At 45.6% G+C, this 70,401-nt stretch overlaps 7 protein-coding genes and 1 long non-coding RNA gene across 8 annotated transcripts; 5 read left to right on the plus strand and 3 right to left on the minus strand.

Moving 5' to 3' along the window:
- Window positions 1-12,343: 12,343 nt before the first annotated feature.
- On the minus strand, window positions 12,344-16,588 carry LOC136518015 (uncharacterized). The gene is made up of 3 exons (XR_010774420.1): window positions 16,474-16,588; window positions 16,255-16,402; window positions 12,344-12,516 (listed from the first exon to the last, which is right to left on the minus strand). It is a non-coding gene; the product is annotated as an uncharacterized lncRNA (long non-coding RNA).
- Window positions 14,281-16,139, plus strand: LOC136518013 (protein DETOXIFICATION 56-like). Its single transcript, XM_066511665.1, has one exon. The coding sequence runs from the start codon at window positions 14,528-14,530 to the stop codon at window positions 16,004-16,006; it is 1,479 nt and encodes a 492-aa protein (XP_066367762.1). The 5' UTR covers window positions 14,281-14,527; the 3' UTR covers window positions 16,007-16,139.
- A 985-nt stretch (window positions 16,589-17,573) lies between the features above and the next one.
- LOC136517277 (uncharacterized) lies at window positions 17,574-22,854 on the plus strand. Its single transcript, XM_066510814.1, has 7 exons — window positions 17,574-17,972; window positions 20,509-20,565; window positions 21,064-21,189; window positions 21,594-21,669; window positions 21,773-21,865; window positions 21,981-22,094; window positions 22,219-22,854. Exons 1-7 carry the CDS (start codon window positions 17,707-17,709, stop codon window positions 22,270-22,272), a joined length of 786 nt encoding a protein of 261 aa, XP_066366911.1. The 5' UTR covers window positions 17,574-17,706; the 3' UTR covers window positions 22,273-22,854.
- LOC136517276 (pentatricopeptide repeat-containing protein At4g18840-like) lies at window positions 17,990-20,453 on the plus strand. Its single transcript, XM_066510813.1, has one exon. The coding sequence runs from the start codon at window positions 18,263-18,265 to the stop codon at window positions 19,754-19,756; it is 1,494 nt and encodes a 497-aa protein (XP_066366910.1). The 5' UTR covers window positions 17,990-18,262; the 3' UTR covers window positions 19,757-20,453.
- Window positions 22,855-30,636: 7,782 nt separating the features above from the next.
- On the plus strand, window positions 30,637-32,956 carry LOC136517847 (protein PSK SIMULATOR 1-like). The gene has a single exon (XM_066511494.1). The coding sequence runs from the start codon at window positions 30,729-30,731 to the stop codon at window positions 32,274-32,276; it is 1,548 nt and encodes a 515-aa protein (XP_066367591.1). The 5' UTR covers window positions 30,637-30,728; the 3' UTR covers window positions 32,277-32,956.
- A 3,057-nt stretch (window positions 32,957-36,013) lies between these two features.
- LOC136516579 (uncharacterized) lies at window positions 36,014-40,737 on the minus strand. Its single transcript, XM_066510011.1, has 10 exons — window positions 40,468-40,737; window positions 40,118-40,223; window positions 39,807-39,867; window positions 39,420-39,715; window positions 39,104-39,243; window positions 38,727-38,801; window positions 38,552-38,642; window positions 37,767-37,970; window positions 36,769-36,813; window positions 36,014-36,485 (listed from the first exon to the last, which is right to left on the minus strand). Exons 1-10 carry the CDS (start codon window positions 40,699-40,701, stop codon window positions 36,400-36,402), a joined length of 1,338 nt encoding a protein of 445 aa, XP_066366108.1. The 5' UTR covers window positions 40,702-40,737; the 3' UTR covers window positions 36,014-36,399.
- A 313-nt stretch (window positions 40,738-41,050) lies between these two features.
- LOC136516586 (pseudouridine-5'-phosphate glycosidase-like) lies at window positions 41,051-46,111 on the minus strand. Its single transcript, XM_066510019.1, has 12 exons — window positions 45,902-46,111; window positions 45,629-45,739; window positions 45,271-45,353; window positions 44,929-44,988; window positions 44,749-44,809; window positions 44,307-44,413; window positions 43,494-43,571; window positions 42,750-42,795; window positions 42,155-42,275; window positions 41,988-42,073; window positions 41,610-41,693; window positions 41,051-41,339 (listed from the first exon to the last, which is right to left on the minus strand). The coding sequence occupies exons 1-12, from the start codon at window positions 45,987-45,989 to the stop codon at window positions 41,317-41,319; spliced, it is 948 nt and encodes a 315-aa protein (XP_066366116.1). The 5' UTR covers window positions 45,990-46,111; the 3' UTR covers window positions 41,051-41,316.
- Window positions 46,112-60,689: 14,578 nt separating this feature from the next.
- Window positions 60,690-62,410, plus strand: LOC136518590 (uncharacterized). Its single transcript, XM_066512262.1, has one exon. It carries the CDS (start codon window positions 60,777-60,779, stop codon window positions 61,239-61,241), a length of 465 nt encoding a protein of 154 aa, XP_066368359.1. The 5' UTR covers window positions 60,690-60,776; the 3' UTR covers window positions 61,242-62,410.
- Window positions 62,411-70,401: the final 7,991 nt, after the last annotated feature.

The raw sequence follows: 70,401 nt of genomic DNA on the forward strand, positions 1-70,401 counted from the left end.
TACATTAGCATTTTTGCTCTTGTTCTTGCACTCATTCTCTTTATGACCAACTTGCTTGCAACTAGTGCAAAACCGACCATTGTTCTTCACAAAACTAGTCTTGTGAGGAGCAAAGGTCACCTTGCCTTTCTTGGGGGTATAGCCCAATCTCTCTTTGTAGAGAGAAGCTCTTTGGCTACCCAAGCACATAAGCAAACGGTCCTCACCACCATAGGCCTTAGCCAAGGTGTGAGTGAGCTTATTTACCTCCTTCTTGAGGTTCTCATTCTCAACCATTAGCGAGGCATCACAAGTGAAACCATCACTACTAGATGAGGTGGAAGTAGAAGTACTACAAGAAGGGTTAGCGGGCTCAACAATGATAGGCATAAATAATGATTCATCAATTATATCACAAGCTAAGCCTACATCACAAGTCTCAACATGCTTCTTTTTATTTTGTTCATTAAGCAAAGAGGAATGAGCTTTTTCAAGCTTGTTGTGAGCCTTGCCAAGCTTCTCATGGGCTTTCTCTAGCCTCTCATGAGTTGCATTAAGCTCATTAAAGGCTTGCTTAAGGGCTTTTAGTTCCTTACGTAAGCTTTTGCATTCTTTTCTCTTAATGTCAAAGTATTCTTTAGCATCTTCTAGCATGTTAAATAGTTCATCCTTAGTAGGTTCATCATCATCACTATCACTATCATTTTTATTTTCATTATCATGTTCTTTATCACTTCCATCATCACAAATTTATACCTTAGTGGCCTTAGCCATGAAGCATGATGGAGTGTCGAAGAGAGAAGGCTTCTCATTGATAGCAATGCTTGCAAGTGCCTTCTTCTTAGTGGTCTTGTCATTGTCACTATCATCATCATCACTTGAGGAAGCATCGCTATCCTAAGTGACCACATATGAACCACCCTTCTTCTTCTTGAAGGTCATCTTATCCCTCTTCTCTTCTTTTCCTTCTTGTCCTTCTTGTTGTCATCACTATTGTCGCTATTGTATGGACATTGAGCAACAAGATGATCCTTGCTTCCATAATTAAAGCACCTTCTTGACTCTTCCTTGTTCTTGGATGAAGATTTCTTTCTTCTAGTACGGTAGCCCTTCTTCATCATAAACTTGCCAAAATCTCTTGACAAAGAGAGCCATCTTCTCATCATCATCATCATCCCATGAACCATCATCTTCACTTGATATATCTTGCTTTGCCTTGCCCTTGGATGATGTGGCCTTGAATGCCACACTCTTCTTCTTGTCACCCTTCTTCTCATCTTTCTTCTCCTTCTTTTCTTCCTTCTCATTATCATCTCTATATGTGTCATCGGTCATTATATCTCCTAACACTTGGTTTGGTGTCATAGTGTCCAAACCGCTCCTCACTAGAATAGTGACCAATGTGCCAAATCTTGAAGGCAAGCATTTCAAGAACTTGTGGGAGAAGTCCTTGTCCTTCACCTCTTCTCCAAGTGCTTTAAAATCATTGATAAGCACTTGAAGTCTATGAAACATCTCTGGTATACTCCCATCCTCCTTCATCTTGAAGCTTGCAAACTTCTCTTTGAGAATGTATGCCTTTGCACCCTTTACTGCTTGAGTGCCCTCAAATAATTCCTCCAATTTCTTCCATGCCTCATGACCTCTCTCAATGTTCTTGATTTGCTCAAATGTTCTCTCATCCAAAGCATCATGGATGGCACTAAGAGCAATGTCATTATTTTGAAGTAGCATTTCTTCAGCGGCGGTGGGAGCCTCTTCATCATCAATCTCAATTTTGATCTCTACCACCTTCCAAACCTTCCTATTGATTGACTTGATATAAGTTGTCATCTTAGCCTTCCAATAGGGATAGTTAGAGCCATCAAATTGGGGTGGCTTCTTAGTGTTGTTGATTTGAGCCATTTTTACACCGAAGGTTGTTAAGCCTCAAATCATGGTGACCTTAGCTCCGATACCACTTGAAAGGTCCTAATGGCTAGAGGGGGGGTGAATAGCCTATTAAAAATTTCTACAACAACACTTAATAAACTGGTTAGACAATTATGAGGCGAAGCAAGTATTGCGCTAGCCTACTAAAAATGCAAGCCACCTACCATAATTCTAGTTTCTATAGTTTTTATCCACACAATGGCTATGTCACTACACTAAGTGTGCTCTCAAAGACTAACTAAAGAGCCACACTAACCAAACTAACAAGCTCTCATAACTAGCTATACTAAAGAGCTTGATAACTAGTTATACCGCCGTATCGAGGAGTGAACTAATCAATCACAAGAATTAATATCAATAAAGACCAATCACCTCGGAATCAAATGATGACATAATAATTTTTTACCGATGTTCACTTGCTTGCCGGCAAGCTAGTCCTCGTTGTGGTGATTCACTCACTTGGAGGTTCACGCACTAATTGTCATCACACGCCAAACTCTCAATAGGGTGCCGCACAACCAACACAAGATGAGGATCACACAAGCCACGGGCAATTTACTAAAGTACATTTTGGCTCTGCATTGGGGAAAGGTCAAGAACCTCTCACAATCACCATGATTGGAGCCAGAGACAATCACCAACCTCTGCTCGATGATTCTCGCTGCTCCAAGCCGTCTAGGTGGCAGCAGCAACCAAGAGTAACAAGCGAATCCCACAGCGAAACACGAACACCAAGTGCCATGCAAACACTCATGTTGGTGTTTCGAACAAACACCGGCTAGTAAATTTATGATTATGCGCATTAGGCCCGGATGGTGCGCTAAAGGACACAAGATTTATACTGGTTCGGGAAGAATGTCCCTACATCCAGTCTATTACTGCTTGTGTTATTAGCACCAAAAAAAGGTTCGTAGCAGGGGGTATAAATGATCAAGAGAGGGACTGGTCCCAACTCTCTGATGGAATGATCGAAAAGGTTGCCAAGAGCTTAGTCGCTGCTCAGCTATGTATGAAGTGTCGTGTGTGTTCAACTTATCTGTCAAGAGTCGGTCCCCCTTGTTGGAGGAAGCGCACCCCCTTTTATAGATGAAGGGGACGGCTTTACAAGTGAGAGGGGAAGGGTGTGTATGCTACTGAGCCTTATTGCCCAAGTCTACCCAGCCTTGTCGCCCATACCAACGGGTACCAGATAATGGTAGGCGCCTACAACACTATTGATGCACTGTAGAATGTCAGGATGGCTGCAGAGTACTGCTCCGCGCAGGGTATGGTCTCTGGTATAGTGGTTTTGACTTATGAGCCTTGCCATGCCTTTCTCCGCACGCCTTCTAGTTCCTATAAGCCCCGGTCGAAGGGACGCGGGGGTTGGAGTCAGAAGTAGCGCTTTAGGCAAGGCCTTTTGATCGGAGAGGGCGTCCGGAGGCCGAAGTGAGTGCTCTGATCTAGTGGGCCCAAGGGGTCATGGAGCGGGCGCCGCTCCTTTAGGACCACGGTGTGGTGACAGTACATCTGTTATTGTAGAGGGCGTGAGTCTCTTCCGAGGCTTGGGGTCCAATCCTCACCGCTGTCGTAGCGTCTGCCACGTTGAGGATGATAGCCGCAAGGGGCCCCTTCCCTCGGGTCGCTATGGGCGTGTCTGCGGGCGTCGAGGGTGCTGCGTGCGTCGTAGTTGTGGCCGAGACGTTGATGCACCGGGATCGCGATGCGCTGCCCGTTGCCTTGCGGCGCCTGGTGGACCGATGCATCCCTGGCAGGGCGCACCGAGGGGGTACGCTGGCTAGCGTCGAGCTCATGTCACCGAGACATCGAGCTCTCTGCCTGCTGTGCTGCCGCACGCTCAAGTAGCATGCGAATCTCGTGGTGGACCCGGTGATCCTCGGGTGTCGCGGCCTCTAGAAGGCCATGAAGCAGGGCCATCGTGGCAGCGATGTTCTGGCTTGCACGAGTAAAGCGGGGAAGGGTTTCATCATCGGCGATGATCCTTTGGTTCATGTCGTGGGCCACGGCGCGTGCGTGTCCTCCATCTCCTCGTCGCCTGATCTCCTCGTCGATCTTCTTGTATTCCCGGACAAGCTACTGTCCGTTTTCGTCTATTTCCCGTTTTTGGGCTTCCAGCTGCTCCACCCCTACGTGAGGTGGGGCTGCTGCTCCCCCTTTGGCTCCGTTGCCGAAGTTGCCTGCCGGGGTGACCTCCTCCTCAGAGGTGCTTTCGACATGTCCCTCGGAGGTTTCTGCCATGAAGCATTCCCAGGAGGGATGATGGCTCCCCCGACCGGAGTCAGAACCAGAGTCTAACCCTAGGCCCTCCGCGAGGAGGCCGTGGAGGGATTCAGTAACGCTTTCGATCATCCCCATGAACTCGCTGTTCGCGGGAAATAGGATCGCGTGCTGGGCCACAAGGTGGCTTACGATTGCCGCGGTGTTGCCGAGTCCGAACGGAAACACCATTGAGGCGTGCCATGTGGAGCATTCCAGAGAGAGGGTGATACGGCACGGGGCCTCTCTAGACAGTTGGGGTCTAAGGAAGACGCCTGGCTGGCCCTCAAGCCTCCGATAGCTGAGGTTGGCGGATAGGGGAGACTGGACGGCCACGTGGGCCAGCGCCAACTCTCCTCCCAGTGTGACAATGAAGTCCAGGTCACCAAAATGCACGTGTGTGCCTAGGACCCAGCTGATTGTGTGGTTAGCCATCCGAGGCCTGATTTGGAACGCGCAAAGGCCCCTACCTGGCGCGCCAACTATCGGTGTTTCGAATAAACACCGGCTAGTAAATTTGTGATTATGCGCGTTACGCCTAGATGGTGCGCTAAAGGACACAAGGTTTATACTGGTTCGGGCAGAATGTCCCTACGTCCAGTCTGTTGCTGCTTGTGTTATTAGCACTAAAAAAAGGTTCGTAGCAGGGAGTATAAACGATCAAGAGAGGGACTGGTCCCAAGTCTCTGATGGAATGATAAAAAAGGTTGCCAAGAGCTTAGTCGCTGCTCAGCTGTGTATGAAGTGTCGTGTGTGTTCAACTTATCTGTCAAGAGTCGGTCCCCCTTGTTGGAGGAAGCACACCCCCTTTTATAGATGAAGGGGACGACTTTACAAGTGAGAGGGGAAGGGCGCATATGCTACCGAGCCTTGTTGCCCATGTCTAGCCAGCCTTGTCGCCCATACCGGCGGGTACCAGATAATGGTAGACGCCTACAACACTGTTGATGCCACTGTAGAATGTCAAGATGGCTGCAGAGTACTGCTCCGTGCAGGGTATGGTCTCTGGTACAGTGGTTTTGACTTATGAGCCTTGCCCTGCCTTTCTTCGCATGCCTTCTAGTTCCTATGAGCCCCGGTCGAAGGGACGCGGGGGTCGGAGTCAGAAGTAGCACTTTGGGCAAGGCCTTCTGATCGGAGAGGGCGTCCGAAGGCCGAAGCGAGTGCTCCGATCTAGTGGGCCCAAGGGGTCGTGGAGCAGGCGCCGCTCCTTTGGGACCACGGTGTGGTGATAGTACATCCGTCATTGTAGAGGGTGCGAGTCTCTTCCTGGACCGTAGTGGTTGTCGTATGTCTATGTCAGGTTCCGTGTCTGAGGGTTGAAGGCGGCGCCTACAATACTGTTCGGACTCTGCAATGCCAGAATGGTCTAAAGCGCCCATCCCGTCGTACCCTGGCGGTACTTTTCCTGTCGTGGCATAGGGCATGGTCCTTGCGCTGTGTTTGACTCGAGTGTCATGTCGTACCTCACGCTCATCCTTATGATGGAGCAGGGTGTACTTGTAGGGCGAGGCGGAATCTGCCCTCGGCCGTCGGACGAGGCGGAGCCTAGCCCTCGGGGGTCGGGAGAGGCAGAGTCTAGCCCTCGGGCGTCGGGCGAGGCGGAGTCCGACCCTCGGGGGTTGGGCGAGGCTGAGCCAGTCTCCCGTCGTTTCGGACAAGAGACGCAATAACGTTCTTGTCTGATCGGGAGTGTCAATGTTCGATGGTTTATCAGTTCCACCTCATTGGGTACCCCGGTATTAGGTCCCCGACAACTCAAGGAATGCACTTGGATTCACTCCCAATCTTACAACGATGATGAATCAATGATGGAGATGAGTGGGAGGGCTTTAGCTAAGCTTACGAAGTTGCTATGTCAATGTAAATGGCCAAGAGAGGGAGCTAGAGCCGGGCATGGGTCTTAAATAGAAGTCCCCATAAAATAGAGCCGTTGTACCCATTCACTAGGCATTGCTCGGGGTGACCGGACGCTCCGGTCAGATCGATCAGACACACCCTACCAGTGTCCGGTCAACGGATGGCTGCCATGTCATCCCTCTCTTCAAATACTGAGTGCCCGATCACAACGGTCAAGTGATGACCGAACGCGCCGCTCGAAGTGACCGGACGCATCAACACTAGCGTTCGGTCGTTTCCAGTAAGGTTCCACTCGCGACTAGACGCGTCCGGTTATGATCGACCGGACTCACCCAGCATTTGGTCACTCACTGTCTCCTCTGTGCGCTGCCACATCAGCAGGACCAGACACACCACGCCAGTGTCCGGTCATGAAGTGACCCAGCGTCCGGTCGAAGACCGATGCCAGTGTCTTCACTGCTTCCACTGGCCAGATGCAATGGTCTAGTTGAGGCCAGCATTTGGTGCACTCTGTGAAACCCTGTCTTTTCTATACAGTGCGCCAGTGACACTCCACCGGTGAAGTTCCTTACCCTTGCTCCCAAGTGCTAAACACAATGTGTATCACCTTTGTGCATATGTGTTAGCATATTTTTCACAAACATTTTTAAGGGTGTTAGCACTCCACTAGATCCTAAATGCATATGCAATGAGTTAGAGCATCTAGTGGCACTTTGATAACCGTATTTCGATACGAGTTTTACCCCTCTTAATAGTATGGCTATCGATCCTAAATGTGATGACACTCACTAAGTGTCTCGATCACCAAAATAAAAAGCTCCTATCAAGTTTCACCTTTGCCTTGAACTTTTGGTTTTTTCTCGTTCTTCTTTTTCAAGTCCAACCATTTGATGATCACCATGCCATCACCATCATCATGATCTTCACCATTGCTTCATCACTTAGAGTAGTGCTACCTATCTCATAATCACTTTGATAAACTAGGTTAGCACTTAGGGTTTCATCAATTCACCAAAATCAAACTAGAGCTTTCAGTCTGGTTCTATGTTTTACAAGCTTTGCAGTGACCAACACCGGAAACCTCACCATCAACGATTTCCTGGTGGCGCAGACTACGGTCCTTGTTCAACGGTGAACGCAAAGCTAGTATGGATTCCCTGTTCGCCTTAGTCTCCTGGCAGTTATGGAAGGAACGGAACGCTCGATGCTTCCGGAAATCGACGACCACGGTCAGCGACCTGCTACAGATCATCAAAGCAGAAGCGGACTGGTGGATTCAGGTGGGAGCTTCAGGGGTGAGAGCGCTATCAAAAGGCTAATGTCGCTATAACCTCGCATGGGACGTTGGTTGTTCAATTACAAAATGTAGCGCGTAACAAAAAAAAAACTAACGACCAGGAGCGGAACTCTTGTAATTTCAAACTCTTTTCCTTCTAATACAATGATACGTACTCTCGTGCATATTCGAGAGAAAAAAGTATGCATGTCCACCTAGGCAGGATGTACATGTACTGTACCACGAGTTATGGATGTTGTAACATTTCAGATGTCTGTCAAATCTCTATTCTTCTAAATCAGAGCCAAGCTCTGAAATATTATTGGGCCACGTCACCTGAAAATCTCCACCGTCGGATCCTAGGTGAAGTTTCCATCTGGCCGTCGTCCTCGAGCCTTCAGCGAACAGGCATGGAGGTCTCTTCCCGAATCACTACCGCGCACCACAAGCTCGAGCGCCGCACACCGGCGAGTCGTCGCGACGAGCCGAGGACGCCACATCTCCAAGAGCATCGCGAAAGGTGCCGGTCTCCGCCCTTTACCTACCGCGTCGCTCGCAGCCCACCAACGTCCACCCTCCGCCTCCTACGCCACCAACTGGCCACATCTCGGCCAGTGCCGCCCGGAATGCGACTGTAGCGGGAAGACCGACGCCACTGCGTCCTCAGTGTGGGCGGTGTGGGCTTGATGGCCTCCTTGCCGACGGCATTGCAGTACCGCTTGCTCATCAACAGTGTGCTCTTGACCCTGCCTGCGGCGCTTGGCCACCTCGCCCGTCGGCCCACGCCCTCGACGTACTCTGTCGCCCGCGCCATCTCGCACCTTCCACACCGCCGCGCCCACAAGGACATAGCAGCACTGCAGCCCGTGGAGTGGTGTGGGGCGGCGCAGCAGGCAGCACTGAAGAAAGCTTGAATACCAACTGCTCAAGGGACGCCCCCATGGTGTTAGATGAAATGGCCATCCCGTTCGTCGATTCTCAATAAACACAATGCTCCGCAGGATAGCCTCACTTGTGAAGATAATGATCTAAACTACATCGGTTGGCTTGGCATTGAGAATTTTAAGGATGCCAGGAACGGCGGCGGACATGGATGTGCATGTGATGGAGAGGGACACGTTCTATCAGATGCTGATACACTGTCTCCCGGGAGGTTGGATCAGGTGAGCGGCAAGGGCAGCAAAGTGCGTGCAGGGTATCATATCAGTGTATCAAGAGTGCTCTGCCGTTCTCTGTATTTCCTCACCATTTGTGTATCTCGGGACTGCCAAAGGGGCTGCATTTCCTGGTGAGGAATGAGGAGCATTTTGATGCATTGCAGCATGCCATGAGGCAGGACTTTGAGTGGGTTCGGCTGGAAGGATGCCCTGATGTGGCTGATGGCCTCCCACTCTACAAACTGGTGGAAGGGTTTGTGATGCAGATCTCTAGCTTTGAGGTATATAGAGATTCTGTCCAGTTATATGCATTCGTAGCTAATTAATTATTTATACGCCTGTTCTGATGTAAAGTTTCGATTACCTTAAGGCATAAATGATATCACTGTTATTAGATTTGTCAACCATGGGCAATGATCTTTTTTCTCAGTTCCAACTGATAGTAGCAATATGACATGACTTGAATTTTTTTCCTGAATGCATATCTGCATAAATTTCTTAGCACAAGTATTTGTAGCGTGCTATTCTTAAACCTATCACTGCATTGAAAGTTAGATAAAGAGTTGAATTAGAAGTGCTAGAAAGGAACAAGAAGGCAGTATCTTCTTTGGAGTCAATGCTCGATTGATCTGCTTTCTTGCTTCAGTTATTTGTGATTCATGGGTTGGGGACCAATCACTGCATTGTTGCTCGTTATCACATTTACAAACTAGATGTCACCTTTTTCTTTCTAGATGGGTATCACTTCTTTCAATATTTTTTCTTTTACTTGTAAGGATAGTTGCTTGTGGGCTTATTATAGAGGTTAAAAATTTTCCACTTGAACTCCCGTCGATCTAAAAAAAAAAAAAAACTTGAACTCTTGTCATCACTTGTTAACTCCATATATCTTGTACGAAGAAATGAGCTCATGGACTTGATATTGAAATCTAAAGTATCATGGTGATCGAACTTACCAACATCTATAAAGAACTTGTGATAGTTTTTAGTTTTCCATTCCCTGTCATCTCGTAAATTATTTCTTACTATAATAGCATTACTTTTAACATCCCTTCAGCTATAAATATTTGATTCATTTCTTACTATAATAGCAGTACCTTTAACATCCCTTCAGCTGCAAATATTTGAGAACATTAAGCTGGACTGTGGTGTCTCTTTGCACCACGGTTGGCAATCTATCCACGTCCGAGGCCCGATGATTCATAGATTCCACTCTGATACAGGCTCCAGCGCCTAAGGTTTTCTAGTTTTCACTAAACTACAATTCAATGTTCATTTTGTTTGGTTCAATTCTAGTAGGAATGAAAGCAGAGCAGGCTTGGCATCGACCGAACAGCTAGCAACCAAATGAGCCCTACCTCCAGATACCGCCGCCCATTACACTTTCGTCTAGCTGGCCCAAGCCTCCAGGAGGCCCATTACACTTTCATGTTCTTTGGGCTTTTTTTCCCCCCCAGCCAGGCAGCCTAGCTATTTTAGAAACACGCAGAGATGATTTTACCATTTCGGATTTAAACCATTTTTGTGGTGGTAGGGACTTCTTTTGGCATTGGACTTCAACTAGAGGTTGATCTTCAATCTTTTGATATAAAAAATATCACTGTATAGGAGACTTTCATGTCAAATTCGATGTTAGAAACAAGGACGATGGCTTTCAACGGGATCTGATTGCAGTACAATATGGGTTCAAAGAAGCTTTCGTTACAGAGATGGTTCAAATTTGTAGCCCAGACGATAAACCAACTCTCCTAGGCGGTGACTTTAATATTATAATAAGGTAGCCCTTTGAAAAGAATAATGATAGGTACAACGATAGGTGGCCTTTTCTTTTTAATGCTTGCATTGGAGTCTCGATTTGAGAGAATTAGAACTCTTTGGTCGTCATTTTACACAGGCCAATTCTCTGGAGACGCCGACATTTGAAAGGCTAGACAGATTCTTAGTTAGCACAGTCTCGGAACATAAAATTTCCTTTAGCGACGCAAGCTCTCACTAGAGATATTTCATATCATACCCCTTTAGTTTGCTTCTAGATCTAGGAACCCTGTTTTTTTGAGGTAATTAACCGCCTTTTCAATTTGAATTGTGTTGGCTCATTAGAGATGTTTTTTTATGAATAAGTAACAAATGTTTAGAATAATGAGAACTAGACGAATTCCCCGCGTGTTGCTGCGGGAATTTAGGTCCATTTTATAGAAACATTGACTTACAAAAGTGAAACTGACTTGGGCGTTCTTTTGTAAGTAGATGCTTTATTAATTTTCAACAGCATGCAAAATCACACCAAGTGAAATTGACTTGGGCGGCGTTCTGCGTTCGCACAGCACAACCACATATATGATTCGATTCGATTCGATTCGACTCAGATCATGCATGCAGTGCGAATTAAACGAAAGATTCAGATAACACAGACGCAATGGATCGAAGCGCATGCTGTGGTGCGGAGATTCCTGGCCAGCCGATCCATCTCCGCAAGCTGCTTTAAATAGCTGGAACGCTGCTATGCTAGCTTTTGGAGTGCTGTTGATGTTGGATGCCACAACACAACAGATAGAAAGAATGAAAGACAAAGAATGATGTAACTCCGGTCCTCCTTTTTAGTTTCTTTCCGACCCCCCCTAATCAATTTATAAAATAAAGTTGCCATTAACTTTATTGCTAGATAGGTTTTCCACTTGTCCTTCTTTCCTAGCAAAACCATGGCCTTGTTCGTTTCGCTGAAACATATAGTACCATCATCTCGCACATAGATAAATTTTTGAGTCTGCGGACAATAAGTAAGCAGAGGCGTCTCGTTTCTTTCTTTCTTTTTTGAAAGAAATCTCGTTTCTTTTCTAATTTGTGTGCGGAAATTAGATCATTGGCTACCTGTGTGTTGTAAGCACCGTATAATAACTATGCATGTTTAGCCTGCCTATATATGTATGTATATCTCGCAAAACCACTGAAATACGTAGATAAGATAATGAGAAGAGTTTGATGGCGCCAAGCATGTGCGCTATCTAATACTGTCTAGAGCTAGGACTTAGGACGTGCCATCGGAGGTGGGCTGTAGCATGGTTTTCTCCCAAAACACGGCACGACACGAAATAATTTGGATCATGCTGGCACGACACAAAACTTGAGGGTCGTGCTATGCCTAGGATCTTGGTACGATGATGGGTTGCAGCATGGCTTGATCCGCATTTTAGGCTGTGCTTTGACCGGCACGGCACAAAAATGGCAGGTAAACACATCTATGTATTTACTATACTATCTCTCATCTGATTAAGGAGGTGTTTGGGACTATACTATATGTTTTTCAGTTCTGCTCCATGTTTTTTAGCCAAACAGCTTCACCCCTCTACACAACTCTGCTCCAGGAAAAAGGATGGAGTTGTGAGAGCACTTAAGGAGATGCTTCACAAACTCCAAGCTTTTTGTGAAGCTAATCCATGGTGAAGTCTATAAAGCAGAGTTCGTGGAGCAGTCCCAAATACTCCTTAAGTCTTAAAGCTAGCAATGGCCGTTTCATTGGAGACGGGCTTTGTTGAAGCTTGTGTGTAGCCATAGACAAAGTGTGTGTGCCGTGTTACTAGCTAGTTTCCTGGCTTATTATTGTTCTCTCACCTAGAGACACACTTCATACACATACGTTTCGTCGGACCATATATACCATAATTTTTAAGATATACACATAAAAGTAGCTATCCTTAGGAGTAGAAAATATTATATATATATATACTATATGTCGATCAAATTATACATTTATATTTGGGATGATTTTATTTAATTTCTTGGTTGGCATGGATTCTTTTAGATTAAGGAACGAAAAGTATTACGGCCTCGCGTCTCAAATTAGAGCTCACGGTCCACATTAGATCATAGAACACACACAGAACACTCTACCAGAGAGAAAAACACCACATCTAGTTCTCTAAACTCTTCTGATAATCCCAACCCAATCTTCCAAAGACTTATAGCACCATCACTTCCAACTGCTTACATCGATCCACTCTTCAGACTCTCGTTCTCTCTTCCTGTTTAGATAATTGTGACGACTGTCTGATTCAGTACCTGCACAAAGGAATTAGTACTTTTCTTATTGAACACCATATCATTTCTCTTCAATCACAAAACTCAGTACATAGCTGCTAACCCCACTATGATCTTCTCAAACTAGGAATAAAACTCATAATCCACTAACCAAACAAGTGTAAATTATTTTTTGGGTGATTGGATGTTAAACATGATGAATAAAGTTTTCCACAAGAATGTAGCCAAACGACACTCAAAAAAGAGATGTTTAACTGTCTCTTTTAGACCATAAAAGCTACAGCTCTCATCTCTGTTCCAGCCCCTATATTTAGCAAATTATTATCCTTTGTCACGGATGACACGGGATGACAATACCTTCGTCCACGGAATCAAAAGAAGCATACCAATAAGCTCGATATATGTGAATGCACGGACAGAAGTAAACGTACGAGCTAGAGAAAGATGCATGAGAGAAAGGATGAAATAAAGCGGATAAAGAAAGGCAGCAGCACGGCGTACGTGTATGCATCATGTAGCTCGCTCGAGTGGTTTTTTTGGAAGCAAAGCAAAGCAATGCAATATACTCCATGCGCTAGCTTGTCCGTCGTCCGTCGTCCGTCTGTCTAATAATACAGAAATAAATAATGGACATGGATCGATCCATCTTTGTGAGAGTAGTGGAGAGTGATGGTGAGGCCTTCCTCCAATAATCCAAGGACATGGAGGATGGAAATCATGGAATCACACTTCACGCTAGCTAGCTACCTACCTGCGCACTTTTATTTCAACTCTGGATAATACTACTTTTTCTGAACGTTCATTCGATTTTCACCAAAAGAAACAAGCAGGTTGCATATATACAATAATTCAGAGTTTTGTTGCACTTCTAGCTAGGAGCTATATTGTTTCCATTTTAATCTCAATCTGCTGTCGTTGTTTAATTTGTGCTGCACTACTGACGAACCAGGAGTCACTAGTCACTTTCGTTATATGTCCTCGTGTGTTGAATCATCTATCGTCTCCGTCACTCACACAGCATATATAAGTTTATATACTCATCATACTCTGATCGAGGAGCTAGCTAGACTGAAATGAACACGCACATATATATATTTGTCGACGTTGTTTACTTGTGAAAGAATCTGATGCTCTGGATAAACTTGTAGCAGCTAGGAATAACAAACCATAACTGGAGGAGCTATAGCTCATGATCAGCTCCCAGCTGATTGAGGTATATATATGTTGATGTTACTACTAGTACATTCCATTCCATGCAAGATCCTCCTTTTGTGATTGTAGGTAGGTAGGTAGGTGGTAGTGTCAAGCACCGCATGCACTAAGACCTATAAGATCTTAGCAAATATATATGATGGATGAATCAATCGGCTGTGTAATCTTGGTCATCCTCCACTCTGAACCAGCAATCATCATGCATGCAGGATTGGAATGAATAACAGCACACCAATTAAGCTACGGCAGCTACAATCGAGATTTCATTGGGTGTATTCATTCATTAAGTTGACGCCAAACCTAATCTTTATCGATCACTACGTACGTCTCTTTAAATTTGGTGTACATGTGTGTGTGTGGTGCCATCCACGTCAGAAAAACACCATACGTACAGGTTTCCGCGCGCAGGTGGCTGCATGTACTGCACGCAACACACACTGGATGCCTGCCTAGTTGTTCGTGTCAATCCATAAAACTAGCCATCCCATGTGTACCCAACGCATGCCACGTACGTGACACTAGTGTCAACGAGCGTGACCATGTATATGCTACCATTCATGTAGCTGTAATCCATTCCATCCATCTCTAGCATGCAGAAAGCAGAAGATGGTAGTAGCATGTGTGTGTGTCTGGTTGCCTTGCAGATAGAACCGAACCGAACCGTTGTTGGCCGTTACGATCCATGTCCATGGCGTGGCAGCATGCACCATAAGTATCGTGTAACCTCCAACAAACTCCATCTGCTCACGCACAGAAAACACACATTTGCTTCGCTTCGTCATCGATCCTCACTCCTCGCTCCTCAGGACGCCGGCCAGCCATGACGACACCACCGCCACCAGCAGCAACACCGAAGCAGCAGCAGCATGGCCTCGCCGCTGTTGCGGCCGAGGTGCGCGCCCAGCGCGGCATCGCGCTCCCGCTCGTCGGCATGAACCTCACCTGGTTCGCCAAGCAGGCCGTCACCACGGCCTTCCTGGGCCGCCTCGGCGACCTCCAGCTGGCCGCCGGCACGCTCGGCTACAGCTTCGCCAACGTCACCGGCTTCGCCGTCCTCAGCGGCCTCTGCGGCGCTATGGAGCCCATCTGCGGCCAGGCGCACGGCGCCGGCAACGTCGCCCTACTGCGCGGGACGCTGCTCAGGGCCACGCTCATGCTCCTCGCCGCCTCCGTACCCATCGCGCTCCTCTGGACGCGCGTCGACGCCGTCCTGCTGCGGTTCGGCCAGCAGCCCGACATCGCGGACACGGCCAGGACCTACGTGCTCTGCCTCCTCCCGGACCTCGCCGTCACCTCCGTGCTCAACCCGCTCAAGGCCTACCTCAGCGCGCAGGAGGTGACGCTGCCCACGTTGTTCGCCGCCGCGCTGGCGCTGGCGCTCCACATCCCGCTCACCGTGTCGCTCTCCGCCAGGATGGGCGTCCAGGGCGTGGCCGCCGCCGTCTGGCTCAGCGACCTCGCCCTGGCGCTCATGATCGCCGCCTACGTGCTAGCCCACGAGCTCCGCCGGCCAACCAAGCCGCAGCAGCAGCAGCAGACGAAGCCAGCAACGGCGGGCGACTGGCTGCTGCTCCTCCGTCTGGCCGTCCCCTGCTGCCTCAACACCTGCCTCGAGTGGTGGTCCTACGAGATCCTGGTGCTCCTCACGGGGCGCCTCCCCGACGCGCGCCGCATGGTGGGCGTGGTCGCCGTCACGCTCAACTTCGACTACCTGCTGTTCGCGGCCATGCTGTCGCTGTCCGTCAGCGCGTCGGTGCGCGTCTCCAACGAGCTGGGCGCCGGGGACGCCGCCCTGGCGCGCCGCGCCGCAAGGGTGTCCATCGCGGGCGGCTTGGCGGCGGGCGTTGCCGGCGGCCTGCTCATGCTGGCGGCGCGCAGGCCGTGGGCGCGCATATACACCCGCAGCCCGGAGGTGCGGGACGGCGTGGGGCGGGCCATGAAGGTGATGGCGCTTCTGGAGGTGGTCAACTTCCCACTCAACGTCTGCGGCGGCATCGTGCGGGGCACGGCGCGCCCGCTGCTGGGCATGTACGCCGTCGTGGGCGGCTTCTACGTGGTGGCGCTGCCGGTGGGTGTGGCGCTCGGCTTCAAGGCCCGCCTGGGGCTGGAAGGACTCCTGGCCGGCTTCCTGGTGGGCGCCGCCGTCAGCCTGGCGGTGCTAGTGACGGTCATCGTGTGCATGGACTGGGCGGCCGAGGCAGACAAGGCGCAGACACGGGCCGGGGCTGCCGGTGCCGGCAACACCGCTCGTGTTGAGCCGCCGCCGAACAAGGCGCCGGCGGAGTCGGAGGCTTGCTAGTATAGGTAGCTCATCGATCGCCACCGCTTTATATATATAGAACATCCTGTGCTGGCTGTCAGCATTGGTGTAAACATATATACTGAATTGTGTTGTGCAGTCGAAGCAACAAAAACAAAATTAAAGCCTTTAATTTTAGGGATTAACGGCAGGTAACAAACCAGTGCTGACAGCAGCCCCTTGCGTAGTAGGACGCTGAGCATTCCTAAGATGGCTGCCTTCCTAACTGCTTATATCTGAAAATGTACCTGATTTCCATGGTGACAACCAGAATCATGTACTGCAGTGTACTCCGTAGGAAATAGTAACGAACAGCTGCACCCGCCCAATCTTGGTCCCTGGGGACCATGGGAAAATGATCTGCCAGATGCAGCAGCCCCTGATGCACTTGTAGACCTGAATGTAGCACCAGACAATTTACCGTACATGTGGTAGAAGATGAGAAGCAGATGGAAGTGGATGCTCACCTGTGCCAAATCTAGCAAGTTCATGATCATGGACACATCAGCCTTGCTGCCTCAGACGCCCATGGCTCTGCAGAATCAGTTGGTTTTAGCCCCTGAAGATGGAGACCTGGCCGATCACCCCCCCCCCCCCCCCCCCCCCCCCACCCCATCCCGACCCGACAGGCTGGTAATCTACAAATTGGAGCAGCAAGACTATTCCCATTCCCAAACTACATCAATCTCAGATCCAGTTTTTGGTAGTCATGGTGGACCTGAGGCAGCAAAGGGAGCATCAGACATCACTATTAGACTCTGGACACGCTTTTTGGCCAACAAAAACGGTTGTCAATGTCCCTCTACAAATGCAATGGGCCGGCCGATTTCATCACTCCCGAGTCCGACACAGCTTCCACAGGTGGATTTCCTTTTCCATCTTGCTCCATGAGTCAGATCCCTTTTCAAATAAAAAAGAATGCTGCTGGACCTGCAAATGCAACACCTGATGCAGTTTTTTTTTTAAAAAAACACCTGGTGCAGAAATTTCCAGCCACATCATCTTCTGCTGATTCCGCTCCTATCAGTAGGAGGAAAAGACAGAACGTGGTGGTAGACACTGATGTGAGGAGGAGTTTGAGAATAATTTTTTTTTAAAAAAAAATCAAAGTAAAGCATTCAAAAATGATACCTGAAAGGAGAGGAACTCTATGGCCTGCTCTGCTGCTAGCCCTCCTACACTTAACACTTTCACCTTGGGTTATCAGAAACTTGGGCACAAACTTGTGTGGCATGGATGCTAATGGTTTCAGCAATGATACCCTGACTACCAAGGAGAAACATAACAGAGTTATAGCAACAACAAAAAAACAGGCTGATTATCTAGTGATGTCCATGACGACGGAGGTCGGATGTTGTGCCCATTGTCCAGCAAAATTTGGAATTCCAAAATTTGAGCACTAGAAATCTGTGCTAGGACTAGGAGCTCTCGGTCCACCAAGGCACCCATTATTGTTTGTTGTGCTCAACAACAATAATAATAACGCCGCAATTTCTTGTAATGAATAATAATCAGTATAGATCATCAGTACCTATGACCTGTATGTGATGGGATTAGCCATGAATCAAATGGTAAACAGACAAGATGTTGTGGAATGGCGACTCTCCCTTGTGGAACCGGCCTAGTAACAAACATATGGGCCGGCACAACACAGTACCCACCCACCATTTGATTTGATTTGATTTGGCCCATATTCCACGATGCGAGCGATTCCATCCATTCGTCCGTCCGTGCTGTCCTCCTCCTCCTCCTCCCTCCTCTCCAGGTCCAGGCAAGGCAAGCTCGGGCAGAACCAGATGGTCACGCACCTGGTGTCCTGCTGCCTCCCGGCACCGGCAGCGGGGGCGGTGACGGTGACGGTGGCCAAGCCCAAGCCCAAGCCCAAGCCGGCCGCCGCCGCCGCCTCTTCATCCGCGCCGCCGGACACCAAGAGCAAGAGCAGGGGCCACACAAGAGTCGGCCGAAGGTACTGTACTGGACAATCCATTTCCAAATCTACGCCCTCGCATCGCATTGGTAACCTAGCCCTCCACATTTTATTTTATTCTTTTCTACTCAAGAGAGCCCCGGCTCTTCCTGGCCACGTCAGCAATAGAAATTTTATTTTGGCCATCCGATGCGAAATCAACAGCCCTGCTTCACCCCACCGACCGTTTCTCCACCAAAGAAAACAAACCCTCTCTATCTCCCCTCCAGCCGGCCGACGGCGCCCGCGTGCGGCGGCGCTCCGTCGCCGCCACCGCCCGCGCGGAAACCATGGGGAGAGGCATCCTTAACGCCGGGCCCTCCTCCTGGATCGCCGCCGTGGCCACTGCCGCACCAGCAAGCTTCCGCGGCGCCCACGCCGTCCTCCTCACCTCCGGCCACCTCTCCTCTCGCGCCTCCGCCAACTCCCTCCTCCGCGACGCCCCCTCCCCCTCCGCCTGCGCGCTCATCCTCCGCCTCATGCTGCTCCACCGCCTCCGACCCGACCACATCTCCCTCTCCTTCTCCCTCCACTCCTGCGCCCGCGCCGTCGTCCCCACCACCACCACCCGCAACCCGCTCACCGCCCTCTTCCGCTCGCTCGCCCTCAGGCTCGGCCACGCCCGCGACGTCTACGTCGCCAACGCCGCCGTCTCCTCCTACTTCGCCGCCTCCGACGTCGCCTCCGCCGACCGCCTCTTCGCGGAGGTCTCCGACGACGTCGCCGACGTAGTCACCTGGACCACCATGGTCACCGGCCACGCAAACGCCACCAATCTGGAGCAGGCGAGGCGCTTCTTCGACGCGATGCCCGAGCGGAACGTCGTTTCCTGGAACGCGATGCTGGGCGCGTACGCCAGCGCCGGGATGCTGTCCGAGGCGCGGGAACTGTTCGACGCGATGCCTGAAAGGAACGCCGCCACGTGGAGCTCTATGCTCACTGGGCTCGTGCTGTCGGGACGCTGCGGGGAGGCGCTGAGGGTGTTCGCTGACATGGTCCGCGGCGGCGCCGTGCCCAACGAGCCCGCGCTGGTTAGTGTGGTCTCGGCGTGCGCGCAGCTGCGGTCACTGGAGCACGGCGCGTGGGTGCACGCGTACGCCGAGCAGGAGCTGCAGGGGGCCATGAGCGTCATCCTCGCCTCCGCCATCATCGACATGTACGGGAAATGTGGGGGTATCTGCAGTGCCGTCAGGGTGTTCGCTGCGATGCCCTTGAGGAACGTCTACTCCTGGAACGCCATGATCGCTGGGCTTGCGATGAATGGCGGCGAGAGACAAGCCTTGTCGCTCTTGTGGAAGATGCAGATGGCTGGTATTCAACCGAATGACATAACTTTCATCGGGTTGCTGAGCGCTTGCTCCCACTCTGGCCTTGTGAATGAGGGCCGACGGTTGTTTGACAGTATGATCGAGGACTTCGGGATACAACCAGTCCAACAACATTACGGTCTTATGGTTGATTTGATCGGACGCTCTGGTCGTGTCAGGGAGGCGATGTTTTTCATCAAGAGCATGCCTGTGGAACCTCACCCTGGCTTATGGGGCGCACTAGCTAGCGCCTGCAAGATGCATGGTGAGGTGGAGCTTGGTGAGGAGGTTGCCAAGAAGCTCATTGAACTGGAGCCTCGCCATGGCAGCCGATACATCCTCCTGTCAAACTTGTATGGCTCTGCGAATAGATGGGATGACATGGCCTTTGTGCGCAAGATCCTCAAAAGGCGCAAGGTGCCCAAGGGCACTGGCAATGCAGTGGTTGGAATGACATACAATATGTCCAATGATTGACTGCACTCCCGATAAGGATGTATAAAAATTTGGGGCTACTTTACACTGATAAGGGCATTATGATTTTTGCACCGGTTGGACCGGCTACCTCGGAGCAACATGAGATCGAGGAGCCTAGATGATGATAGGACTGAAATAGAAATGTTTGTTTGATATGTCATCCTATTCCTAATTGTTTGAACAGCACTCAGTAATTGCGCATACAGGGAGTGGAAGTGCAAAGAACTAGCAAGAAGTGCAGGCTGGTGCTTGAATACTGACCAAAGGGGGCTGGAACTCAAGACCTATGAGTGTTGTGTAGTATGATCAGTTCAGAGTTAGGCGATTCAGTTAACGCAAGGATGTTTCAAAATAGTTACTTGACCTCTTTTTTATTGCATATTGAGATCTAGGATGAAGGGCAGGCCTGGTGCAGTGGTGAGAGCTGTCTCACTGAGTCACCAGGTCGTGGGTTCGAAGCAGCCTCTCCGCAGATTTTGCGGGGGAAAGGCTTGTCTCGGTTTATCCCTTCCCCAGACCCCACTCATGTGGGAGCCTCCGGCACTGGGTCTGCCCTTTTTTTTTATTGAGATCTAGGATGAGATCGATCCAATGGTAATTTTGTCAGAAGTACCGTTGTATGCTTAATTTCATCAACCTTTGCTATCTTCTACCATTACATGTATTTATCAGAACTGTGACCTCGTTCTAGTTTATAATATGGTGACTGACCTGACTGTTTGCCTCTTTCTTGCTTGGTTCCTCCAAACAAGAGACTTTGTGCTCAGGAGCAGTGAGCTCGCCACGCTCGCTGCCATCTTCCACTTCAGGTACCCTGCTCGTTTCTTTTCCTTCAGTCATGTCATGACCCGTGTTGTCACTTCAACTGTTATGGTTCTATTCTATTCTACCTGTGGTGTGTGTGGTGACCACCCTGCCTACCGATGCATATTAAATTCCTCTGCTAATTTTGATTCCATTCCATTGCATTCCTGAAACCCTAGTCACACCTCGATCCAGTTAAACTGTTTTGACCCTCTTTTAGAAACAGACTCCACACCCACCATGGTTCACTTCATTTCATGGTAGAGCCAGGAGGAGCATTAATTTGGAACCCACAACACAAGTCAATGCAATGAACTAGTTCTATGATTTTGGGACTTGGCCACTGTTGTATGCATCTTCGTCTCACCTGCCATCATGTCTTCATCTCACCTAGAGGAATCAGGAATGCAATGCAAATGCAGATGATGAATATTTGTTGTTTTCCTCTACTCTTCTCTTCTCTGACAAGTGCTTATGTTTCCCTTCACCCCTCTTGGCTCCAGTGGCACCAAACCAAGCTACCTTGGTGTTCAGAAGAGTCCTCCATCCCTTGCTCTGTGCCCTGCAACCAATAACTGTGTTTCGACATCAGAGGAAATAAGTGATTCGAATCACTATGCTCCCCCATGGTAAGCCCATTACTGTCGTGAGTTCCCTTCTCTGCTTCTTTACTTTACTCTCTGTTATATACTGCATGCACTAAAAGCTGGCATCGAAAACAGGAGTATGCTACAACTCACTCCATGTATCTGATCTCCAATCACAACAACTCGCACCTTGTTCCTGCTAGTGTAGCAAGGAAACAGCTATCATGACTTCATGAGCCCTTTGGGCTGTTTTCTCTTCCAAAAAAAAGGAAGGCTTAGTTCCAGATGTTCCTTTGAATTTTTGCGGCACCTAATGCATTTACATTGGTCAGCTAGTGTTCCTTGCCTCCTTGAAAAAAAGGAGAAATGAAGCATGGGTGTCGTAACAACTGTCAGAGGTGCAGTCATATTGTGTTGCAGAGTATCTTAACATTATTTTTGTCCAGGAACTACAACCCCAAGGATGGCCGGAGGGGTAAACCCATAACCAAAGAGGAGGCCATGAAGGAACTAATTGAAGTCGTAAGTAAATATATGCACGGTGGCACACGTAAAAGCATTGTACCGGTACTGCCTTGGAACTATATGTTTTCTGCAGCATTATCTTATATTTGGTTGTAACCAGGTCACGAAGACAAAGCCAGACAACTTCACTCCTCGCGTTGTAGATAAAACAGATGATTACATCCGAGTTGAATATGAGAGCCCTATATTTGGGGTAGGCGGGTAGCACCTTGTTGGTTTCCCTTTTTGTAAGCTAATATAGGTTGTTAGATGTGCGCAAATCTCATGGCTATTTGATAGTTTCTTTTTATCATTTCTCCATGGTGCAGTTTGTAGATGATGTGGAGTTCTGGTTCCCTCCTGGCAACAAACCACTCGTTCAGTATAGGTCGGCGTCTCGATCAGGATTTATCGACTTCAATGCCAATAAGAAGAGAGTAAAGGTATGTCTGCTTCTATCTGGTACCGTTTGTGTGATTTAGTTCTGTGGGTCGAATACATACCGGGTCCCTGCTAGTTGATGAGATGGTGCCTCGATGATATATACTCTCTGATTCATGTGATCAGGAGCTGAGATTGGCTTTGGAAAAGAAGGGCTGGGCTTCGGAAAGCAACTTTTGAATTGAAGGAAGAAGGATGGAAGAGGTGCAGGTGCATGCTACTCAGACTGAGTGCAGGTGCAGGTGCAGGCGTGTCGTCAGACCAGAGACTTTGGTTGTAGCAGCACAAGTGGAACTGGGATAGTATCCCCTTTGGGTACTGCCCACGCAAAGGCGAAAGTTTCTGTTTTTGTGATGGTCCTCAGCCCTCGTCCTCACTCAGGTCAGCGCTTGGTCCTGGAGCGACCTGCTCTGATTCCGTCGGGGTCACTGTTGACTTCTTTTTGCTTATTATTAGTCCACTAGTAGAATTGCACAGCAAACTCTTGCCTGATTTAGCGGCACAACTGGAACTGGGATAGTATGTTTTAGAACGGAGGGAGCATTCGCTTGTCATCCACTTTCGTGCCCTATTTTAGGTATTCGTGTCATCAATATATGTTATGTTCTTTGAAATCTTCAAGAATTGATGCGCCGCTTGAGGTTCAAATCAAATCAGCATAAACTTAGGGTTGATTCGGACCTCAGGTCGTCGAGCGACACAATTACATATATTACCAAGATTGTGAACATAATAGTACTAGGTTAAGGGACCGATGGTGTATTTTCCACTGAGTATGCTGGATGGATTGATTCGGTGGGTGGGCATCTCCATCCATTGATATTGCATTCGCAGGGCAGGCCACTGCTGTGGTTGTTGTTGTTGGTGGTGGTGGCCATCATGCATCATGAGGAATCGAGGATGCATCATCATCATCCATGGGTGCCGGTGGCGCACTAAGGACGAGGACGGAGGAGTACTCTTATATAGGAAATGGGTCAAAAGGGCTAGCTATATATTACATGGACAGCAACGACCTGGCTAGTCAAAACAAAGAAATCATATACTACTTACCAGGAGTATATATATTATTGCCATTTTGGCATGCATGCTATTGCTGCTACGGTTGACAAATATTCCTACATGCATGCATCGGATCGGATCTGTCCTTGTGTGATGATAATGATAAGATATGTATATTCGTTCGATATGATAATTGACCCAGCTGAGATTATTAGTTCCTCGCATCAGCTCTGAATGCATGGTTGTGGTTGACTTGACCCAGAGAGAGTTAGTTTCATCATGGATTATATTATATATAATAATATAGCACACACATATAAAAAGATATACCTAGATTATAATAAGGCAATATACGAACCTCCAGTAGTCGCTAATCGAGCCATCTCATCACACGCACTGTCACGGTACAGTTAGGTAACCGTACCGTACCCCTGATCTGATCGATGTCAATGCCGTGACTGAAAACCACGACAAGAAAAATCCCCGATGGATTCAGGTGCTTTCTTTCTATCGTACATTCTATCCTTTTTCAGATATTGGATTGGAGGCACAGATAGATGACGGCAGGTGGAGTGGAGGTGGAGCTGGCCATGCATGTTGGCCATCCTCCAGGTCTTCTTCATCCATCCATACCTACGTCTGGCCTTTTCCTTTTGGATTTGGAGCTGGCTATGAAATGATGCGCTAGCTAGCTCGTCTCGTCATCGCCCGTCCCGCACCTTGTAAATAACCCTTCTCTCTCCATTTCAAAAACAAAACAAAAAAAAAATCTACTCTCAACTCCACGACCATATCATAATGCAAAAGGCTAAAATCCTTTTCTCAAACTACCACGATAGTTATGTTCGCAAAAAAAAAAACACAATAGTTCAACTTTCCACAGTAAACTATACTAAAAAACACAGACACCGGACACTCCCTAACTATCGAAATCGTCGGACAAAGCATAACCCCCACTACACAATAGTTTTGTCCTGCTTTTCATCCCACGTGGCGCTTGCATGGACGGTTTTGACACGTCAGCTAATAGTATCAAAATTGAAGGTTGAAAATTGATCTGAAGTTGAAATCTAAACTTGTCAAAACCGCCTATTAATCGCTGAAATCTAGTTTGGAGGTTGAAAACTAAGCTTGGTATAAATATAAATGGACTTAAAATTACATTAGGAAAAAAAACAATATTTACATATAACAATATTCTGGCGTCTAGATTTCAAACTCTAACTATTATGAAAAGTTCAATTTTCAACCTCCAATTTTAAAATCAAGAGCTGACGTGGCAAAATCATCCTATGCGAAACAAACATTAGATGAAAACCACACTGCCATTATAATTGGGCGTTGAAAATGGACTATATACCCTAATATGGATGGTTATCACAAATTCAAATCTTGGGATATTTAAGGTATACCTTCACCTATTCATGTGCCTAAAATTTCACAGACAACCACTCAATAGTGAACTGTAGCTGATTAGCAGCGAAGCAATCAAGGCTTTACGATTTTTGGACTAAGGGATGGGGAGGGGTGGAGACTTTGTGCCCCTTGGTTTACAAGGGCAATTTTGGTTGGAGGCCAGCCCGCCGAAGCGCCGAGGCATGAGTCGTGGAGGACTGTGGTCAAAGTTTTTTATGTGAACTCCCTGGAGATAAGGGCTTGTTAAATCTTCCCCTCAATTGCTAGATATGGGCATGCATTCCAAGCTTGTTATCGACACTTGGTGTGGGTCTGTCTCTCCTAGCGCTTAGTGTCTGGTCTTCCTAACCTGGCACTCGGTTTTCAGTTTTTATTAAGCAAGTATTGAAAAATATTAGAGAAAGACAAAAATAGAGAGCTCCTACTCTATTTCTTCGTTTTGAATGATTAACGATTTACCATGTGATTGTGTAGAAGCCCTTGGTGGGCAGGGGAGTCAGGGTGGTCATTCTCGGTGAATAGTTTCATAGCGTTGTTTCGAAGAATATAGAATGCAATGAAACATGGATGAAATAATCATTCTCAATGTATAGTTTCATTCTTTTTGTTTCATAGATATTTAATTCTATGACTCATTTAGAGTTGGAAACCGAGAGTTTCACATCTTTTCTCTCTTCTTAGAATCGTTGTTATGTCATCAAAAATATTTATGTGATAGCCTATTATATGGCAGAAGGAACTGTAATGAAACTCCCATTGAAATTGGCCAACTCTCATATGGCACAAGGAACAAGAAGGGAGTATTGCCCGATTGGGGTTGCTTATAAACTTGATTCCAGTTATTGATAGGAAAAGTAAAAGTTGATTTTTCGGACAGTCTAACTAAATTGGAGTTTATTCCTCGATCATTAATAACCGACGCTCGGCTTTAAGAAAAGGTGTCGACCCTGGACAGCACAAGGAGGCCGACGGTCCCATTCTCCACTTCACCCTCTAGCCGGTGGTAGCCGCTGCTGCATCATCCTCTCCTCATCCATCTATCACTGTCGCCACCTTCTGTTGTTCCTTGTACACATAAGTCTAAAACTATAACTTTCTTCTTCTTCTTTTGAACTAAAACTACATCTTTTTTTTCACGGCCATATAATAAGAACAGTTTTGCTATATCTTTTTTTCCAAAGACCCTACAAGTAGCTGAACCTTCATCTATTAATCATCTTCATCTCACCACCACCAGTAGGCAACAACCTTGAGAGAACTCATATATATTTCTAATTTAAGCATACAGATGTTTTCCAACCGTTTGCTTACTTTCTCCCACAAATAATCTTAATTTTTGTAGGAAACCAAAAACAATCTTAGTTTCTCTGCGGTGTTTCACTAGAACTATAGTACACTTGCATTATTACATATGTGTATGTGATATGTCCCTCATTTCTATAGATGCCTAATTATTTATTTATCGTAAACACCCTCCATGCATCCCTAGTGTTTAGTAGTGTCTTACTAGCTCCTGCTAGCTACTAGCTCAGAGCTTAATTAATTAGCAGTTGTGCGCTAGTCTAAAATCGTTGAAACTAGCTGCCCCCTTGCTTTCTTCTCCTTCTCTCTCTCCCTCGTGGGGGCGGTGCTGCTGCTGCTGCTGCTGCTATTAGCTGCTTCTTGCTTCCATCCATGCTACCACACTCATCATACTCAGTTACAAGATGCCCATGGCTCACCGAGGTCCGCTCAGCCATGTCCTCTGCCAGGTCGTCCTCTGGAGGTTCGGGGGCGCCACCGGCCGGGCCCAGGACGAAGCAGAGCATATATGTACGGATGTTAATAACTAGCTATTGAGCAAAACCATCCATCACCGAGAATATGACAGCTAAGATCAGCCATATAAATAGTTTGCTTATTGATTTGGACTTCACTCGCACTAGCTCTGTAAATGGAACACAACCAAAATACAGGTGGCTACCTCATACTCCTATATACTAGCAGGTCCCAACAGTATATATAGAGGACATGAAAATTGAACCGGTGTATATATAATAATTGTTTCTTATATTGTTTTGCATTATCACAATTGTTCAGCACCAAATTAACTGTCCCTCTCTATACCAGATTGAAATTGTGATTCGATCTAAAATGTATTAACAAAGAAAAGCTCTACAACAAGTAGCAATAGATCAAAACAAACAAAATGCAACCGATCATGATTGGTCAGATGAACCTTTGACTTGAAAAAACAACTCATCATGAGCTCCAACGCATAATATATATAGCATAGCATAGCAATAGCATAGGAGGGACCTCCAAATAAATTCCAAAAGCAAGCTAGTCTACTTCTTTCTCAAAAGAGAGGCCTATATATATAGAGTAGACTTGGATTTTTGTTTTGGCAAAAGATTTGAATCCGCTTGTTGGAGTGCTTTTTAATTTATCTTTTGTGAAAAAAGGAAACACATGAGACATAACAAAGTCTAGGACGATACGTTATTCTACTTAGATCTACTACTAGGCCATACCTGAATGTAAAGAGCTAAAGAGACGCCCGATACAAATAAAAATTAAAAAAAAATTGATGTAACCAAGTAAAGCTAGTAACGGGATGCATATATGAATAATAATCAATTAATATGTAGCTCAGCCTCAATTAATGGCTGAGCTGATGGAGCACCGAGCAACGTTATTTTCAAGCAGCAGGGTTAGCTGCTAGAATAGCTAGCTAATATGAAAGGTTGGCAGCATCAGATGTGGAAGGGGCAGATGACTGTGCATGACAATAACATGACCACAAACATGTTGGTTCCAAATGTTCCTATATATCCAGCACCAGCCGCTGGTAAATCAGTGTACCAAGTACTGATCGATCGTATATATAGGTTTTCTGAAGGGGAAAAAGAAATTAAAAAAAAAGATCTACTAGGTCAAATGCATGATTTCTCAGAACTTTCCCCGCCGCTGTGTTAATTAATTTACTGTAAACAAACAAAAAGAAACAACTTGTGCTCGGAGCTTCGTTTTAATTAATCTGTCAAGGACAAGTGAACACATATCAGAGAGGACACTATCAGTATCAGCTGCTAGTTATTTCGCAGATACGCTAGACAAAGAAAGAATGATGTACTCATCGAGTACGTGCACATTTCTTGCTTTGGCACTTCATACTAAAATATAGTGTAGCATATGGTGTTCGCTTTATTCGACACACTCAAAACATTCCATGTATCTACCAGAGCATTGTGCCATTGTTTACCATACAATGTGGGGCTAAACTAAATCTGTGTGCTTACATACCCATACGATGGTGCTTATAGGATAATAAATTAATCAAACTTCGCATACTTTATCATGTAATGCAATGTAATTCCTGTTCAATGGAATGTCAAACAATGCGCAAAGCAGCGCATTTGCTGCCAGATTCATCCACACATGGGGATGCAACCATCGACTGGAGGACAGTTCACAGGCAAAATTTCACTAGTCTTGTCCACTCCACCCCAGCAGAAATGGTCATCACATCATAGGACAAACATTACAGAACCATTGGATCGGACTAGAGTAGCATTAAAAAAAACATGGCATGTATTCACAAATTATTTGGATCACACAGCCAGATCAGATCATTCCCAATAAAAGGAAAGAAAGAAAAATGCAGACAACATTCAGTTTATTTATTGTATAAAGAGTTGGCAGACTATATAGCAAAACTACAACCCCAAGGCTGGCGCTTGCCTGTTGCATTGGGGCGTGCTCGCCATGTTCCACCCTCATCAGTAACAAGCCTCCCTCAGCACTATCCCTTAAAACTCAATGGAACAAAACTATGACTCAGTTCAGTGCGATATCAACAGAGGAGCACCAAGCAATGCCTTCCCTGTTTTGGGCTAGTTAGCTTGCATCCATCTTTTGTTTCCCCTTTCTTCCATTATGTGCCCTTTGGCAAAGCTGTCTTATGCAGTTAGGGGATGGCCCCAGGATTCAGTCCTTGTCCGATCATGTTGAACCCACCTCTGGAGCTGACCAAAGTTTCACCTTTTTGTCCAAACCAGCAGTCCCCAAAATAAACACAGGCACGCCACCTAAAGAAAACAACAGCAGCGTGGTTAAGACATCATAAAACGCATGATCCCTCAGAAGAATGGTATTCTTCCAAATAAAGGATACATGATATTAAAGTTCCATCAACTCCAAATAGAAATTTCATTAGCTACTTATCGGTACAACAGAACCACCATGAGTACAATTAGCATGGCGTACTTTGCAGTCAAGTCATCCAGGACAAACCAAACATCATTTTTTGTTAAATCAAGTGCTAGCCTAAATAAATGTGTTTACAAAATGTTGCGTTAAAAATTAATGCAGGCTGCAAAGGTTCAGATCATTGGTAGTTTCTAACAATGACTGTAAGTCTGTAATAGACATTTCGTTTGACAGGATTTGCAGAGATCTCCTTACCATTGGGAATTTTGCGTGGAGCCCACGCAATGCCAGTTATATCACCTGAGTACATGTCAACAGCATGTCATTCAAAGCTAGAAATCAGTATGCCCATGCAATCTGTCATACACTATCAACATCAAACATCAGGGTCAATCAAAAAGCAGGCTAAAACACTTCAGAGCCAGGAAGGGTGCTAGTAGGAGGCACTGGCAGGGGCCATGGCCCCATCGTGCTCCAAATTTGTTTCAATTGGAGCCCTTTAAGATTAAGAAGAAAGTTAGTACATATGCTATACTAGTATTTGGTTGTTGATATCACGGAAGTCTTCTAATCGTAGCTCCATCATTGTGCAGAGGAAATCAGATGGATATACGCCATGTTCGTTTGGGCTTGTTTGACTGATAAGTCATGGCTGAAAGTATTGTTAACTGATTTGGTGTGAGAGAAAAATATTGTTCGTTGATGAAAAAAGTACAGCTTATAAGCCAGACAAAGCCCAAACGAACAGGACGATGGTCTATACATGTATAAGTCAGCAAGTTTTGGTTTCAATCTCAACATCTCAGCCATGTTCCATAGGACTACGTCTAGGCTGCAGGGCTCAGAAATATACTTTGACTTGTCCGCGGCAGGTGAGGGCACACTCCGTCGTCTTCTTCCCCGTGGCCGGCCATCCAGCGGGCGAGTCCCGACGGCAGGCGCTCCTCTGGCCCCTCTCCGTCTTCCCCGCGGTCTCCCACCGAGCTGGCGAACGCGGCCACGGCGGCGGGCGAGTTAATCCACGGCGGATGCGAGCGCACTCCGTCTTCTTTTTCCCTGCGTCGGCGAGCCACAGGCCCCGCCCCAAGCTCCGCCGCAGGACGCAGATTCGGCGAAGGACATGGCCCCGGCCACGTCCCCACCTTCGGCGGCCCCCGCAGCCCCTCCCGCGTTCAACTCCGGCGAGGCACGGATCCGGTGTCCAGCTCCAGCGAGGCACGGATCTCGAGCGAGGGCGTGCGGTCTTCGTTTCTCGCCATGTCACGTGGCGGTTCTAGATGTGCCGCCCAGTTCGCCAGCTCCACGCCGGCCGCGTCCTCCGCACACCGCCTAGCCCGCAAGCTCCGCTCACCCGCGTGCTGCTGCTGCTTCTCGCCATCGCCATCCACGCGCTCAACAAGGGAAGATAAGGAGAGAAGGAAGAAGAAGATGACATGTGGGGCCCGCGTATCAGTGACAGGGGAGAGAGGCTGCGATGAAGTATACGTCTTCGTGTACGCTGCAGCTGGACTCAGGCTATGTCCATACGTATTTTGTGGCATATTTGTGGGAAACGAAGAATTGTAATGGCATGCTTCAAAATAGACAAATAGTAATGGTGTTTCTCCGAACACCGAAAATTATAACGGTATGAATCCAAATAACCCTTTTTAATAAGCATACAGAGGTTTTCCAACCGTTTGCTTACTTTCTCCCAGAAATAATCTTTTTTTAGGAAACCAAACAATTTTAATTTCTCTGCAGCTAATTGGTGTTTCACTACAACTATAGTAGACTTGCATTACATATATGTATGTGATTTCTATAGATGTCCAATTCTTTATCTTAAACACCCTCCATGCATTCCTAGTGTTTAGTAGCAGTGTCTTACTAGCTACTAGGCTCAGAGCTTAATTAACTAGCAGTTGTGCGCTAGTATAAAATCGTTGCAACTAGTTGCCCCCTTGCTTTCTTCTCCCTCGTGGGGGCGGTGGTGCTGCCTCTTTCTTCCATCCATATTCCACACCACACTCATACTCAGTTACAAGATGCCCATGGCTCTCGAGTCATGGCTCACCAAGGTCCGCTCAGCCATGTCCTCTGCCAGGTCGTCCTCTGGAGGTTCGGGGGCGCCACCGGCCGGGCCCAGGACGAAGCAGAGCACCGTCGGCATCCTCGCCTTCGAGGTCGCCAGCCTCATGTCCAAGCTCCTCCACCTGTGGCGGGCCGTCGGTGACGCCGCCGTCGCACGCCTCCGCCACGAGACCATCCACCTCCACGGCGTCCGCAGGGTGGTCTCCGACGACGACTACTTCCTGCTCGGCCTCGCCCGCGCCGAGCTCGTGGACACGCTCAGGGCCGCCGCCGACTCCGTGGCCGCGCTCGCCGCGCGCTGCGCGGACCCCAGCCTCCGCGACTTCAGGTACGCCTTCCTGGAGCTGGCTGACACCGGCCGCGACCGCCACCGCTGGGCGGCGCCCAGCTGGAAGGAGATGGACGCGAGGGCGAGCAAGATGGACAAGCAGGTGGCCGCCACCGCCGCGCTCCGGAGGGCCATGGAGGAGCTGGCCGAGGCCGAGCACGGCCTCCGGAAGCTCCTCGTCCTCCAGTGCGCCGCCAGCAGCAACGGCAACGGCAACGGGGGCGGCCATCGGCGCAGCCTGTCGGCGAGCAAGATCTCGGTGGCGGCGGAGCAGCAGCAGCTGGTCTTCTCCAAGAAGCAGGAGGTGAAGCACCTGAAGCAGACGTCCCTCTGGGGCTGCACCTTCGACGCCGCCGTCGCGTCGTTGGCCCGCGCGGCGTTCACCACCCTGGCACGCATCAAGGCCGTCTTCGGCGCCGGCCAGGAGCAGCGCCACCCGCCGCTGTACCGCAGCCTGACACTCTCCTCGGCGGTGCACCCGTCAGCCGACGCGCGGTCGGAATCAGATACGTCCCTGGCGCCGCCGCCGCCGGTGTCTCGCAAGTCCATGTCAATGGAGGAGCTGCTGCTGTTCGACATCGACCAGTCATCGTTCGCTTCGAAACCGAAGCGGCAGTGCTGCGGGTTCCTGGAGGACAGCTCGGCGGCGCTGACGCCCCCGGCGGGGACGCTGGGCGCGGCGGCGCTAGCACCGCGGTACGCCGGGCTGGTGATCTCGATCGAGCGGATGGCGCGGTCGCCGCGTCTGGTGGGCCCCGATGAGCGGGACGAGCTGTACGGGATGCTGACGGCGAGCGTGCGCGCGCAGCTCCGGGCGCGGCTGCGCGGCGCGGTGCCCGCGGCGGACCCGGTGCTGGCGGGGCAGTGGCGCGCGGCGCTGGCTGGGATCCTGGAGTGGCTGGCGCCGATGGCGCACGCGACGGTGCGGTGGCAGGCGGAGCGCAGCCTGGAGCAGAGGGGCCCAGCGGCGGCACGGGGTGGCACCGGCAGCGTGCTGCTGCTGCAGACGCTGCAGTTCGCGGAGCGCGACAGGGTGGACGCGGCGGTGGTGGAGCTCCTGGTGGGGCTCAACTACGTGTGGCGGTTCGAGAAGGAGATGATGAGCTGCCGCACTCTGTTCGCAGTCCACCACCGGCAGCAGCTCCCGGCGGCGATGATGGAGCTGGCTAGCTAGCTGCTTTGTTTGTTTGGTTTTTGCATCCATCATGATGCATCCATGGATTTTGGTGCATAAGACGTATGTAGTACGAAAATGATCCATCATCTCAAATCTCCGATGTTGCATTGTACGTACTAGTATTGTCGTTGCTTGCTTTGCAAATTGCAATTGCAATTGCACAGGGACAGCCGGACAGTGCATATGGGTGTGGTGTGGCAGCCGAAAGCAATTTGCACTCTGCATTGTGGTCGTAGAGCTCTTTCTTCAGTTTCTCTGCTGGCGGCCTGGCGCCTGAATTGAAAGTAGCCCTGCACCACCACCACCATCATGATGATAGATTGCTAGTTTGACTTGCTTGTACCATCTTCTATACGCAAGCTGCAGGTGGTGGTGAGTGGTGGTGAATGATGCAGGCACACTGCATCCGCATTCGCCAAAACAACTATACATGCGAGGGACATTAAGAGTGTCGTTTCTAGCTTTTAGACTTCTTGTTTGACCGTTTGTCTTATTTAAAAAAGAAGTCTAAAAATAAAAAACGACACTTTCGATGCAACGGAGGGAGCAGAAAGTACGAAGCACTACGTGGTGTATGAAAAATGAGATGCATGCATCATATCTGTCCACTCCATAGGAGGCACCTATCTGCACCGGCTGTAAACTGTTGCTCATGCGCTCAACCATTCATTCTTCACCCTTTTAGCTTACTGTATTCTGCAATCTCACCGGCTTGCAACTCAGCAACTGGCTGCTAAGCTAGTAATTTAATCCATCTGTCTGTGCTGTGCATATATATGTATATATGTGTGAATAAAAAAGAATTGGCGAGTGATGGATCTGTTGAGGAATAAGCTAAGGCAGTAGCTTAGCTAGGGACACATGGGAGGGAGGCTTGGTTAGTTGACTCAATCATCATCATCTCAACGATTCCATCATCACATGCATTCCATCAGATGATGCATGCGGCCCTCAGATCCGATCCTCCTGCGAATGCCTGCCTGCTTCTTGCTCAGCAGCTACCTCCGCAATGCATGCATAATTTCGATGCAATCAGGCGGAACAGTGCTCTCTTATAATCCGTCTTTTTCAGCTTGTTTTTTTAGCCGGAACAGTGTTTCGGCTGGTTTTTTCAGCGAAGCGAACGGGACCTATGTTCACACAGATTAATTGAGAGCGATCAATAGTCTTATTGTTCATTCATTCTTGAGTACCAGCCAAACCTGCAGCTAGCTGGCTCTTTCAACAACTACATGCATGCCATTCATCATCTCAATCATCTCATCGGAATTCCCAACTTAATTGTTTCCATCAGAATCTTTCTATTATACTACATACTATCAAACTGCACTGCAGGTAATCCCATCTCTCTATCTCCCCTCTCTGAAACTCTGAATATTCTGAATGTGTGTGTGTGTGTAATATTCAGAATTGCACATGTGTTGCATCGTATCTATATATTCAGACCTCAACAGTCAACAGGAACCTTTCCCTCTTCACGCCATGTGTCACTGAAAACGCTACCTTATCTTACTAAAAGTGAATCATTATATCCAGGCACACGCATACGGCATACATATAAGAGAGAGAAAGAGAAAGCTCTACTCTTTCAAAAGGCAAACGAGAAAAAAATAACTTTGTTATGAAGAAAACGATCGATGCATGCTGCTTTAATCATATTCATGATAAGGAGCAAACAAGCATGGCATTGGTGGTTACCCTTACCCCCTCAACATCACTAATAAGACTCGCTAACCCGTATACACACACACACACACAATCTTCTTGCTTGGACTACTACTTGTATATATGTAACATACAGTACAGAGAGCATATATATGTACGGATGTTAATAACAGAAATAACTAGCTATTGAGCAAAACCATCCATCACCGAGAATATGACAGCTAAGATCAACCATAACAGCCATATAAATAGTTGCTTATTAATTTGGACTTCACTCACACTAGCTCTGTAAATGGAACACGACCAAAATACAGGTGGTTAGCTCATATATACTAGCAGGTCCCAACAGTATAGAAGACATGGAAATTTAGCCGGTGTATACGTAATAATAAAACTCGACCTGCAGGGGGTAAGACCACCCCTAGGCATTGCTATGAAAGAAGGCCCCCAACCCAGATACAGGGGCACCGTTGCCCTGTGAGAACCAGGTCGGGCCCTCCCACGGGGAGTCGAACCCAGGACCTGTGGAGTGCCGCTGAGGCGCTCTAACCAGATGGACTAGAGGCTCGTTGGCTGTATACATAATAATTGTTTCGTTTCTTATATTGTTTCGCATTATCACAATTGTTCAGCACCAAATTAACTGTCCTTCTCTCTACCATATTGCAATTGTGATTCGATCTAAAATGTATTAACAAAGAAAAGCTCTACAACAAGTAGCAATAGATCAAAACAAACAAAATGCAACCGATCATGATTGGTCAGATGAACCTTTGACTTGAAAACACTCAACTCATCATGAGCTCCAACGCATAATATATATAGCATAGCATAGCATAGCAATAGCATAGGAGGGACCTCCAAAAAAAATTTCCAAAAGCAAGCTAGTCTACTTCTTTCTCAAAAGAGAGGCATATATAGAGTAGATTTGGATTTTTGTTTTGGCAAAAGATTTGAATCCCCTTGTTGGAGTGTTTTTTTAATTTATCGTTTGTGAAAAAAGGAAACACATGAGACATAACAAAGTCTAGGACGATACGTTATTATTCTACTTAGACCTACTACTAGGCCATATATAGCTGTATGTAAAGAGCTAGAGAGACGCCTGATACAAATAAAATAAGTATACTTTCACCCCCAAAAAAACCATGTAATATAACCAAATAAAGCTAGTAACGAGATGCATATATGAATAATAATCAATTAATATATATAGCTCAGCCTCAATTAATGGCTGAACTGATGGAGCACCGAGCAACGTTATTTTCAAGCAGCAGGGTTGGCTGCTAGAATAGCTAGCTAATATGAAAGGTTGGCAGCATCAGATATGGAGGGGGCAGATGACTGTGCATGACAATAACATGACCACAAGCATGTTGGTTCCAAATGTTCCTATACATCCAGCACCAGCAGCTGGTAAATCAGTGTCTACCAAGTACGGATCGATCGTCTCTATACTAGCTCGAATGCATGATTTCTCAGAACACTTTCCCCGCCGCTGTGTTAATTAATTTACTGTAAACAAAAATAAAGAAACAACTTGTGCTGGGAGCTTCGTTTTAATTAACCTGTCGAGGACAAGTGAACGCATATCAGAGAGGACACTATCAGTATCAGCTGCTACTTATTTCGTGGACACGCTAGACAAAGAAAGGATGATGGGCTCATCGCGTATGTGCACACTTGCTTTGGCACTTCATAGTTCATTCATACTAAGAAAATATAGTGTAGCACGACGTCGCTTTATTCAACACTCTCAAAACATTCCATGTATCTACCAGAGCATTGTGCCATTGTTTACCATACAATGTGGGGCTAAACTAAATCTGTGTGCCACATACCCATACAATGATGGATATATAGGATAATCAAATAATCAAACTTTGCATACTTTAATTCCTGCTCGATAGAATGTCAAACAATGCGCAAAGTAGCACATTTGCTGCCGAAGTCTTGTCCACTCCACCCCAGCAGAAATGGTCATCACATCATAGGACAAACATTACAAAACCATTGGATCGGACTAGAGTAGCATAAACAAAAACACGGCGTGTATTCGGAGCAGGAGCAGCACAAATTATTTGGATCACATAGCCATTCCCAGAAGGAACGAAAGAAAAATGCAGACAACATTCAGTTTATTGTTTGTATAAAGAGTTGGCAGACTATATAGCAAAACTACAACCCCAAGGCTGGTGCCTGCCTGTTGCATTGGGGCGTGCTCGCCATGTTTCACCCTCATCAATAACAAGCCTCCCTCAGCACTATCCCTCAAACTCAATGGAACAAAACTATGACTCAGTTCAGTGCGATAGCAACAGAGGAGCACCAAGCAAAGGCCTCCCCTGTTCTGGGCCAGTTAGCTTGCATCCTTCTTTTGTTTCCCCTTTCTTCCATTTTGTGTCCTTGGTCTTATGCATTTAGGAGATGGCCCCAGGATTCAGTACTTGACCGCTCATGTTGAACCAACCTCTGGAGCTGACCAAAGTTTCACCTTTTTGTCCACACCAGCAGTCCCCAAAATAAACACAGGCACGCCACCTAAAGAAAACAACAGCAGTGTGATTAATACATCATAAAACGCATGCTCCATCAGAAGAATGGTATTCTTCCAAATAAAGGCTACGTGACATTAAAGTCCATCAACTCCAAACAGAAAATTCATTAGCTACTTATCGGGACACAACGGAACCACCATGAGTGTGATTAGCATGCGTACTCTGCAGTCAAGTCATCCAGGATAAAGCACATATCATTGTTTTCCAAATCAAGTGCTGACCTATATAGACATTTCGTTTGACAGGATTTGCAGAGATCTCCTTACCATTGGGAATTTTGCGTGGAGCCCAAGCAATGCCAGTTATATCACCTGAGTACATGTCAACAGCATGTCATTCAAAGCTAGAAATCAGTATGCCCATGCAATCTGTCATACACTATCAACATCAAACACCACAACACTTCAGAGCCAGGAAGGGTGCTGGTAGGAGGGACTGGCAGGGGCCATGGCCCCCTCGTGCTCCAAATCTGTTTCTATTGGAGCCCTTTAAGACTAAGAAGAAATTTAGTACATATACTATACTAGTATTTGGTTGTTGATATTACAGAAGTCTTCTAATCGTAGCTCCGTCATTGTGCAGAGGAAATAAGATGGATCTAGTCTAGACATGTATAGTCAGGAAGTTTTGGTTGCAATCTCAACGTCTCATAACCATATTCCACAGGACTACGTCTAGGCTGCAGGGCTCAGAAATATACTTTGACTTGTACAGTTGGGTGTACTGGCAATAGCCACAGGAAAAGGGGACGAAGCCACATTCCTTGTCCCCAGAACGTGGGAACATTCTCACCCCTGACTTGTAAAAAACTTTCCCGGGTAGAATACCATGTTCCTCAACCCCCATTGACCTGGGAACTCACAGGTTAGTGCCCAACAATAAGTACTGATACAAGTCTTTGGATAACTCGCTACTCAAACACAAAAGATTCCACCATTTTAAAGGTTCTAAGAATTAATTCAAGTCTTTTCAAGCACCTAAGACATAACACTCACAATCTGTCTAAACTGTCACCTGCCTGCCACTTTGCTGATAATTTATTTAGCACAACGAAAACATTGCCTAAAGTCAACCAATAGGTGCTTGCACTTCTAAATATTTAGAACAAGCAATGCATCATGGATTAGGAAATGAGGCTCCGAGTGTATCAATTGAAAAGACTAATCATGAAAGACATACACACTTCCCACACAGGTTTGGGGGCACCATTACTTCCAAAATAATATGAAGATGATTCACCCAAGCAGTTAGGGACATTACGAACCTTCATGTGCTTTCTCAGCTGTATCCAAAACTGCACCAGTTTCCACACATAACCATTGCAACGTTGATGCACTTGTTACAACCAGAATTTTACCATCAGGAGAGACATTCATATGGTCATATTGGCAAACAGAACCTTTTGAGTCATGAAGTGGAATTGGCATAACTCTCAAGGTCTTTGGGTCCTCATCAAGGTGGTACCTTACTGAAAACAGTAAGAAGCATGTGTATCAGATCACAAAAACCACACACACACCAAAAAAAAAAAACAGCAAAGCACTATGCTTGAAAGGACTACAAGATGGGCATAACTACTTCTACAATGGCAACATCAACAGAACATGTGTTACTGTCACGGACAATTATATACAGGAAATTTGCATCTGAAGTGTCAACTAATGCAACTAACATGGAACCAAAAAAAGGTTGAAGAGGAGACCAAAATTTAGATAAGGCTAATAAAAACCAGGGAAGTGACAACTCTGGTCGCTAGTATAATCCACCTACACACTGGATGTTTCTATTGGGAGATTAGACTAATAGATAAGTGAATCGCTGAAGGCTTGTATTGAAAGAAAGGAAGGATCTTCCAAAGTGGCAACTTTATGAAGAAAAGCACAATAAAAACCATGTGTTTATGATCCTTTCATGCAAATATAGAATTCAGCGCATTGAAGAGAGGATATATATATATAAGGTGCACCAGTGAACATGCCAGGTTTAACTTGCTAGATGCTATGAACTCAAGAAGCAACAAAGATGTGGAGTTAACTGGATATAGCATACCATTAATGTTCCATACACGAATGGAACCATCTTTGGATGCAGTAATAATTTCCTCAGAATTTGGAGCGAAGCACAAGCAAGTAACAGCACTCTGAATTAGAAGAATTCATCAGTTTCTCACAAGATTAAGTCCAATCAAATGGAACTCATCGCAAAGAAGATTGGGGGTCATTACCTTATGACCCTTGAGTTGCATAACTTTATTAACCTCCTTCACCAAACCATCCTTCGAGTAAACTATCTCCCACACCTAAAGCATCAGTAAATATTACAATAATTAGGGAACCCATAAACACTGCAACTATGAAGCAGTAACTGTGGCGCAGAAGTGTCTGGCAGTTTATCTAATTTGATTTTCAATAAACTCTGCAACTAATATCACAATCCAAAGACAGCCTTTCAGTGGAGACCAATTCCAGTGCATTGACAACTCATATAAAGCAGAAAAGTTAACTAAAGAAAATAGCCATCTAATGGTCTTCGATACTGTAAAAATTTATTCCAGAAAAAAATTAAAGGAAGGAGAAGAAGAAGGCTAGTGACACAACTAACCTTGACATCGGCAGTAAAAGCTGCAGCAGCTATGAAGCGACCATTTGGAGATATGTCAGCCATATTATTTTTTAACTGATTGGTGTCAACTGTACCCAACTCCTTTCCACTCTTCCCGTACCAAACTTTGATATCAGTTGCTGCAAATAGCTTAGGATAATTAGCCTTAGCAAGAAATAAGAAAGTTTCTGTCTTTACTATTTACAGAAAAACATCTAAATTTGAATTCAAATGAAATAAAACATCTGCCAATTCCAATCTTGAATCCACTAGAATAACTATTAAGCATTGTGAATAGCAATAGAACAGGTCACACCTTCTGAGCATGAGATAATTATTGTGCTCCCATCACCGGACCCATGAGTTGCACGGGCTGCTGCAACGTTGAGCACAGACTCCTTGCCATGGATCTTGGGGTGACTCCACTTGATCTCAGGTGGAGAAAGCTTTCCCTGCTGTTTGTTTTCCGCGGTTGGAGGAGCGCTAACATCTGCATACATATAGAGAGATGACCCCAGAAGTGCCTGTGCTGCCACAACAACAGATGATGACCCCTCTGAGAAAGCAACAGCGGTAGGGTGTGCGCCAGCAGGCAAGTTTATCCTCAGAATCCTGCAAACATCCCCACACCATTATAATTCCATGGTGCTACCCATGCTTTTTTTGATAGAATTATTAACATTTGTTGAATGTGACATCTTACTTAAAGCTCTTGCTAGAGGTATCATCGATCCTAAATATCCTGATGGCTCCATCGGCACATACTGCAACAATAAGCAGGAAAGGTTCAGTATCCATTGGATCGTGGGGTAACTGTTACAATTGATTGGTGATGCATGTAAGATTTCGTAAAATGGAGTGGATTTGCAATGCCATGGCAAAAGTAACCAACAACTATAAGTGAAATGAGAGCAGCGGGGAATATAAAGATATACAGAGAAGAAGTGGCATCACTAGGAAAACACATCACATATTCACATGAAACATAAACAATAAGAAGAGGAATAGGCTGACCGGTTGCTAGGTTGCCAGCGTCATTGGAGAAGGCAAGTGCAGTGACGGAGTCAGTATGCCCCCTCAAGGTGTTGACATCGAGATGGTGGTGCTTCTTGGCCGCGTCCTAGAAGAAAAGATTGTGGAGATCAGTGATGTGCTCATGTCATCTGTCATCTCCATGGTGATAGGAACGATCCGGATGAATGAAGATACAGGAAGACTCTGCATCTCAAGGGTGTTTATAGCAAACGGAAAGAATAATTGTTCGGAAATTAATCCCCGTGGGGCGGATTTGGTTTCCCTGGCAGGACGGAAGTAGCTGTGTATTGCTTGCACCGAGAGACGGGGGAGATTGAGATTGAGATCACCTTGTCGGCCGCGTGGTGATGCGCGCGGAGGTGGCCCTTCTTGTGCTGGGCCTGGTTGGAGGGGCGGACATGCTTAGGCTGGTCCGGGGCGGCGGCGGTCGCGGTGGGAGGGATGTGGGCGATGGCGGCGCGCTTGCGGCGGAGGTAGCCGGCGAGAAAGACGACGGCGATGGCTGCACCGAGGACGGCGGAGACGAGGGGCACAGTGAGCGAGGACACGAGTGAGGCCGCCATCTGGCCTTGGCTTGGCTTGCCGGCGGGCGGTGGCGGATCGGGGTCAGGTCGACGACGGAAAGGGAGGGGAGGGCTTTTTCGTGCTGTGCTTCCGCTTCCAGTCCTCCAGTCGTCGTCTTCTCTCCTCCTTGTTTGGGCTTTTATTCGGCCGTGGAGAACCAATAATCCCAGATGCCGGCCCAGCCCATCGAACGATTTTGACTAAATATTAAAGGACGGGGGGGTAAAGGTTGCTTTGCATGTATATACATACATACATACAAAGCACATCAAATGCCAATGTGCCAAAACCATTCCATCCACAAAGCAAATGATTTCAGTACAAGAAACCATCCATATTCAGATTACATCCTCTTAAATGGATAGTGTACATTTTTTACAGTGCCATCTTATTACAGTGGATAGGGTACATCTTATTACAGTGGATACAGAACACCTAAGTAGTATAGTACATGGATAGTGTACATCTTATTACAGTGCCAAAGTGGCAGGCAACCTATTCTTGTCAGACTCAGACACGTCGCAATCACATCCAGTTTCCAACCTGCAGGTAGCTTCCATCCTCGTAAATTCTTTGCCATTGCTTCCTGTAATACTCCATCCGCAAGCGTGGCCCTACAATGCGGATCTTCTCATTCCTGTTGTTCAAATACTCACATTTCATCAAGCCATAACCACACGAACCAAAATTGATTTGCATTATTGGAGACAAAACATTAAGCTTAACACCACATCTAATACGAGTTGCAAACCATACCTCGTTTTTTAATTTATTTTCTTTTTAGAAACAAGAGAAAGAAAGATGTTAGAAAAACACTAGTAAATTAAGAAGCATGGTACATGTGTGATGTCATAAGCATTTCATATGGCAAAATGTAAACTTAGTGATAAGAGTGGTAGCAGCTTACTGTTTACTTCTCTCTGTTGAATATTAGAAAGGGCAACAGCAATGTTCGCACCAATAAGAGCATTGTTCTTAACAAGTGCAATATCTGAACATCACTAAGGAGAACTGTCTTTGGATAAATGGAACTAAAAGAGCAAATCGATATGGAATTTTGTATGGTAATTATATCCATTAAACCTTTGTTTCCCACAAAATCCAATATGGTGTTTTTTTTCTCGAAAACTAAAATCCAATATGGTGTTGCGTAATAAGAATTTGGAAATGCATTGGATTTCATATCTGTGGGGTACAGCAACTAGGCTTAAAATTCTTGGTAACCATCCTAATAATATGCCATCAAATGGAACTATTATACAGATAAGATAATGTTATAGGATACTAGCTTCCAAGGAAGATCCTCCAGTTAGTTCTTTTACTCTTTCAAGCATGAAGGGAGTGATCGCATTTCCTATTATCCTTTTATCCCTGAGAAAAACGAAAAAAGAGGGCAAAGTTCATCAGCTATCATTTTTATATCATTACCAGGAGTGGAGATGTCGACTGTACTCTTCCTCTTTTAGAGCTGTCTGTATTGCAGACTCTATAATTTTCCCTGAAGCTGCATGCTGCTTGGGGATAGGTACTGCAATAAGAATCCCAGAACCAAGATGCAGGTTCTTGTTTGCATCTGCATGAAATCAGAAATCTTACAAACAAAAAACTCTAGAACCACTGACAAGTGACAACCAAGATTTTAATCAGTGCAGAAGCTAGCATCCACAAAGATACTACACAACATCAAAGTTTGAACAACTCAATGTGTGGGTTGCCAATTGAATTTTGTAATGTGATTGAGTTTTGCACATTACAAGAATCCAAACATTCTATGTGATACCTTTTGATTTTGGATTTATGGCGCATAAATTTGGAGCTACCTTATTAATCCGGCAGTTTGGCTGTGATTTTAAAAATGGGTACTACATATCAAAACGATTATATCTACATACAAGTTAATAGCTCTGTAAAATAAGAAATAAGATAACTCAGGGAGTAGAAGGTCATCGGTGGATCAGGTCACTACCAAAAGTTCATGTGAGATCAATAGTCTCATGAAAAATGCGAGTAAGGATATAAAGCAAAAATGTTATAATTTACTACTCACATATTATTTTGGCACACTCTTCTGGAGAATCAACACGACATGGCACCTGTGTTGGATTAAAAAGTACATGTCAATATATATCAGAACATGAGTTACTTACTAGAGCCTGCTTGGATGCAAAAGAAATTGCAAGGATATTGCAAGGAACGTTTCAACTCCAGAGTCCAGTCCAGAAAAGCACCCCTTGCAACAAGGCCTAAGTGCATATATAATCATTCTGTGATAGTGCCAAATTACTGCAAGACCGGCAGTATGTAGTCTACTGGATTGTTTGCAAGAGGTCATATTGCATAGTTGTAAAACACTGAGATGAGGAAAATGTCCTTTAGACTAACATAGGCACAGAAGTGGCACAAAATCCTGTTAAGCTAAAATCATATATAAAAATATCTATACTTGCCTAGTTGCCTTAGCACTTAGCTGATAGACTATGTGACATGTGAAGTATTTATAAATACAATATTACAGGATTAAAACAAATATTACAAAGAATAAAAAGTTTTTTCTTCAAGCTAGCTGTTTTCAATGAATGTGCTCTAGCAAACTGTCCAAACAGAAAGATATATAAAGCAGTTTACAAAAACCTTCTCTTTCGAACCTCACTACACACGATCACTCCGTGTACAACTGAATCATGCTAAGCCATCGTTGGTTCAGATGAAAGCATTTGGCTCTTTCAACAGTATGGCAATTACATTCCAAGTATCAACTAGACAAATATCTTACAGAAGAAAAGGTATTTACCTGGCATCCACTAATTTCTGTGAAGAAAGCAGGAAATTCATTGGTTCTGTAAGCAGCAACAGTTACCCCTTGAGTTTCCTGTCATGCAATAGACTAATAAGATCACACGACTGACCATGAGCAAAACATTGTACCTTGCACAGTATCTTGCTGAAACACAAACGAATTTCTACAATATTACTCACGTACTAAGCACCACATGTTAACTCAATTGTCAAGCAATGAAGCAACACAAGAGCTTTTGTGTGAGACTGTGAGCTTCTATTGAAAAGATGGTCTCAAGTCATTCAGGATAATCATGAACAAAAGGGTCCCTTTAAAATAACAAACACCAACAAGTTGATGTTTTGGTTCCCTTTCAATTGAGTTAAGCGCTAACCAAAGAAAAGTGAGTTCCAAAGCAATGGTGCTTTACTTTTTTCGAATTAAAAGATAGTGGTGACAAAAGGCCTTTGTGTACTGGTGACAGAAGTTGCATATGAATTAATCTAATTTTGCATCAACTCATTTCCAGCCCACATTTTCCTACTTTCATATCCAGCTCTAGTATGCAAAGAGAAGTGACGAGATTTAGGCAACACCTTCATTTCACTATTCAATAACTCTTGCGCAGACAGACATGCACAAGTGTGGCCTTCTTGACCCATATATGTGCACATAACAATAACAAAACCTGAACATATTCCTCAAGTACAGCCTATCCATATTTTACATCTTAACAGCTAAAGATGGAAGAAATCTACAATTCTACATGAAAGTTCATTCTAATAAACCAAGTTATATGTGGAATACAGCAAACAGGAAGTATACTACCAGGTACTCTAGTGTCCGCGGTATGTCCAAAATGGACTTCACACCAGCCGATACAACAGCTACAGGCGTCTTTCCAAGTTCAGTTAAGTCTGAGGAGACATCCATAGCTGCATCGAAATGGTGACTTCATCAATCAATGTACAACTGTTTGTCGCTTGACCACGCCCAAATGCTAGTTTAGTTTAATTGTGCACTCTGAATGTTGTGCTTCAGAAATCAGAAAAAGAGACCAAATTTTATTCATGAACTTTCAGCTTCAGAATTTAAATCCATCAATTGACAGTTGACAGGAGATCATCAATATCATAAATTAACAAGGTGGTCACAGAGAGCTGTGCAAGACACAAGATTGAAAGAGATAAATCATAAGCAGCCAAGATACAATGACTTCCTGCCAGTGTCAGCACATAGCAAAATAAGTACGCAATAAGAAGATGCTTACTTTGTTGACCATCTCTATGCACACCTCCTATGCCCCCTGTAACAAAAATTGGTATGCCAACCTGAATTTGGGAAGAGCTCGATCTATTAGAAGCGGTTGGTACTAACATGGAAATGATATCAGATCAAGCCAAGATAAACAAGACAGGTATAATGATTTTAGAAAAGATATTTTCAGCACCTTGTAAGCAAAGAACATAGTGGCCGAAACTGTTGTTGCGCCATTGCCACCAGATGCGACCTGTCAAATAGAAAGGAAAAAAAAAGGAAAGAAACAAATATAGGTATATGACTAACTATAAAAAGACAGTTAAACACAAAGGGAGTACAAATGTATGCATGAGGTCGCCCAGATTTGGAGATAGTGGCCGAAAAAACGTTTCCATTGCTTCTATGTCAGCAAGGAGGCAGATTGTTGAGGCATAAATCATGTGAAGTGTCCTTTTTCTTGTGTAAATAGCAGAAGAACAGCAGATAGCGCGGAACCTGAGAATGAATAGTTTCTAGTGTGCAGGGCACTCACAACATGGGCAATATCCCTTCTAGCCGTCTTCTGAAATTGCCTTCCACTTATAGCCAGTCTCTTCAATTGTTCGCTGTTAAGGCCTATTATCACACAAACAGTGTCAAGGGTAGAATGTAAAATTTACAGTATAATTTGACTTAGAAATTTGGATAGTCACGTTGTCTTGTCACTGCGAATATGGTTTTGCAGATGCATGGTTGCTAAAAAAAAGGCTAGAATGATGTTTTGGGTGGTAGCTTGAGAAGAAGGAAATATGTCTCCAAATTCAAAGAGTGAAGGAAGGACGAAACGGATACTAGCAAAATTCGAGAAGAAGGCAATCCAGCAACAGCACGTGAAGAAGCTGAGAACTGACCGACATGGGGAACTCCGTCTAGGATGGCTATGGTGGCAGGGATAGCCCCATTGTCCCTGACGATGGCCTCCACCTCCATGGCGGTCTGAAGATTCTTCGGGTACGGCATACCTACACGGGACCCGTGAAGCATGTTGCAGTCAAGGGACATTCATTAAATGGTGCACGCCATGGAATTGAATCGAATCGAACGTTGATGCGCCAAGCTAGCCAGAAGAGGGAGGCGACGCGAATGAAAAGGGAAACGGATGGAAAAGGCAGGAGCAAGCTGACCGTGGCAGATGATGGTGGACTCGAGGGCGACGACCGCGCCGCAGCGCGCGAGAGCGGCCGCGACCTCCGGCGCCACCACGATCGACATCTTCGGCGGCTGTGCCGGTTCTCTCTGCAACCGTACGCCGGTGGAGGAGGTAAGAGTAGACAGCGATTCGCGACCGGGCCGGGCCGAGCCCAAACAAGCCTGGAAACTTTTCAGACCACAAGTGCGGCGGCGGCTAAAGGTAAATGTAAATGTAAATAAATAGAAGGAAGGGCGGCGACACAGCGAAAACATCGTGGCTTTTGGCAGCGCAGTCCTCAAAGTATCGACAGCTATGCATTGTCTGCTGTCGCATTTCAGGACATGCGAATCTTGGGGTTACTCTTACCTACTCTAGGTTTAGTGTTGGGAACGATTGCCCGTTGAGAGGCCCTTTAATAATGGTTTACCGGTAAGTACTTCGGTTCATTATATTCTTTCAGGCAGTTAGATATGATGAGATTATTTGTTGCTAATTCATTATCGTGTTCAATGCAGTGATGGAACGGGCATGATACACTCTCTACAGCTCTGTATATCTGGACAGAAGCATAGTTAGTTAGAGGAAATGCGTGGCACAAGTACAGGGAGTATACGGACGGTCTCGACGTCATAACACAGCACCAGGTTACGCTCTCTATATTATCGTAGCAGTGTCTTATTCGATGTACACTATATCACTAGCTAACACAATTACGAAATTTCAGGTGTTTTGGTGTCATTGGGATTCTCCGGAGCTCCAGGGCTATCTGAGTCCTGTCACTAGGGACGAGTCATACGAGTATCGCTGTGATGTCCCTCTTATTTTCTTCCATGTGATCGAAATTCACTTGCATATTCAGGTCTGCAGATAGTTTGGAAGAATGACAGGCTGCCCACCACCGCTTTACTCCACTAATCGAGCATTGCACGGGTGCGTTATCGATTAATAACAATGCTATAATTCAGAGGTGTGTTTGGTACAACTAACATCGTTTTGTTGCATGTTTGACCGCAGGACTGAAAGTGCATCTAGCCCTTTAGTGGGTTTTGGATGATTGAATGACAACGTGATTAAAGAACTAACCCGTTTGCTAAGTGTGGACAGGTAATAGGTTATCTCACAGGCACTTAATGAAAGCCGAAATGATGTGTTGTTGTATAAACAATCTAGTTCAAGCACAAGACAACAATGCAAATGGAATTCATGTGAAGGCTTATTTATTGTGGGATTTCCATGTACTATGTGAAAGCAAGCTTGTGATTATTAGTTAATGAGACATGAGAGATTGCATATGGAATGGTCTCATATTTGAAGCTTGCTAAATTAAAATGAAAAAGATAACAATACATATGAATGGATGATTCAACACAAGATGTGACTTGATGGCTTGAGATGGTGAAGATAGCAAGGAAAGGCTTCGAGGTACTAAGCAAAGGTGAAGGGCAAGCGACGGCTTGGCGGCCGAAGAACCTAGCTAGGGTGAAGAAGAAAGTACTTGCATTTAGTTGAGGTACTAATCAAGCTTAGATGGTCATATTGATGTGAATGATCAAATCTATAATGAAGTATTTGATGGAAGTGACTTGATACATTTGGGATTATTCAAACTTGATGAATGGAATCAAGTCACATGCTCAAGATGGCTATGCTCAAGTGAAAAGATCAACATCAACATGTTAGCACCCTTACTTGATGAAGATTGGAAGGGACGGCATCAATTCAAAAGAACAACTCAAGTGGTACAAATTCATATTTCTATTTATCTTGAGTTTAATAGGTATGACGTACTATTAAGAGGGATGCATCATGTTGATAGATAATGTTTTATAAGTGCTCAAGCCAACCCATGTGAGTTTTGAGAATTTGAGAGACAAAAGAGCTAACTGATTTGTTGCTGGTCTGGCAATACCGGACGTGTCCGGTATTCATACCGGACGTGTCCGGTATTTGTCCAGCAGCTGTAAAATTGTTGTTCTCGGATTGGTTAGTCGGGAGTTCCGACGTAGGTCGGGAGTTCCGATGGTCGGGAGTCCCGGCATGGGTCGAGAGTTTCGACGTGTCGCACTTCAACTGACTTGGAGGGTTCACTGTCCTGGTCATACCGGACGTGTTCGGTATTAATACCGGACGTGTCTGGTATGGATGACCAGAAGCCTACGGCTAGTTTTCAAAAGCCGTGAGGGTCGGGAGTTCCGACGTATGTCGGGAGTTCCGACGGTCGGAAGTTCCGACATATGTCGGGAGTTCCGACACCTCACTAACTTTAACTCAGTTACATGTTTTTCAAAATTACTGAGGGTCGGGGGTTCCGACTTGAGTCAGGAGTTCCGACGGTCGGAAGTCCCGGCATTCTTCGGGAGTTCCGATGCCTCACAACATCACTGTAACTTAGTTACCGTTGGCGTAGTGTGAGTCATACCGGACATGTCCGGTATTGCAACGGCTATAAAACGGCTAGTTTTTCAAGGGGGCTATAAATACCCCCAAGCCTCCACCTTTGGAGGCTGCTGATTCTGCTGAGATAGACACACGTTTTTTAGCCTTGCCAACTCTCCTAAACCCTCTCTTAGTGAGTGTGTGATCCAAATTGCAAAATCAATTTGTGGGTTGAGAAAGAATTTGAAAAAGAGAGGAAGCCACCACTTGAGCACTTGTGCATATTGTCAATCTCGTGATTCGCATTTGTTACTCTTGGACTCTTCGGTCCTAGACGGCTAGACGTCGCCGGAGAGCAACCGAGAGATTGTGGTTGCTTCGGAAAGTTTGTAACGGTCGATTCCGCCGCCTCGGAATCATTTAGTGGAAGGAGGAAAAGGAGTTGGAAAAGACTCCGGCTAGAGTGACCTTCGTGGTACCCTCTAGGGCTGACCTTCGCTGGGTCGCCCGCAGCCCCCTCAACGGAGAGTAGGACTCGAACGAGTCCGAACTTCGGTAAAACAAATATCGTGTCTTAATTCGCATTCCATTTGATATTTGTGTTGCTCTAGCTGTGCTGCAGGTTCTCTGTGTATATTGTCATCTCTATTAGGTGCCTGCAGTTTGGTTTGAAGATAGAAAATGAAAGGAGCAAGTTCGGGGCTGATCTGCAGAAATCGTGTATACCGGACACGTCCGGTATTCATACCGGACACGTCCGGTATTTCCTGCCTGCACTGAAAATATTTATTCTCTGTTCTAACTTGGTGTTGCAGGGTTGTAGCTTCTAGATATATCCTTTATACCTTGTTTACTTTGTGGCTAACTTGTGAGGGGTGGTAGTACTCTTGATTTGGAGTTTCCACTTTGGAAACTCCCCTTTCTAATTGTTTCCGTATTTAAAGGTGTTAATTTTCAGAAACGCCTATTCACCCCCCTCTAGGCGGCATCCTAGGTCCTTTCAATTGGTATCGGAGCGAGGTTCTCACCTAAAGCTTCACCGCCGTGAGAAAAGGATGTCGACGCCTATCGAGTTGGAGCCGGTGCTTCTCCAAAATGATGGTTCAAACTTTCTACCTTGGTCAATACATGTACTCAATGCTTTTAGAGATATTAGTCCTCTTGTTGAGCATATTGTGGATGCAAGCATACCTCTTTCTATAGTTGATTGGAGCAACTACAAAAATTTGTCAAAAGAGGAAGAGATATGCGTACAACTCAATGCTCAAGCTATTAATATTATTTTGAGTACATTGAGTGTAGAGGTTCAAGATGAGGCAATCTTCAATGGACAACCACCTCTGGAGAGTGCTCATCTCATTTGGACTAGACTTTTTGATTTGTATGGAAAATCCAAATGTGATGATGCACTTGAGATTAAGTCATTGGAAAGTATGTCCATTGTGTCATCATACAGCGAAGAAGCCTCACAAGACCTCAAGAGCACCGAGCCGGAGCAAGAAGTGCAAGCAGCACATGACGTGCTGTCTGCCTGCACATACCGGACGTGTCCGGTATGCCTACCGGACGTGTCCGGTATGGCCGAGGCAGCAGACCAGCAAGCAGCTATTTGCAACGATGCTCAAGCCCGATGGCGACCAAGTGATGAGTCAACCTCAGTATCCCATGATACTCATCAGTTGTGTCTCATGGCCAAGAAAAGCAAGAAGAAGAATAATAAGAAAGATCAAGAAAAGGAGAAAGCACAAGTAGATGATCAAGATAAGAGTGATGTTGAAGTTGAAGACAACTACAACCTTGATCATCTCAACCATAAAGACAAGTTCATCATCATGAAGATAGTTGAAAAGAATGATGAGCTTGAAGAAGAGATTGAGAAGCAAGAGCAATCGCTTCAAAATCAAGAAAAGTTTCTCATCTCCAAATTGCAAGAGCTAAAGGCAATAAATGAGAGGTATGAAAAATTGTCAATTGAGCATGCTTTAGCTACTAACTCCTCTTCTAGTGTTTCACAACTAGAGAAGGAAAACTTCAAGCTCAAAGCAAGGCTAGATGAACTATCAAGCAAGTATAATGAGCTACAAGCAAATTATGTTCATCTAAAGTGCTCTCATGAGGAAGTAGTAGAATCAAGCATCATGCTTGAGGTGGCTCATGAGGTTGTGATTACATCGGTAAAATTCTCTCAACCTCTAACACATTCGCTCACTAGTACACTATCTCAATTAAATATTTCTTGTACTAATGAATATGCTCCTCAAGCAAGCCAATCTTCGATTGAGCTAAATCTTATAGAAAACATAGAGCTCAAAGAAGAAGTGCAAAGATTAAAGAAAAATGTGATTCAGTTGAAGGGTAAGGAGAAAGCACAACCTTCTCAAGATAACCGTGATAACATGGTGAAGAAGCTTGAGAAGGGTTCAAACCTTGCTTCCTCCAAAGCTCAACAAAAGAATCACATCTCAAGCAAGGCCAACACAACCAAGAGCAAGAAACATGGAAAAAGGATGTGCTATGGTTGTGGATTGTATGGACATGAGTGGGCTATGTGTCCACACAAGAGTTGGGCCGACAAAGTTGAAGCCGCCAATCAAAAGGCTTCTACCAAGAAATGCCCAATGTACAAAGAAGCAAGAAAGGAAGCCCAAGTTGCAACTAGAAGATGCTATGGGTGCAATGAGATGGGCCACAAGGTTGATAGATGTCCATACAAGCAAAACAAGCATAGAGCAAACAAAGGCCGCATATGCTATGCTTGTAAGAGAAAGGGGCATCTAAGCTATGAATGCCCAAATGGTAACTCACCTAAGCCAAATACATTTGTTTATGATGATATGCTTAGGAAGACCACAAATGGAGTTAGCATTAGTAAGGTGATGTGTTCACCACAAACTAGTGCTAAAGCCATTTGGGTACCTAAGCACTTGTTGACTAACTCAAAAGGACCCAACAAGAGTTGGGTACCAAAGTGTGCTTAGGTTAATGAAATAGGTACTTGGTGATGAGATGAAGCTTTCGGGGTGGTTGAGCAAGCAAATTGACAATATTCACTCAATCTATCAACCAATTCTCATCATAATCTCTTATATGGTTGACCCGAAGATAATTCAATGAACATATCATAGATTTCATCCTCAACATTGGTAACAAGTACCTAAACCTTGTAGGATAGCCACTTTGTTTGTTTCGTGTTCTATAGTTCACAAATAGGTACATTTGTGAAATAATGAAAGTGGCTAATTAATTTCACTTGAGATTTATCATGTTTGCCATATGATGCTTTTGATCGTTCTCTAGTAGAGTAATTTATCTGTTGAGATGCTAGTATACAATAAATAATAAAGCTAAACAAAAAATTACATGCAGAGAATTAATTGGTTCTGTCCTGAACCTATCGGACGTGTCCGGTATTACTTCTGGACGTGTCCGGTATGGCCAGGGACAGAAAGTCAATGTTTCTGTTGTGTATTCCGGACGTGTCCGGTATACTACCGGACATGTCCGGTATTGCATGGACCAGAACACTAATTGTGTTGCAACTGAGTATTCGATCCATACATTTTTCATATATCCCTAACATACTCAGAAGCTTGTGTTTTATCAAATCTAAGTGGATTGTGAGCATCTCTTAAGCTCACTTTTAAATATGGCAATCTTATTTGGTTCATGGTCAAAATGAAAATTGGCTCTCAATTTCTTATCAGAATAAAAGTGCTCGTTGAAAGTCATTCAAAATACTTGAAGTACTTATTTAGGGGGAGCTAAATTTCTATTTTGCACCATTGTGGACTAACAAATTTATCTAGCACTCTTTGTAGTCCTTTGGATGAAAAATTGAATTTGTATCAAGCATGATTACTTGGCAATCAAGGTCAACATAAAGATTATCATGCCATGTGTCTTCTTAGTGGTATTCTTGTGGGCTCAAGGCAAAGGTATGTTTTTACATACATGTATTGTAAGTGCATCTAAGGCCCTTTACATGTTAGAATGTGCATTTGTGTGACATAGGAGAGATGTTTTTCAAAACCCACAACTAGCATGTGTAGGTGGTGTGAATTTGAAAAACTATTTGAATCTTGGTCTTTGTGACCTAGCCTTGCTATGTGATGATTATAGCTCTCCTTGATTGTTTGATTGGCTAATCACACATGACATGGCTTTCTTAAGTCCACAATCTACTTTGTCTCACTTTATCTCTCTCAAGCAAGCAAATTGTTGATTATGCCATTTATTTGGAAAAGAGAAAATAAATTGATGGCATTCGATAAGAAAAGTGATAGTACTCGGTTTGGATCAAGATCATACACCTTTTTGGACTGAGCAACAACAGAGAAAGGGTTTGGAAGAGTGAGAACACATTTTGGAATTATTTGGGCCAGCCCGCGTATACCGGACGTGTCCGGTATGCTACCGGACGTGTCCGGTATGAGCGGGACTATAAAAACAGAGCGTACCCCTTCGGCCCAAACAGACTTGCCTCCTCCAAACCAACCAGCCAATGCCCTTCTTCTCCCCTAAGGCGACCAAGGATTTCACCAAGGAAAAGAGAGAGAGGGAGATTGCATTGGAGAAGGCTTGGATCAAGGATTGAAGGCCCGTGGATTTGGATTTCACATCGCTCTCTCTTCTCTCCTCTCAAGGTACCCTAAATCACGGACCTCGTCCGATCTACATGGTTAATGCATGATTTGGAAATTCCTTCGGTAAATATGCTGCATTAGTAATATAGAAGCAATGCCCAAAATTTGGAATTGATCCGTGGTGGTTTGAATCGAGAAACCCCGGTTAGGGTTGCTGGTCGCCCATACCGGACGTGTCCGGTATGCTACCGGACGTGTCCGGTATGGCCCAGCAGAGTAGACTGCCTACTGATCTTTGACTCAATCCTATCTAGAATGGTTTGTTAGGCTTAGTTTCTTTTGTATCTACATTTTGCAAACCTTGTGACAATGGTGTGTCGAGGTGATTGTAAAACCTTGGATGAAAGAATCTATGTCTAATTACAAGCTATGGGCATGTATCTAAAATTCTTTGGAAATCTTTGGATACAGGACAGCTGCCATGAGTGGACGACAGGAGCCGAGGTCCAAGCACAGGCATGATCCAGCACTTGAGAAGTACAAGAAGGCGAGACAGGATATGCATCTTGGATTTCAGCCGACCAGCAGGAGGTCCACCAGGGCTGCCACTAGTGCAGCAGCTCAGTATGCAGAGGGGTCCGGGAGCTCTTCTTCTGACACAGATACTAATGAGTTCAGAGTGGAGTCTAGAGATGAAAGAAAGAGGAAGAGCACTGATAGAGGATCAGATGGTGACAGCTCAGATGAGGAGCAGGAGATTGAGGAGGAGGAGTCAGTTCCTCCAGTTCAGCACCAGCCTGGTCAGGGGATGCATTATGGTCTTCTTGAGACACGTCTGCCCAATGTGCCCTCCTATGTTCCCAGAGTTGATTACAGAGGAAAGGGTATGACCAGGAGAGCTAGAGATGAGCGAAGGGTTGATCCGAGGGGCTTACCTAAGGTTCAGTACGATCACCGCTTCCAGACAGCCTTTCACCTGGACTTCTACTCCAGTGTGATTCTCACCAGGAACCCTGTGATTGCCAGGTCTCAGTGGATTGACTGGCAGTACGTTACAGAGTTGCAGAAGGCCTCAGTTGATCATGCCATTGCCATTTGCCAGCGCACTGGGGTCTATGAGATCATGGAGTTCCAGCATGACTAGAACACAGAGGTAGTAGCTCAGTTCTATGCTACTCTATTTGTTGAGGAGGATGAGCGGCGTATGCACTGGATGCTTGAGGGCCAGTGGTACAGTGTTGACTATGATGTATTTGCCGCCCAGCTTGGCTTCTCTGAGGATGATCTCCAGAGGGACAGGATCCACACCGAGCAGGTGTTACCTCCTGAGCAGCTCGCATATATGTATCCTCCTGGTGGTCAGAGAGGAGCTGTGGGGAAGGTTCTAGGTCTTCACCCTACCTACAGGTACCTGGACAGGATGTTCAGGAAGACTATTGACTACAAGGGTGGAGACAAGGGCACCATTGCTGATTACTCCAGGAACCTACTCCACAGGATGGCACCTGATGCTCGGCCCTTCAGCGTGTTTGACTTTATTTGGTCCGAGATCAGGAGTGTTGGAGAGAGGCCCCTCACGGGCTGTGGTTTTGCTCCTTATATCATGCATATGATTGAGCAGGTGACAGGGCACACATTCGAGTATGATAAGATTCACAAGGCCCTGAAGATTATTGCAGATCTGCCTAAGACCGGGTTACCTCCAGCTGGACCAGGAGGAGCAGCAGCAGCACCAGAGGCAGATGCACCTGAGAGTGGTGCACCAGCAGGAGCTTCACCTTCACCACGTGCTCCTTCACGTTCTACTTCACGCCGTGGCAGTCCTCCTTCGCCTATCCGCAGGCTTTTCAGCTCCATATTTGGGATGTGTCGTGACATCCAGACTAGGCAGCAGAAGGAGAGGGAGGCTAGGAGGAAGGACACTCGGACTTTGAAGCAAATTGCTTCTAATCTTGAGCTTGATCCTCCTAGGTCTCCTCTATCAGATGAGGCAGCTAGTGAGCCTGAGACTGAGGAGCAGCAGCAGGCTAGATATGATAGAGAGTATGTTGAGTTCATACAGCGACAGCAGCAGCAGCAGGCACCTGAGCACCCTGACACTCTACCACTTTAGGCTCGTGTGCCTACTCACTCTCAGCCACGTCCCAGCACTGCAGACGACTATGCTACAGATTGGTGGAGTGACCTGACAGGTGGTGGTGGCTTCTACGGGTCTGGTGGCTATGACGCGTCTGGTGCGGGTGGTTCTCGTCCAGCTGGTGTTGCACGATCAGATGATGAGGATGCTGGTCGAGATGATGATGATGAGTGATCTCTGCTTTCCGTGACAGCTTGTAGCCTCTTTGTCCTTAGTATGTCATTGTTGGACCTTTGTGGTGATAGATGACAAAGGGGGAGAGAGACTGATTAAAGCTTCAGGATAGTTTCATTTGCTTATCTTTGTACCTGAAGATATGTACTACAGGCTGTAGTTTGTTTTTGAGCTTCATTGATGTATCTTGGATTTGTGATAGATTGTATCATGTGAGAGATGAGACTTACTTATGCTTTATCTTTGTATCTCTTGAGACATGATCTTTATCTATATATATCAGTGGTTTCTGGACTTGAGAAAATTTGTAATGAGTGCTATGTGTGAATCACATATGTCATATTTATTTTCATAAGGACTATGCATGCTAGAATGAAAATAATTGATGTGATGCCTTTATATTTATTCTTGTATGATATATCATGTCATATGCATAACGGTTTCTCTTTGTCACACACACATGCACCCCACGGATGCAATGATTTAGGGGGAGTCTCCTATTTGTTTTAATATGTGCAATTGACATTTGAGTTCATTTTGTGAATTCTAATCATAAGCACATATTAAGGGGGAGCCTCTCATAAATCATTGAACCCAAAAGTTTAAATGTTTATATCATTTTGTAAGCTTTAATCAAGTTGTCATCAATCACCAAAAAGGGGGAGATTGAAAGTGCATCTAGCCCTTTAGTGGGTTTTGGATGATTGAATGACAACGTGATTAAAGAACTAACCCGTTTGCTAAGTGTGGACAGGTAATAGGTTATCTCACAGGCACTTAATGAAAGCCAAAATGATGTGTTATTGTATAAACAATCTAGTTCAAGCACAAGACAACAATGCAAATGGAATTCATATGAAGGCTTATTTATTGTGGGATTTCCATGTACTATGTGAAAGCAAGCTTGTGATTATTAGTTAATGAGACATGAGGGATTGCATATGGAATGGTCTCATATTTGAAGCTTGCTAAATTAAAATGAAAAAGATAACAATACATATGAATGGATGATTCAACACAAGATGTGACTTGATGGCTTGAGATGGTGAAGATAGCAAGGAAAGGCTTCGAGGTACTAAGCAAGGGTGAAGGGCAAGCGACGGCTTGGCGGCCGAAGAACCTAGCTAGGGTGAAGAAGAAAGTACTTGCATTTAGTTGAGGTACTAATCAAGCTTAGATGGTCATATTGATGTGAAGGATCAAATCTATAATGAAGTATTTGATGGAAGTGACTTGATACATTTGGGATTATTCAAACTTGATGAATGGAATCAAGTCACATGCTCAAGATGGCTATGCTCAAGTGAAAAGATCAACATCAACATGTTAGCACCCTTACTTGATGAAGATTGGAAGGGACGGCATCAATTCAAAAGAACAACTCAAGTGGTACAAATTCATATTTCTGTTTATCTTGAGTTTAATAGGTATGTCGTACTATTAAGAGGGATGCATCATGTTGATAGATAATGTTTCATAAGTGCTCAAGCCAACCCATGTGAGTTTTGAGAATTTGAGAGACAAAAGAGCTAACTGATTTGTTGCTGGTCTGGCAATACCGGACGTGTCCGGTATTCATACCGGACGTGTCCGGTATTTGTCCAGCAGCTGTAAAATTGTTGTTCTCGGGTTGGTTAGTCGGGAGTTCCGACGTAGGTCGGGAGTTCCGACGGTCGGGAGTCCCGGCATGGGTCGGGAGTTCCGATGTGTCGCACTTCAACTGACTTAGAGGGTTCACTGTCCTGGTCATACCGGACGTGTCCGGTATTAATACCGGACGTGTCCGGTATGGATGACCAGAAGCCTACGGCTAGTTTTCAAAAGCCGTGAGGGTCGGGAGTTCCAACGTATGTCGGGAGTTCCGACGGTCGGGAGTTCCGACATATGTCGGGAGTTCCGACACCTCACTAACTTTAACTCAGTTACATGTTTTTCAAAATTACTGAGGGTCGGGGGTTCCGACTTGAGTCAGGAGTTCCGACGGTCGGAAGTCCCGGCATTCTTCGGGAGTTCCGATGCCTCACAACATCACTGTAACTTAGTTACCGTTGGTGCAGTGTGAGTCATACATACCGGACGTGTCCGGTATTGCAACGGCTATAAAACGGCTAGTTTTTCAAGGGGGCTATAAATACCCCCAAGCCTCCACCTTTGGAGGCTGCTGATTCTGCTGAGATAGACACACGTTTTTGAGCCTTGCCAACTCTCCTAAACCCTCTCTTAGTGAGTGTGTGATCCAAATTGCAAAATCAATTTGTGGGTTGAGAAAGAATTTGAAAAAGAGAGGAAGCCACCACTTGAGCACTTGTGCATATTGTTAATCTCGTGATTCGCATTTGTTACTCTTGGACTCTTCGGTCCTAGACGGCTAGGCGTCGCCGGAGAGCAACCGAGAGATTGTGGTTGCTTCGGAAAGTTTGTAACGGTCGATTCCGCCGCCTCGGAATCATTTAGTGGAAGGAGGAAAAGGAGTTGGAAAAGACTCCGGCTAGAGTGACCTTCGTGGTACCCTCTAGGGCTGACCTTCGCTGGGTCGCCCGCAGCCCCCTCAACGGAGAGTAGGACTCGAACGAGTCCGAACTTCGGTAAAACAAATATCGTGTCTTAATTCGCATTCCATTTGATATTTGTGTTGCTCTAGCTGTGCTGCAGGTTCTCTGTGTATATTGTCATCTCTATTAGGTGCCTGCAGTTTGGTTTGAAGATAGAAAACGAAAGGAGCAAGTTCGGGGCTGATCTGCAGAAATCGTGTATACCGGACACGTCCGGTATTCATACCGGACACGTCCGGTATTTCCTGCCTGCACTGAAAATATTTATTCTCTGTTCTAACTTGGTGTTGCAGGGTTGTAGCTTCTAGATATATCCTTTATACCTTGTTTACTTTGTGGCTAACTTGTGAGGGGTGGTAGTACTCTTGATTTGGAGTTTCCACTTTGGAAACTCCCCTTTCTAATTGTTTCCGCATTTAAAGGTGTTAATTTTCAGAAACGCCTATTCACCCCCCTCTAGGCGGCATCCTAGGTCTTTTCAAGGACACGTATTGCACGGGTGCGTTATCGAAGATGTGTACGACGTTACCACTAGGGAGGACACACAGCTACAGAGAGCCCCACTTCAAAGATACGTGGTAAGATACTTGAATGGTACAATTTGTTATTCTTTTGGTATTAAGTATGTGTACTAAAACTGTCCAACCGCGTTTCTGTACCCAGGCGACACAATTGTCAAGGTTGTCCAACGAAGCAGCGTTTCGGCTTCACGAGTTTAGAGGGCAGGGGCCAGGCGTTCTCGCGGCTTTTGTGGAGGTAAACATAAACTTGTTCGTTTCGAAAATATTTCTTTAGCGTATATGCGTTTGAGAAATGAACTAACTTTAACGTCTATTTATGCAGAAGGTGAAGAAGAGCTACAGGAAGATAGCTCAGAAGTTGAGCTGCATGGACACTCCTTATGAGAAACCGCCACTCCCCGCCCGGTCGGGTGGCATGTCTTCAGCCTCTTTGAGGACACCAGCTGGCTCTTCTCAGCTGATGACGCAGGGTGTCACTTCCGCGGTGCGTACACCACCACATCATAGCGCTGGGAAGGACCCTGCAACCGAGGACGAGGAGGAGGACGATGACGACGACGACGAACCCCCGGGCTTCCGCGGACAGCACGGCCAGTGGGACGAATGGCCGTAGGACGGAATCGGCATGTCTCAGCTAGGTGGTGCCCCGTTTGGCACTCAAGGAGCCTCACAGGTACTAACAAAGATAGTTTGTTTCAATACGTAGACTCCATGAACTAACGATCATAAAGAATTATAAGTAATCGTGCGTATCATATACCTACAGGGTACGAGCGGTATGCACCGTCGACGCGACCATACCGACGTTGGCTACACTCCTAATGTGTTGCCAACAAATCCGAAGAGACAGAGGCGTCCGAGGGATCCTTACACTCCTGGGTCTTAGTTTGTTAGGTCAAACGAATATTGGTATCCGAAACTTGCGGGGTTATTTGGTTATGTTATGTCAAACTTATGTCAAAACAATGAATATATTATGTGGCAGCTTGTCAACTTGCTTCTTATTCGTTTCTTTGAGTCGCGGCAGCACTGCCGGCGAGATTAAGTACCATACGTTCGGGAACCGACAGTCCCGGCGTATCTGGACGCCGGTGGCAATTTTTCGTAATTGATTAGTTAAAATGGTGCATAACCGTATTATGAAAGACGAAAAACTAATCATTGGCTTATCAAATTCTCTATTCGGTCGTGAAAAAAACTCAACAAAATACGGGCGCGACGCGTTTCGATTCAACCATCCAGGTTGCCCGGGCCGGCGGCAGGCGCAGCGGCCAGGTGGTGTGGCTGCTCGTGCGGTATATTTGGTCCAGCCGCGCCACGCAACAGGGCGCGGCAGGACCTGCCACGTCATCGTCCCCCAAGCCGGCCCACGCCACGTCAGCCCTCTGTCGCGCCACCATGCATGACGCGGCACAGGCATTTGGCCGCGACATAGCAATAGGCGCGGCTAAAAGTGTTAATTTAAAAAAAAACCGACAAGGTTAGATTTAAAAATATATTAAAAAAGGGTTAAAATTAAAAAAAATCACGAGGAACGGCAGGTGACGATGGTTAAGGCTTCGAGCTGCCACACGAGCGAAGGGAGGAGGCTTGGTTTGACGGCCCGATGAAATTGCTACTCCGGATCCAACGGTGTCGAGATTTAGACACGTGGTCAAATAATATAGACACGTGGTCAAATAATATAGACACGTGGTCAAATAACACGCGAGGTGCAAGTTTGGTCTTGTAGAAAGCCGAGGGTGGGGAGGTGTGGCAACGAGTGTGGGACGTAAATGGGGTAGGCGAGAAATGGGATAAAGCTAAGGAGTTCATACGCAACAGCCACCGTTTCTGCAGTGTGAGCCGCTAGTTGGGCTCCTGTCGAATGCATACTCTCTTGAGTCAACTCGTCTTGAGTGTCATCATAATGTGTTGACCAGTGACTCAGCGTCGTTTGATTGGGTGGCTGGCACCAATGGACCTACACAAATATAAATGACCACGGCATGAAATCTATATTTATATTTGTATGTGGTTCGTAGGTTGTTGGTTTATATAATTTTTTGAAAATAGAAATATTTGATTTAGGATAAATTAAATATGACATGTAAGAAAGGCGGAAGTGGTATTGGCCGGTTAGAAGCTGATCTGGCACTGGCTGGAGAGCAGTGGCCGGCCGGTGTGAGTGCGATGGATTCTCTTCTCAGAGGCCGGTGCCCGGGAGCCGGAGCCCGCCCTGCGACGAATAGCTAGCTAGCAAGCATATATTCCTGCATCGCTTTCGCTTCCATCCATCCTAATTCGATTCACACCAATTAGTCTAGCTTCCTTTGATTTCTTCTGCCAAGTTATTAAAGGGAAGGAGATAGATGCTTCCACTATCACAGATTCTCTTTCTTGTTCTCCCCATGCACATAAATAAATATATATATCATCACTGGATGGAACCGCCGGATCGGATGCTCACACCACAAGCGCTCCAAATGCAAATAATGGTCTGCTGCTGCTGACTGGTGGTGAGTGGCGAGAGCTAGCTAGCATCATGTCGTCGTGGCTGCACTCCTCCGACCAGCGGCGGTCCTGGAAGCGCAGCTGGGCGGCGCGCGCCCTGTCGTCGTGCTCGCTGCCGCCGCCCGGCCTGCTGGCCTTCTTCGCCATCGTCGTCTTCTTCCTCGCCGTCTCCGGGTACGTGGACTACAAGGCCATCGAGCGCCGCGCCGAGATCGGCGCCCGCGTCTTCGCCGCGCCGCTCGCCCTCGCCGCCGCCTTCCTCCTCTTCGCCGCGCTCAGCTGGCGCCGCAGGTACTGGACCACCAGGAGGATGAGGCAAAGGGCGGTGCACCACTACCCATGGTCGTCGTCGCACGATGCGTCCTCGTCGTCGGCGGCGGCGCCGTGGGGCGTGGCGGTTGCGGTGGCCATACTGCTGCTCATGATGACGTTCCAGGAGTCCGTCCACTCCATGTGGTTCAGGCCGCTCTGGGACTCCGACTACTACGACCCCTAAGCTACGAATCCAATCCACAAACCCACTAGTTACATATATATATATACCTTCCTCTTCTTCAATTCAGTTGCATGCGCGTGTATGTTTGATGTATTACCTGCGATGTATAATACTACCGCATGTTTATTTATATATACCTCTTCTGTTTCTGTATAATAATCGTGTGTTTTTTGTTGACCTTGATCATGCGTGTAGCCCTAGTCATAAGTCAGTGTGTTTCCTTAATGGCCACAAGTGGCCGGTTCACAAATCAAGCACACGGCAATCAGCATTTGTGCCTGCTTAGCAAGCAGACTCCTTTTGGATAAAGGACACGTAACAGCAAGGACAGAGGAAACAACAGTCGAGGACCACGAAGGTGAAAACAGGCAAGTCAGGTCACAAGGCCGTCGGAGGCGAAGAGGAAGACCAACCCACGAACATGATGAATGGACAAGGCGGCAGTGGAAACGCACAGACAACGAGCGGATGGCGGAGTGGCACCTGGACACAGCTAGGGACGCGTGAGCGTAGGCGGCGTAGGACAGGAACGACAACGGCACGAAGGAGAACATGAGATTTTTAGGCCATGCACAACTTTCTTTATTGTACTGAATTGAATTGAATTGGCCATGCTTCTTTGGAAGCAACCGCGGACAACTTCCTTTGTTGAATTGAGGTTTGGCTTTTCTATCACATGGTAGATTATAGATCCAACAGTTGCATGAGGGAGTGGATTTGGTATACATACAGAGACATGGAGAAGGAGAAGGAGAATGGACCTTGTCCAAAGCCAAGACAGAAATGGCAGCAACCGTTTTGTTAAACTAGATTGTGATGGAACATTCAATCAATTGAATCGGTCAGGTGGGGGAGGGGTGGTGATGCTTTGTGTTGAGATGAAGTTGGCTCCGTGGCCAGTTCCAGATGCGGGACCACTTGGAGAAAATGTTGGAGGCATTTCATGCTAAGGCTATAACATGTTTGCAAGGCCTACAACGAGTGACCAGCGGCTAACTCGAGATCGTGAAGGTCAATGTGGGGGCGTATGCCCTGACGATCAAATAAGCAGAAACGTTGTCAGCCTTCAGTCAGAGCTCTAATATGTAAGTTGAAAGAGTTGTTGGCAAACAATTTACAAAACTCTTTTAGCTGTTCATCTTCCTCGGGTATGTAATGTCGCAGCCCATGAATTAGATGCCTGGGGATCTCATATGGGCCAGGGTAATACTATCATGATCTTAGACAATACTCCAGACTATATTCGAGTCCTTATAGCCGAAGACTTGGCAACAACCTCTCATGTGGCAAAGCCATTATTGTCATGTTTTCATCCCGCAAATACGCATCTAAACTTATATTATCAAATTAGTCGGCATAATTTTTGTTGCCACATTATCACGACAAGAGAGTTGCAAGCGAGTAGGGGCAATGGCATGACCAACAACAATGGCTTTCTATTGTTCCCCTGTAATTTGCTAATGCACTTCCAAACACATGTTGGGTCATAGGATAGGTTGTTGCCTTTCCTTCAATTATACTATCGCTTGAACATAATTTTTTCATATGCATGTTTGTCGAAAAAGAAACTATATGACAACAACGTAGCGAGAAACAGGACATCGCCCCATAATAGACGGCCTTTTATTCTAACATATTATTAGCTAAACATATAGTCACTATTGTAGAGAAGTGGAACCATGTAATTAATTCATTCTTAACAAGCCCATTACAGAGGGTCAAGTATCCATCATATTTTCTGGAACTGAGCCCATATGTTGGCCCAACTTTGATTTCATTAGACCACAGAGGGTCTTCCCATCTATCAATCAATGGAGATTTTATTTGGGTTGCGTATGTTTTTTTATGATTATTTATTATAGCATTAGCAAACGTGTATACCGTCATAACGAAGCGTAACCCTTGTTGCATGGTCACATCAACAACTTGTATTCAAGGATCTACGTAACGGTCGCATCATATATATATATATATATATATATATATATACTCTGTACAAAACAGTCGTGCACAAATCTAACTAGGATGACTATGAGTTAAATACGAATCAAGAGAGATGTAAGGCACTTTGGGAAGTAAAATATCGGACGAAAGACTCCCTTAGCCCTTTTTAATACTCGTATTGGGTATATAGATTAGTCCGCCAGTACTCCTATTAGGTATATAGATTAGTCTGCCAAAAATCTAGCATAGATTTATTGCACTTAACAATATTATTACCGTAAATTTAGCATAGATATATATCGTCCTTTTTCGGATGATATATAACTTTCGTCACCCGTCACCGTATTTCTTATAATGAGACGAGAAGAAGAGTTTTATTCAACTGTTATAAACTCAACAAGGTTTTCTCAAAGCAAAATAAGCTTGTGAGCCCACCCAAGCAATATTGCTTTTAATGGAATGGATCACGTTACACTGTGAGCATGAAGCCTTGTTGTCAAAGGAAAATTTTAATACTGTATCCAATTTAAACCATGCCAGATGGAATAGAATCTACTTGATCGTATATGGAAGGGAAACAAGGGTGTGAGTTTTGTTTTTCTTCTATTTATTTATCTAAAAGTTTATGTGTGCCCCCTCTAAAACGACCTCTATGTCTATGCCAAACAGATTATCGTTTTATATTCATGCAAACACTAACGCTGCTCTACTCTTATAAGCACGCGCAATGTGGTTCTGCCGTGCCACACCATAATGGCAATTAAGTCAATGTTGTTTAGTTTGTTCAATTTCAAGATAGGTGTCGATATTGCACCCACCACAATTTTTTTATTTTCTTGGTATAATATACACTTTTTCAATAAAAAAACAGAGCATATTCGCTGTTGAAAGGATACCTTAACCATGAGCTTTCTGCGAACGAGCCTGTGGTTCGGTTGGTGAGGCACGCTCGGTGGAGCGCCCACTGCCCGCGTTCCGGCGCTGCTCGACGTGGGTTTTTGCACCGGGGTTGAAAGGACCTAGGATGTTGTAACACCCTCATTGTTACATTGTACAGTTTTTGCTAAAACACTGCATGAGCATCATACTTATGTGTAAATGTGTGTAACTTAAAGTATAAATCAATATACGGCACTTGAAACGTTCAACCGAAACAAGAAACAAATGTTACGCTTCATGTCGCTTAAAATCGTTTAGTATTCTAAGCGAATTTTTATCGAACAAAAATGCTATAGAACGTTTATGCGAATTTTGATAAAGTTTGTAGTACGAACTTCGTAGGCGAAGATGAGATACGTGCGGTCGAAGACGAGGTTCGCTGGCCATATGTCAAGAAGCTCGGAATTAGAATTCGATGCGAAACCGTTCGAGGTTTATTCATTTCGCATTAAGTATGTAATTGGGTCGACGAAGCCATGTTTGGCAATTCTTGTAGAGCGACCGGCTTAGGAAGTGGCGAGATGTCATGGCTTAGGTCGACAGCCCTATGTGCCCTCTTGCGTATAGAAGAATTGGTTTGGCGTTTGGACCATCGGGTAGGATTTTGCAACATCCTTAAAAAGTGTGCACGTCACATAGTTCAACCAAAGCCAGCGCTAGTCGCGGTCACCGCCTCTGCCTGGCACCGCTGCTGGCCGCCAGCGAGCTACCGAGCCGGCCGCGTCGCCACTGTTGCGCTTGTGCAGGCACGCCGCGCGCAGGCCGCTGCACTGGCCGTCCCGGCCACTGCCCTTGCCCTGGCTGCGCTGCGCTGCGCTGCTGCACTGGCACGACGCGTGCGCTCCCGCACCGTCCGTGAAAGTGCATCTAGCCCTTTAGTGGGTTTTGGATGATTGAATGACAACGTGATTAAAGGACTAACCTGTTTGTTAAGTGTGGACAGGTAATAGGTTATCTCACAGGTACTTAATGAAAGCCAAAATGATGTGTTGTTGTGTAAACAATCTAGTTCAAGCACAAGACAACAATGCAAATGGAATTCATGCAAAGGCTTAATTATTATGGGATTTCCATGCTCTATGTGAGAGCAAGCTTGTAAGAATTAATTAATGAGACATAAGGGATTGCATATGGATTGGTCTCATATTTAAAGCTTGCTAAATTGAAATGAAAAAGATAACAATACATGAATGGATGATTCAACACAAGATGTGACTTGATGGCTTGAGATGGTGAAGATAGCAAGGAAAGGCTTCGAGGTACTAAGCAAGGGTGAAGGGCAAGCGACGGCTTGGCGGCCGAAGAACCTAGCTAGGGTGAAGAAGAAAGTACTTGCATTTAGTTGAGGTACTAATCAAGCTAAGATGGTCATATTGATGTGAAGGATCAAATCTATATTGGAGTGTTTGATGGAAGTGACTTGATACATTTGGGATTATTCAAATTTGATGAATGGAATCAAGTCACGTGCTCAAGATGGCTATGCTCAAGTGAAAAGATCAAAGTTGACATGTTAGCACCCTCACTTAATGAAGATTGGAAAACACGACTTTGGTTGAAAGAGATCAACTCAAAAGGTTTAATTTCATTTACTTTTAAATTTAAGTTGATAGAAATGCCGTACTATTAAGAGGGATGTATCATATTGATAGATAATTATTTATAAGTGCTTAAGCCAACCCATGTGAGTTTTAAGTATTTGAGAGACAAAAGAGCTAACTGACTTCTTGCTGGTCTGGTAATACCGGACGTGTCCGGTATTCATACCGGACGTGTCCAATATTTGTCCAGCAGCTGTAAAATTATTGTTCTCGGGTTGGTTCGTCAGGAGTTCCGACGGTCGGGAGTCCCGGCATGGGTCGGGAGTTCCGACGTCTCACACTTTAACTGACTTGGAGGGTTCGCTGTCCTGGTCATACCGGACGTGTCCGGTATGCATGACCAGAAGCCAACGGCTAGTTTTCAAAAGCCTTGAGGGTCGAGAGTTCCGACGTAAGTCAGGAGTTTCGACGGACAGGAGTTCCAACATGCGTAGGGAGTTCCGACACCTCACTAACTTTAACTCAGTTACATGTTTTTCAAATTTGCCGAGGGTCAGGAGTTCTGACGTGAGTCGGGAGTTCCGACGGTCGGGAGTTCCGGCATTCATCGAGAGTTTCGACGCCTCACAACTTCACTGTAACTTAGTTACTGTTGGCACAGTATGAGTCATATCGGACATGTCCGGTATATGGCAACGGCTATAAAACGGCTAGTTTTTCAAGGGGGCTATAAATACCACCAAGCCTCCACCTTTGGACGCTGCTGATTCTGCTGACATACACACTCATTTTTTAGCCTTGCCAACTCTCCTAAACCCTCTCTTAGTGAGTGTGTGATACAAATTGCAAAATCCATTTGTGGGTTAAGAGAGAATTTGAAAAAGAGAGCAAGCCAACCACTTGAGCACTTGTGCATATTGTCAATCTCGTGATTTGCATTTGTTACTCTTGAACTCTTTGGTCCTAGACGGTTAGGCGTCGCCGGAGAGCATCCGAGAGATTATGGTGTGCCTCGGAAAGTTTGTAACGGTCGATTCCGCTGCCTCGGAATCATTTAGTGGAAGGAGGAAAAGGAGTTGGAAAAGACTCCGGCTAGAGTGACCTTCGTGGTACCCTCTAGGGCTGACCTTCGTTGGGTCGCCCGCAGCCCCCTCAACGGAGAGTAGGACTCGAACGAGTCCGAACTTCGGTAAAACAAATATCGTGTCTCAATTTGCATTTCATTTGATATTTGTGTTGCTCCAGCTCTTGTGCAGGTTCTCTATGTATATTGATATCTTTAGTAGGTACCTGTAGTTTGGTTTAAAGATAGAAATCGAAAGGAGCAAGTTTGGGGCTGTTCTGCAGAAACCGTGCATACCGGACATGTCTGGTATTAGAGCTCTATGCTGAAAATATTTATTCGTAGTTCTAACTTTATGTTGCAGGGTTGTAGCTTCTAGATATATTCTTTATCCCTTGTACACTGTGTGACTAACTTGTGAGGGGTGGTATTACTCTTATTTGGAGTTTCCAATTTGGAAACTCCCTTTACTAATTGTTTCAGCATTTAAAGGTGTTAATTTTCAGAAATACCTATTCACCCCCCCCCCTCTAGGCGGTATCCTAGGTCCTTTCAATTAGTATCAGAGCAAGGTTCTCACCTAAAGCTTCACCGCCGTGAGAAAAGGATGTCAGGTTCTCAGAGTGAGGTCCTCAGTCTCAGGCTCACTAGCTGCCTCATCTGATACTGGAGACCTCACATGTGATGGCGGCTACTACGAGTCTGGTGGCTATGACCAGTCTGGTGCGGGTGGTTCTCGTCCAGTCGGTGTTTCATGCTCAGATGACGAGGATGCTGATAGAGATGATGATGATGATGAGTGATCTTAGCTTTCAGTGACAGCTTGTAGCCCCTTTGTCTTTAGTATGTCATTGTTGGACCTTTGTGGTGATAGATGACAAAGGGGGAGAGAGACTGATTAAAGCTTCGGGATAGTTTCATTTGCTTATCTTTGTACCTGAAGATATGTATTGTAGGCTGTAGTTTCTTGTTTTTTGAGCTTCATTGATGTATCTTGGATTTGAGATAGATTGTATCATGTGAGAGATGAGACTTATGCTTTATATATGTATCTCTTGAGACATGATCTTTATTTATATATTAGTGGCTTGTGTACTTGAGAAAATATGTAATGAGTGCTATGTGTGAATTACATGTGTTATATTTATTCTCATAAGGACTATGCATACTAGAATGAAAATATTTGATGTGATGCCTTTATATTTATTTTTGTGTGATATATCTTGTCATATGCATCACGGTTTCACTTTGTCACACACACATGCACCCCATGGATGCAATGATTTAGGGGGAGTCTCCTATATGTTTTAGTATGTGCAATTGACATTTGAGATCATTTTGTGAATTCTAATCATAAGCACATATTAAGGGGGAGCCTCTCATAAATTATTGAACCCAAATGTTTAAATGTTTATATCCTTGTGTAAGCTTTAATCAAGTTGTCATCAATCATCAAAAAGGGGGAGATTGAAAGTGCATCTAGCCCTTTAGTGGGTTTTGGATGATTGAATGACAACGTGATTAAAGGACTAACATGTTTGCTAAGTGTGGACAGGTAATAGGTTATCTCATAGGTACTTAATGAAAGCCAAAATGATGCGTTGTTGTGTAAACAATCTAGTTCAAGCACAAGACAACAATGCAAATGGAATTCATGCAAAGGCTTAATTATTATGGGATTTCCATGCTCTATGTGAGAGCAAGCTTATAAGAATTAATTAATGAGACATAAGGGATTGCATATGGATTGGTCTCATATTTAAAGCTTGCTAAATTAAAATGAAAAAGATAACAATACATGAATGGATGATTCAACACAAGATGTGACTTGATGGCTTGAGATGGTGAAGATAGCAAGGAAAGGCTTCAAGGTACTAAGCAAGGGTGAAGGGCAAGCGACGGCTTGGCGGCCGAAGAACCTAGCTAGGGTGAAGAAGAAAGTACTTGTATTTAGTTAAGGTACTAATCAAGCTAAGATGGTCATATTGATGTGAAGGATCAAATCTATATTGGAGTGTTTGATGGAAGTGACTTGATACATTTGGGATTATTCAAATTTGATGAATGGAATCAAGTCATGTGCTCAAGATGGCTATGCTCAAGTGAAAAGATCAAAGTTGACATGTTAGCACCCTCACTTAATGAAGATTGGAAAACACGGCTTTGGTTGAAAGAGATCAACTCAAAAGGTTTAATTTCATTTACTTTTAAATTTGAGTTGATAGAAATGTCGTACTATTAAGAGGGATGCATCATGTTGATAGATAATTATTCATAAGTGCTTAAGCCAACCCATGTGAGTTTTAAGTATTTGAGAGACAAAAGAGCTAACTGACTTCTTGCTGGTCTGGCAATATCGGACGTGTCCGGTATTCATACCAGACGTGTCCGGTATTTGTCTAGCAGCTGTAAAATTATTGTTCTCGGGTTGGTTCATCGAGAGTTCCGACGTAAGTCGGGAGTTCCGATGATCGGGAGTCCCAGCATGGGTCGGGAGTTCCGACATCTCACACTTTAACTGACTTGGAGGGTTCACTGTCCTGGTCATACCGGACGTGTCCGGTATTCATACCGGACGTGTCCGGTATGCATGACCAGAAGCCAACGGCTAGTTTTCAAAAGCCTTGAGGGTCAGGAGTTCTGACATAAGTCGGAAGTTTCGACGGTCGGGAGTTCTGACATGCATCGGGAGTTCCAACACCTCACTAACTTTAACTCAGTTACATGTTTTTCAAATTTGCTGAGGGTCGGAAGTTCCGACGTGAGTCGGGAGTTCCGATGGTCGGGAGTTCCGACATTCATCGAGAGTTCTGATGCCTCACAACTTCACTATAACTTAGTTACCGTTGGCGCAGTGTGAGTCATACCAGACGTGTCCGGTATGGCAATGGCTATAAAACGGCTAGTTTTTCAAGGGGGCTATAAATACCCCTAAGCCTCCACCTTTGGAGGTTACCGATTTTGCTGACATACACACACGTTTTTGAGCCTTGCCAACTCTCCTAAACCCTCTCTCTAGTGAGTGTGTGATACAAATTGCAAAATCCATTTGTGGGTTAAGAGAGAATTTGAAAAAGAGAGCAAGCCAACCACTTGAGCACTTGTGCATATTGTCAATCTCATGATTTGCATTTGTTACTCTTAGACTCTTTGGTCCTAGACAGTTAGGCGTCGCCGGAGAGCACCCGAGAGATTGTGGTCTGCCTCAGAAAGTTTGTAACGGTCGATTCCGCCGCCTCAGAATCATTTAGTGGAAGGAGGAAAAGGAGTTGGAAAAGACTCCGGCTAGAGTGACCTTCGTGGTACCCACTAGGGCTGACCTTCGCTGGGTCGCCCGCAGCCCCCTCAACGGAGAGTAGGACTCAAACGAGTCTGAACTTCGGTAAAACAAATATCGTGTCTCAATTCGCATTTCATTTGATATTTGTGTTGCTCCAGCTCTCATGCAGGTTCTCTGTGTATATTGATATCTCTAGTAGGTACCTGTAGTTTGGTTTGAAGATAGAAATCAAAAGGAGCAAGTTTGGAGCTGTTCTGCAGAAACCGTGCATACCGGACACGTCCGGTATTCATACCGGACACGTCCGGTATTAGAGATCTGTGCCGAAAATATTTATTCGCAGTTCTAACTTTGTGTTGCAGGGTTGTAGCTTCTAGATATATTCTTTATCCC

This window comes from Miscanthus floridulus, chromosome 17, assembly GCF_019320115.1.
Source record: "Miscanthus floridulus cultivar M001 chromosome 17, ASM1932011v1, whole genome shotgun sequence".
Classification (NCBI taxonomy): domain Eukaryota; kingdom Viridiplantae; phylum Streptophyta; class Magnoliopsida; order Poales; family Poaceae; genus Miscanthus; species Miscanthus floridulus.

Excerpts from the sequence above, each read along its gene's own strand:
- LOC136518013 (XM_066511665.1), top strand. The coding sequence starts at position 14,528 with ATGACGACACCACCGCCACCAGCAGCAACACCGAAGCAGCAGCAGCAT.
- LOC136517277 (XM_066510814.1), top strand. The coding sequence starts at position 17,707 with ATGCGAGCGATTCCATCCATTCGTCCGTCCGTGCTGTCCTCCTCCTCC. Across the intron at positions 21,670-21,772 it reads TGAAGGAACTAATTGAAGTC|GTCACGAAGACAAAGCCAGA; the intron begins GTAAGTAAATAT and ends GGTTGTAACCAG. Across the intron at positions 22,095-22,218 it reads CCAATAAGAAGAGAGTAAAG|GAGCTGAGATTGGCTTTGGA; the intron begins GTATGTCTGCTT and ends TCATGTGATCAG.
- LOC136517276 (XM_066510813.1), top strand. The coding sequence starts at position 18,263 with ATGGGGAGAGGCATCCTTAACGCCGGGCCCTCCTCCTGGATCGCCGCC.
- LOC136517847 (XM_066511494.1), top strand. The coding sequence starts at position 30,729 with ATGCCCATGGCTCTCGAGTCATGGCTCACCAAGGTCCGCTCAGCCATG.
- LOC136516579 (XM_066510011.1), bottom strand. The coding sequence starts at position 40,701 with ATGGCGGCCTCACTCGTGTCCTCGCTCACTGTGCCCCTCGTCTCCGCC. Across the intron at positions 38,802-39,103 it reads CTTTTACTGCCGATGTCAAG|GTGTGGGAGATAGTTTACTC; the intron begins GTTAGTTGTGTC and ends CTGATGCTTTAG. Across the intron at positions 37,971-38,551 it reads TCGTGTATGGAACATTAATG|TAAGGTACCACCTTGATGAG; the intron begins GTATGCTATATC and ends TACTGTTTTCAG.
- LOC136516586 (XM_066510019.1), bottom strand. The coding sequence starts at position 45,989 with ATGTCGATCGTGGTGGCGCCGGAGGTCGCGGCCGCTCTCGCGCGCTGC. Across the intron at positions 44,810-44,928 it reads CTATGTTCTTTGCTTACAAG|GTTGGCATACCAATTTTTGT; the intron begins GTGCTGAAAATA and ends TCCCAAATTCAG. Across the intron at positions 42,796-43,493 it reads CAGAAATTAGTGGATGCCAG|GTGCCATGTCGTGTTGATTC; the intron begins GTAAATACCTTT and ends AATCCAACACAG.
- LOC136518590 (XM_066512262.1), top strand. The coding sequence starts at position 60,777 with ATGTCGTCGTGGCTGCACTCCTCCGACCAGCGGCGGTCCTGGAAGCGC.